The sequence below is a fragment of the Protopterus annectens genome, chromosome 2.part2 (assembly GCF_019279795.1).
Source record: "Protopterus annectens isolate FY-2018-M chromosome 2.part2, PAN1.0, whole genome shotgun sequence".
In the NCBI taxonomy this organism is placed as follows: Eukaryota; Metazoa; Chordata; order Ceratodontiformes; family Protopteridae; genus Protopterus; species Protopterus annectens.
Window position 1 is genome coordinate 760,812,969 of NC_056730.1, and position 72,089 is coordinate 760,885,057.

A 72,089-nucleotide genomic window follows, 5' to 3' on the forward strand; every position below is an offset into this window, starting at 1 on the left:
CCAACCGATTGATCACATTGCTAATCAAGACATCTACCTAAAGGACTGTATGTGAAGCCTAGAGAGCCTTTCATGATGTGGGACAACTATGTGAATAAACAGACAGACAGTATCCTGCTTCTAATCATGAGCTTCATAACATTTTGTGTGTAATAACAGGAAAAGTATCAGAGCATGGTATCCCATTACAGTGTAGTTGTGGTGAGACCAGCAGTAGTAGTAGGCAGACACCAGGAATTCAGGGAATTCCCCTGCTTTCTGCATTCTTCACAAGGTAATTGTGTCCTTTCAGAACACACCGCTTGAGTAGTGTCCACCTGCAGAAAGCAGACACCTTGGATGACACTTTTCTTGGAACATGATGGAAGTAACTGCAATACTTAGTTGCACAGAGGACAACTACCATGCAGTGCCAAGCACTGTCCCCAGATCTCACAGTCCTCGGATATGTAAAGCCATGAAAGGAGTTAGCATAGATACTATCACTAACAGTGTCATACACCTACTGACACTGGAACAAACACAGTTGTTTTGCTCAGTGGCAGATCATGCATACCAACCCTAACTGGTGGACCTCATTGAATGTTATACTATGCAATGGTTGGTGGGAAAATGACTCACTCCACCTACTATGGCCTGACAAGGTGTTTGACAATACTAGGCTAGCAGGCCTTGCTGAAAACTGCATAGGTTATTTACAGAGTGGTAGGTCAGCTGGTGGATAGCCAAGTGTCTGATAGTCATAATCTGGAAAGATAGCATTGAGAAGACCTACACTACAATGATGGCAGTCACCAGTGGGCTTCCCTCAGACATCATTAATGGAGTTCTCTTTATAGCAATTCCCTTCTCTGCAGTCATGGCCAATGTTACTGACCTCTGACTGACTACATTAGCAGGTGACTGCATATTAGGAGTTGTCACTGAATCCCACACAGAACCAACAGTTATCCAGGATGTACGGAGACACACATTCAGTTGTTGTCAGAGCCACTGACAAATAGTAAATGCCAAGGACTGTACTTTACTATCCTTTTGGATGTCGTCTACCCCTGGAAAATATAGTAGTGTCCACACACCTGACACAGATGAGCCATTACTCATGGATAATAAAAGAAAAGGAGCACTAGGATAGCAGTTTCCACTGATATAAAGTTTTAATGTAACACAACCACATTGCCAGCACCAACACCACATTAACGCTGAATCACAGTACGTTTTCATCAGTAATATCACAGACTTCATCACACAACAGATACAGAAATATGAACCTTAATATATACCATTCTAATAAACCTTAATTAAAGAGTTATGTCCAATAAAAAGTATTGTTGAAAACCAGTGTATAAAAAGCTGTAAAACTGTTTGCCAAATGCTATTAAACATTTTGCACATAAAAACTTGACTCCATACATACATAAATACATAAATATGTATAACATTTTAAAAACATTAAAAAAATGTTAAAAAATACTTTTGTTAAATGTGTAAAGAATGTTTAGGAGTAGCTATAAAATATAAAAATGCAGGTAAATAGCACCATTTGGTGTTGAAAAAATAAAAAAGACAAAAACGTGTATTAGGCAGCTGGCATCAAAGCCATACTAAACTATGTAAACATAAGGATGATAAAAGTGTGTTTAAAACATGAACTTACATGTATAAAAATAGAGTTGTTTATAACTTAGCAGATCTTAATTTTAAAACTGGGGCATGGGAGACCATACATTTAAACCTTGCCACCTGTTAAGTCTCTAAGACTAATTGCCAGTAAACCTCTCTATATTCAAGTTGGGTCTCCCATGGACCACCCCTGACATCCTTGGGGACTTCTAACAAGAAAAAATTAAAATTAGCATGTGGGCATGTTAATGTATGTTTGTAAAGTGCATTTCTAAGGTTCTCTTTTCTTATATTGTATGTATGTTCATAAATCCTTTTCCTGAGATTTCTCCAGTTTTGTCCACATAAAATGCTTCACACTTTCTACACGTTGCTATGTACACTATTCCCCTTGGCGTCACAATTATAATAAGATTTTGCTACTATATTTTTATCCCTGCTATTAATATACATTTCATATTTACTGGTAATAAAGGGACACTGTTGGAAAAAAACACATTTGAATGTGTCAAACCTGCCATTTCTACCACCACTAGTACGATTGTTTTCCATTATATCTTTAATGCTACATCCTTTTCTGCATACATGTTTAAGGGATTTGTCAAAAATGGATCTAAGATCAGAAAAACTAGCAAATCTGTTCCATTCTTTGGTAAAAATTTCTTTGATAACCTAGGCATCTCCACTATAATCCATAATAAATGCGTTGTCATGCTCAGTAGTAGTCAGTGTAGTGTCAGCTTTAGTTGCACCAGGGTTATCAATAATACCCAAGATTAGAGCAAACCTCTCATTCCTACCACTCAAAACTTCATTGTATATTTTGCTAATGAGGTGCTCGGGGTACCCCCTTTCTAAAAACATAGATTTCAATAAGCCACTTTCACTTAGATTCTTGATCATCTGAGGTCATCCTACTACCATGCATAAATTGACCTTTCATTATACTTATCTTCTGAAAAAGATGGGTGTGCGCTTGAAAAATGTAGGTATGAGTTGGAATATGTATCCTTCCTGTACACGTTTGAAACAAAACCTCTATCCTTCTGAATTGTGACATGTAAATAATTCAAATGATTATTCTTTAAATTGTAAGTGAATTTCAAAAAACTAGTAGCTTTAGATATGTAATCAAAAAATTGAAGAAACTTATCTTCACTTTCAATCCAAGATAAACAGATGTCATCTAGGAAATGTTTATACAAAACCCAGCAGTCCTTAAACCTTGAACTGAAGATGAATTTCTTTTCCCAACCTGAAAGAACTATATTTGCATAGGTGGGTGCACACATAGCTCCCATAGCCACCCCTTTAGCTAATGGGGCTGTGATAGAACCACTTGCTGCCATTATAGGTCTTAGGGGTGGATTATCTATGTCCTTATGGACTTTGAGTATCCCAAAAATTGAGGGCACGTTTGGCTCACTGGTGTGCAAAAAATTAAAGGTGTCCATATCTATAAAGCCTTCCATTGCTAGGTCATTCAAAGCCAAGCAGATTTTTTTTATAAACAATGTTAATCTCATTTTTAGTCACCTTCATATATTCATTCTCATCAAAAAAGATGTCCATCATCTTGCCCTCATATATAATTGAGTCCATAATGACCATGCCTCCCACCTTGTCTGACTTCATTACTCTAATAAATTTGTTTGACCTGATATTCTCCAATAAAGTTCTTTCATCCTTTATTAGGTTGGACCACACCCTATTTTTGAAATTCCTTCCCTCAATTCTTTTTCTACAGCTTTTTAAAAAAAATTATTTGGGGATGTAAGGATAGGTTCCAAGTACTTTTACTTTTTAATCTGTTCTGATTTTTACTATTCCCTTCAAATTATAATTCAAGGTTTTTCTTCTGAATGAACATTTTCAAATCAATAATTAACTTGCTACTGTCACTGTGATGCTCGTGCACTGGCCCAGCAATCAAGGAGCCTCAGTCCTCACCACTAACACCAGTGAGGGGCATCCATATAAGGAAAGTATAATAAAAACACACACACTAAAGTACAATTTCCCTTAAGAGCACACAGAGATCACAGTCAGTCTGAGGCTGGTTTGTCACTTTTTCTTCAGGTCCCCAATAAGACTTCCCACTGGCACAGCTATAGGGTCCAGATCTCAGCCTAGTGGGCAAGCAAAAACCTCCTGTCCCCTCTCTGTCCAACCAGTGTTTTGTGTCCTGGCCCAAGTAGCTGACACACATACACTTTTTGATAAGAGTTTATACAACCACATAGACACTCCTGGGGAAGGCTGGCACAGGTTCTCCAGCTGTGCCCCTTTTACCCAGATTTTATGGTAGAAATCACTGCCACCACCCAGCTAATATTTGTCAGCTACTCAAAGGCCCTTATTAATGGGTGTCCAATTATTACTGTGCAATATTATTATTCAAATGGTAGGTGCAACCTAACAATCAAGACTTATTTGGCGTGACCTGGTATAGTATCACTATATAAATGCAATGTATTCTAGACCTTAAATTATCTCTACACAAAACAGCCACAGTTGAAAGGTTTAAAAATATTTAATAATAAATAAATAAAAGACAATACTTCTTACTACACCCTGCTAGTCAAGAATTCAGCAATCACAGGTAAATGCTTAAAATAATACAATAGAATAGTTCTGACATCACAGAAAAACAAACTAGTCTAATCTTTCTATTTCCTTGCTACATCTAAGAGAAAACACAGTTCTAAAATCTTACTTATATATAGACACAGGCAGGCAGTGCTGGTGAAGTTGGATGTTCTCAAGATAAATGTTCTCATTTTTTCGGTCCTTAAATTGATAACACAGTACCACTGATTAATTTCAGATTACGTCATTTCTTTCTGGTTCCCAGGCTATCAAACTCTCAGAGGTTAATAACCCCTTTTTAATCTTGCAGCTGGTCAGGATCCAGAGTAATAAAAGAAATTATACATGCAAATTCTAGCCATTAACTCTGGTCTCAAAACAATAGGCAGAATTCCTTCATCCAGACATATTGGCTCCTAGTTTTGACATCAAATAATTGACTTGTCAGCTTTGTTAAAGTAGAGTGCACTGTTGTTCCATTTTTGCAGTTCCACATTTAACATCATTTTTTCCCATTTAAGAGAACAAGCGTGTGGATTATATTAATATTTACAAATGACAGCATTATCTCCAAAATTATATCTGGCTAGGCTGGCAGCCTTCACCTATCTTCATACATCTCCCCCCATGGGGAACTCAAGCTAGTTTTTCAAGTGACGCTTGAGAAACATTGCTTGAGAGGGTTAGGTCTATCTGAGTCTACCTTACCCCATCCCCTGTCTTGAGAGCCCATCTCCATTGGCATTGCTAATCCAACTGCGGTGCTGCACTGATATATCATATGCTTGCAACCCTAGGCTCCATCTTAGCAACTTGGTATTTTGATGGCTGGCTCTGTGTAACCATGTTAGGGGGTTGTGATCTGTGACTACAGTGAATTTTCTTCCATACAGATAAGGCTGAAGAATATGCAGTGCCCACACTATGGCTAGACATTCCTTTTCTAAAGCTGCAAAGCATTCCTCACTGGGTTGGAGCCTATGACTGAGACAAAGCACTGGGTGCTCTTCTCCCTCTGCAGAAATCTGGCTAAATACAGCCCCCACCTCATGGTTCAAAGTAAGTAAGTAAACAACAGATGGGGCAAATATTTGTCCCACTCCCTCTTAAACTGGTCTGTAAATGCCCATAGCATGGACTTGATTGTAGAGTTTAACCTCTCCACAAGACCATTAGTCTGGGAATGGAAGGGGGTGGTCTTCAGGTGTTTCACCCCACAGTACTTCCACAGACAAGCTAGCAGGTCTGACGTGAAATTGGCACCTCTGTCAGTCAGTATTTCTTTTGGGAAACCCTACCCAGCTGAAAACCTCTAACAAACCATTTGACACCTTTTCTGCCTCAATGGAGAACAGAGTCACTGCCTCAGGGTATTGTGTAGCCTAATCCACTATCACTAGGATATGTTTTCCCTGTGGAACTTGGGGTACTCAGGGGCCCCACAATATCCATAGCTACCCTTTGAAATGGCTCCTCAATCATAGGCAAAGGCATCAAAGGAGCTTTCAACTTGTCTCCTGCTCTGCCTACCTTTTTGCAATGCTCACAGGTCCAGCAGTACCCTGTTACATCTTTCAGGACAATAGAAGTTCTGCATAATACAGCTCTTTGTATGTTTTATGCCCAAATCACCTGTAAATGAAATATCATGGGCTATGGCTAGAAGCACCAGATGGTAGGCTCTAGACACTATCAACTGCTGTATTCTCTCACCTTCAAGTCCTCCTCCCTAAAGGGTCCACTCTCTATATAACCCTTTGTCCCAGTATATAGATTCTCCTTTCTCTTGAGAATCAGGTGCCTTACTAGCTACCTGCCTCAGGCATTGCAATGTACGGTCTGAGAGATGAGCCTGTCTCAGCTCTCTCTTTATAACCCTTCCCATCTCCCCTTCCACAGGAAGTCTGGCATCCTCTGACGGGGGTGCCTCACTGTCAGCCTGGGTACTACTACTCACCCCTACCTTTGCAGTCACTCTGTCCAAGAGAATATCAGTACGCACAAGAAGCTGTGGCTCACATTCAGTCTCACTGTTACAGAGTAGCTCCCTCCCTAACCCCCTCATCAGTCCTGGTTGCAATTATGCAGTCTGTCTTGGTTTCCCCCATGCTAACAGACCCACATGCTTGTCTCCTAGCCATACTGCATGTAACTGCATAAAAACATGGTACTGCCTCATCCAAATCCTTCCCTATCACGACATCTGCAGGATGGTAGTTTGGTACCCCTGTTGTCTCAAGACAACCTACTATTGGCATTTTGTCTTCCCCACTTACTGGCTCTCTCACCTTTTCTCCCCCACCTTGCCTCCATGGACATCTGTATTCCACATGGCCCCACTGGTTGCATTCTAAACATTTGACCTTGGGTCCTTGAAGTGTACCTGGACTACTGGCTTCCCATGCTACCGACAGATTCTGTTGAGGCAGTCTGTGCTGCCCACATGGGTTCCTTTATACCCATGAACAGTACTGGGTGCCCTGTTCCTGTGCAGTGATGCCCTGCTTGCTAGGTATACGTCTCCCTTCTTCCCCAACTCATCTGAAGTAGCCCATTGTCTATCAGCTAACCAGATCCTCATGTCTTCAGGCAAAGTGCTAAGGGCTTGTTCCCTCACCAAAATGTCTACCAGCCCTTCAGAAGTGGTGACATGACATCCACTCACCCACCTATGAAAATAAGTGCCTAGTTCAGCAACATATTCATGCACACTTTTATCTGCCTTGCGTCTATGCTCACGAAACTTTTTCCTATAAGTTTCAGGTGTTAGCTTAAAAGATTCTAACAAGTGATTCCCTAACAGCAGTATAATCAAAATATTCACAGTCAGCAAGTTTAGACAACACAATTACAGGTTTATCATGGAGTAAGGGGTTCAGGAGCCATACCCAGAGCCTTTGGTCAACATCATACTGTTTACATGCCCTCTCAAACATATGAATGAACCCATCAATATTATCCCCCTCTTTAAAATGCGGAATAAATTTACTGACCTTTTGTGCTTCTGGGGTCTAGTTACTCCCTTCCCCATTACCTCCATAACTCTGGTGAAGAATCTGCATCTTCTTCTCATGCTGCCTCTGCCTGTCCTTTTCCTCAGCTTCCAGGCATAGCAGTTTCTCATTCTCCTCAGCCTGTAGACATCTCAGTCTCTCAGCTACTTCTATTACCAAACGCCTGGCCTCCAACTCAAGTCTCTTTAGCTCCAGAAAGGTTGAGATGTCCATTCTCTGAGGGTGGTACATCTCCATGGCCAGTCTGATCGTCATCCTGGTTGCTGTTTTCTGATGCAGCTGTGACCAAAGCTGCAATCATGTCTGCCTTAGGTCTCCATGCACCAGTCCCCTAGCCTCACACATCTCAGCCAGCTGGCTCCTTGTCAGCTTTCCGTACTCCCCTACTGACATGCTGTCTGCTCTCCCTAACTAACTAAGCTAACAAAAGAAATAAAACAATTGTGATCTGAACTCTGAATATTCACTGTTTTGCTGATTTAGAGTACAAAACACCTTCTGTGATCACTCTATACAAGCTACAGGAATTCACTCTACCCACACCACTACAAGCCGATTAGTATTTGCCAGCCACTTAATATGTGGTGGATATCCCACCACTGCCAAACAATTAATATGTGGTGTGGATATCCCACCACTGCCAAACAATTAATATGTGGTGTGGATATCCCATCACTGCGAAACAATTAATATGTGATACCCATGCACTGGCTCAGAAATGAAGGAGCCTGAATCCTCACCACTAACACCAGTGAGGGGTGTCCATATAGGGAAAGTATAATAAATACACACACAGTAAAGTACAATTTCCCTTAAGAGCACACAGAGATCGCAGTCAGCCTGGGGCTGATTTCTCCCTTTCTCTCCAGGTCCCCAATAAGACTCCTCACTAGCACAGCTATAGGAGCCAGATCTCAGCCTAGTGGGGAAGCTAAAACCTCCAGCACTCTCTATGTCCAACCAATGCTTTCTGTCCCTGCCCAAGTAGCTGAAACATACACACTTTGAGATAAGAGTTCATACAACCCCACAGACACTCTTGGGGAAGGCTGGCACAGGTTCTCCAGCTGTTCCCCTTTTACCCAGACTATATGGTAGAAATCACTGCCACCACCCAGCTAATATTTATCAGCTACTCAAAGGCCCTTATGAGAAGGTATCCAATTATTACTGTGTTTGATATTATTATCCAAATGGTAACTGCAACCTAACAGTCAAGACGTATCTGGAGTGACTTGGTACAGTGTCACTATATACATGCAATGTAATCTAGCGCTTAAATTATCTCTACACAAAACAGCCACAGTTGAAAGGTTTAAAAATATTTAATAATAAATAAAAAAACACAAGGCAATACTTACTACACAGTGCTAGTCAAGAGTTCAGAGATCACAGGAAAATGCTTAAAATAATACAGTAACACAGTTCTGACATCACATAAAAACAAACTATTCTAATCTTCCTATTTTGTAGCTATATCTAAGAGAAAACACAGTTCTAAAATCTTACTTACATAAAGACACAGGCAGTGCTGGTGATGCTGGATGTTTTCAAGACAAATACTTTCATTCTTTCTGTCCTTAAATTGATAATACATTACCACTGATTCATTTCAGATTACATAATTTCTTTCTGGCTCCCAGGCTAACAGACTCTCAGAGGTTAATAGCCCCTTTGATCTTGTAACTGGTCAGGAACCAGGGCAATAAAAGAAATTATACATGCAAATTCTAGTCATTAACTTTGGCCTCAAAACAAAAAGCAGAATTTCTTCATCCAGACATATCGGCTCTGAGTTTTGACATCAAAGAATTGACTTTTCAGCTTTGTTACAACAGAGTGCACTGTTGTTACATTTTTGCAGATGCACATTTAATACCATTTTTCCCATTTAAGAGAACAAGCCTGTGGCTTATATTAATATATACAAATGACAGAATTATCTCCAAAATTCTATCGGGCTAAGCTGGCAGCCTTCGCCTATCTTCACAGTCATATTTTTTCTTAGGTGCAAATTTACAGCCTTTATTAAACAAGTCAAAATGTTTCTTAGTGATGTCAAGGTTACTATAATTAAATATAGTGTAGCTACGAAAGGTCAGCTTACACCCATATCTAATAATATCAGTCATACCATGTCTGTACTGATTTAATACTTGTTTTTTCCTCCCCTGTCCATCCATCCGCTCCAGTTGTTCTGGTAGTAATCTGTTGGCTGTTTGTTCTTCAGCCTTTCTGATCTGCAGAGTGGGGATATTCTAAAGGGTTATTCAAATCACTAGGTCTCACATTATTCCTCACACTATTTGGGTGGTGGCACCTTTATTATCTTTCCCATACTCACTAAATTGCTATTGACCATCAGTACCCCAATAACTCAATATTTCTTAGGCTTGGGGTAACAAATTTTTGATTCATACTCCTAAACATATCTTTCCAGTTTTCTCCTTTTTCTACTAATAATAATAATTTTAAGCCTCTCATCTATTGGAGACTTTAAATCCATATACCTTTTTTCTTTTCCTGGTCCACTGTAAATATCATATCACTAACTAAACAAGTGTTAAGTTTTTCTATACGTTCATTTAAAGTTAACATAACTCTTTTATTTTGTTTAATAATCTCACGTAAGATGTCAAAACCACATTTATCAAAAATGTCTAAGAGCTCAAGATGAAAAACTAAGCCATTTTCTACATTATTTGGATATTTAAATACTCTTAAACCTTTTGGAACAATATTCAGCTTCAAACACTCCTAAATATGCATTGTCAGCATTCAAAAATTTATATTTAAAACGCAAATCATGTAATTTGTTTAAATTACTAGCATATGTATTTGCTTCCTCATTGTTAATTTCCTGCACAACATAGTCAAATGAAATGCTCTTGGCAAGCCAAGAACCCAAATTACAGTCATTAAAGTCTCTTTCATTGTTGTTTAAACAGTCACCTAGTTTTTGTTTTTCCTTGTCTCCACTTGATAACCCTCTGCTCGTGGATGGTCCAGAATAATCCTAAACACTTCAGGTGTCCTTCTTCCATCAAAAACTGGTGATTTATCCAGTCCATTTTTCTCACTCAAACACTGCTGCATAGCCATGTTGCCTTCACTTTCCCTTTGAAGCCACGCCTCCTGTTTACCAAGAAATGCAACCTTGTAGGCGGATGCTTTATTGGAGTAGCAAATCAGAGTAAGCACCTGTACAAGCTGTGTAATCTGGGCAATAAGCTTTGAAATCACATTCTCACCACTGTCCTTGATTGGAACAGCTTCAGTGGAAGCCATAAGCACTTCCATCCTCCAAGCCAAACCACAAAATCAATGAAAGGTGGAAATAGTGCTCAAAATAACACTAATAAAACAAAAGGAGCACAAGGATAGCCATTTTCACTGATATAAAGTTTTAAGGTAACACATTACTCATGGACTTATGGAAACAGAAAGTAATGTAGCCTTTGACTTGCACTGGTTAGGAAGATGTGGGGATCCATTCATTTTAGTAAACCTATACAGAAAAGTATGGCATATAAATCCAAGAGTGTCATTGTTATATGTATTTGCCACTCATCACACCTATCATTGAGTGCAATGGCACCTTTGCTATGTCACTGCACAGGCATATATCTTACAACTGTAGCAGCCACACAGGTTCCATGGTAAACCAATACACATTGCAGGTAACATGTCTGATGCAGTCCTTGTCAAGATCGTACATGTATAATCTGTCTCCTACATCTTTTGGAGGGGATGTGCATGGCTTCCATACAGAGATGTGCCAGATTCCACTGTGTACCTCCTTCTTATACAAGACAGAACAAACATATGTATTACCTGTTTCACATACCTACACCATCACTATGGTATATATAGTATATAGTGGAAAGCTGAGACCATAGGGTTTGTATTATCTACATTTATTTGCAAGTCCTAATTTCTGCTGCATAATGGATAATCTGGTTAGTAGAGATTCTAATGAGGTTGCCCATCTGCTTTAAACCAATGTAGGTGATTCATAAATGTATTTAGCTAAACTTGTTTCTATTTCTGTCCTTTCATGAAAATGTACATTCAACTGTCTTCTCATTTCTTACTTAAACTTTACAGGTTTCTGCAAGATTTTAAATGATCATTTTGATTTGTTTTTGATTGGATCTGATGAAATTACATGCTCACAGAATTTTTGTCTGAAATGGAAGCATTTCTTTTAACATTTGATGGGATTTGACAAATAAGCCTTAGATGTAATTAAAACAACATAATGTACAAATAAATTATTTGAAAACAATAAAAAATAAAAAAAATCTTAGAAGTCACGTTTTCAAAGAAATAACAATAAAAATAATCTTTCTTTAGGGATCAACCCCAGCCTACTGTTCTTGCTAGAACTAGAAAATTATTATCTTAACACAATCAAAAATGTATTCAGTAATAATACCTATAAAAACAACAATGAAATATTATAGAAAAAGTGTTTCTCATATAAACCGCCATTTGATAATTATTCATGTAGCTCAAATTAATCCATCAAGCAAGTCCTAATCAGAGAATCTTAAATATATAGTATAAACATATTCATTATGCATGTGTCAACAAAAAGTGTTTTCAAATATTAAATTGTTAAGTGAATTGTTGCTAAGAACTCCCCATTAAAGAACAACAACCTTACAGCTATCCAGTATGGTTGACCATGGATCTGGATAGTTGTTCCACAGGTTTCTAAACCAAGAACAGTATTTTTCTGGTTTCAGCATAGAATGGTGCTATACTTCTTCCAGTTTGATAAATACATTTTTAGTCTAACCATTTATAAAACAAAGAATTTGCCCAAGTTGCAATTATTTTGGTAAGAATAAGCAATTCTTTCTCTAATTTAAAAATGCTAATTAAATATGAAGGCTATACCAGTCAATATACAAGACAAAGTATTTTTATGTCTTGCTAGTAAAAGTGACTAGATAGGCTGGGTCTTTGTGTAGTCCCAAAAATGTGATAATGATTTGCTACTTTGATAGAAAATTGACTGTGCTGGCAAAGAAGTTTGTTCCCATATGCATGGTCATGGAGGGGACATGTACAGGAGATCAGGGGGTATTTAAACAGATTCTGTGTGGGTTTGGGCCAGTTAGGTAAAAGTTTTGGGTGTTATTCCTTTAGTTTCACTATAGCTGCAATTGCCTTTCTGCCCAGTGACCATCAGGTAGGTGTTTCACAGGATTTCTGTAATCAACTAAGCTCATGTCAGTTTGTACTAATATTTATATTAAGTAAAGAGACAATAAAAGAAATGGAGTAGAAGAGAACCAGGGGCAGTTCAGTAGATCCCCTAAATATTACTGGTTGATGATGCTTATACCAGGAGTTGCACATATGAAAACAAAATGATGAGAAGGCACACACATAATGGATTCTTAGTGAAACAGAAGTCTTAACAAGACTTTGTTTAGCTAGCTGGTTGGCTTACAAAGATAAAGTGATGGGGCATTAATTTCAGAATCATGATTTCAGTCCATGACTTGCGAGTTTTTTAGTTGTTTTTTGTGAGGTTTGTTAATCCTCTCCCATTTTAATCATAATGCCAAGTTTGTGTTTTTAAGCCTAGCAGAGGGACAAAGTGGTTTCTGACAGTGTGGCCCATTTTTCTGATCACTGATATTCAGTAAAGCAGTTGGGTGAGGGCAAAAAAGTAATTTTCCCCCTTGTTAGTCACAGACTGGTTAGTTGCCTTGCTTAGTAGACTTATCTAATTTACTGATGGGAGGAGGGAAGATGATGAACTATGACGCCCAAATGGTTGGGTTGGATCTTTGCTGATCACCCATTTATTTTATTGCAATTTCTTTGACTGCAGTAGTGAATATGGAGGATATTATTTGTGGTGGTATTTGGGTTGCGAGGGATAATTGAGGCTGACAGCTGTTGCTAGTGGAGAACCTTTTGCTGCCCCCTCTTTGCAGGGTTGTCACAGTTCAGTGAAATGGCTGATTGCTTTGTGTTAGAAGAGTGGCAGGATGTCCTGTTTTTTTTTTTTTTTTTGAGAGGCTGACTGTTCAGTTGACAGGATGATGTCAGTGGAGTTGCTTCCAGGCAACTCTTTGCAGAAGGAAGTTGCAATTTCTGTCAATTGCAGAGACTCAGCCGATTGTCTTCACTAGGCAGGATTTCCTACCCATCTGATACTTGTGTCAATGGCAGCATAGAAGGGCAGGGAATCCTTCCTGTCATTGTCTATTGCGCTGTTTGGAAAGATACAATATTTATTACACACTAAATATAAATAATAATAATAATAATAATAACATGAAAGGAAAAGAATAAGAAAATGCAGCATGGTTGATTGACAAAGTTATTCTAGTAGTTGCACAAAGGGGTGGCAATTATGAGGGAAGGTTTGCAAATTGCTGTTTAGCTCAACACAGGTTATAAGGTTTGAATATATCTAAGTGGAAAGTTTTTTCTTCTTTTGTTTTGCTGCACTTGTTGACAGTCCTTTTTGCTGTATACTTCTGTAGGAGTGATTGTTTATCAGGAAAGTCCATCAAGGCAAGCTTCATTTTAAGTAGACGCTTGGGTACAAAAACTCTCTTAACGATATTTACATTTACAATTTCATTACATCTAATAAATAAAAAATACATGTGCAATAATAAACTTGTAGTATGCAGAAATACAATAATAGATGCATGTCAATACACAACGCTATCTTTCATAGCCATTTTGAAGCAGTATTCTGCCAGTGTAATGATGAGGGTGGTGTCTTTAGGATTAATGTATATCCATGTGTTATACTATTAATAATAATCTCTCTCTCTCTCTCTCTCTCTATATATATATATATATATATATATATATCCTTACAGATAGGAAAAGCTTGCAGGACCTCAGATCCCCATGGAAGCATTTCAACATCAGCAGGTGGAAGGGTAATTTCTTGAGTTAGCTTTGGAGGCAGGCTAGCAAATCACATTGACTAGCAAGCACAAGAACTCCATTGGCAGAAGTCAATCCTAGGGAGACTGAAGGACTCAGAAAAATGCAGAGGTCATGGAAGGAGGCCAATTAGATGACCCACCCTGTACAACCTTCAATTATACTGAAGGTGATACACCTTTTGTAGCACACAATAATGGAGTCAGGCTGCAGGTGTAAAGACTTACACATAGGGGTACAACCAGTACTGACCTTTCCCCAGCTGTCATTAGCAAGTCAGCAAATTTCTACAGCCTATGGCAGTTTCATAGCTCCTTTTTTGGTCAGTCTGGTGGGTGCTGACAGACAGACACAGCCACCCCTTTGTACAAAGTCCTTTATCATAGCATACAACCTACTTGTTACTAAAGACAGAATATGCTGGGAAGACTACATTGACATCTATCTTCTTGATGGGACTGGCGGACAGTGGCTGCTAGAGGCTGGTAGTGTCAGAGCCAAAGACTTAGCAGCACTGCGCTATTCCTAGGGAAGAAACAAATTAGAAAGATTAAATAGAGGAGCTGGGATGGCTGGGTTGTAGGTTTTGTTTTATATGTGACTATGACCATTGAAAAGAGCCCCACCAAATGTTGCCTATGTTATCAAACCTTATGACCACAGGTGAGATGCACCATGTCAAAGGTTCCTATTACATGATTGAACATTTAGATTAGAGAATACCTAAACATTGATCTGGTAATACCGAAAGCAAAAAACTGCGAACGTCCGATTTAATTCAGGAAAATAATTTCCTTGGCCGTTATGCAGATTTTGCCCCTACCAAACTGTAGAGCAATCTTGAAGTTGGTATATTTAGTTGTTTTTTTTTTTTTGTGGCCTAGGGAATTCATTCCCTACATTAAATTGGCCATTCCATTTTAATTTTTCGATATTACCAGCTTGACGATTAGGTATTCGCTAACCCAAACGTTCAATTGGATAATGTAGATGCAGACTGGCCTGGCTGTTTCAGAGTCAGAAATTCCAAAAATTAAAGGCAGTGAATAAACTCTTTTCTGGGAGGAGCAACTCCTGAACATGTGACTGATCCCTTCATCCCTAACGTGCAAGAACATATTTGGATCAAAGAAAATGTGCTGGGCTTTGAACAATGGCAAATGTACATGGCTGGTTTTCTGGTTTGATCATGTATATTTGAATCTGGTCAAAGAACACCTAGTGGTGAAATGCTGATCAAAAGGGAATCAGGTGCTGGGCAATTGTTTTCATCAGGAAAGATAGGCAGTAATCCACAAAATGAGAACTTTTGACTAAGACTAGAGTGTCATTTTAGGGGTTTTCAGGTTCTTCCTTCTCTCAAGACTACTCCTAGCACTAATTGCACACATTGACCCATTAGGATAGCAATTTAGGTGCAGGAACTATAGGGCTACTCTGATAAGCAAGCTGCAAAGAGTTCAATAGAAGGTTTCTTGTTTGTTTTTTCGATCAAGTCTGAGATGCCTGTAAAAGGGGGGGGTGGTTGTAAACATTTGAAATCTGTCAAAGACAAAGAAGAGACTCCTCACAGCAGAAGAGGGTGCTGACAGGGTGGTGGGTACATTTGATAATCCATCCTTTCTGCCATTTCAGACATCTCCCCTGTGGCTGCTGCTCAAAAAGAAGGCAGGGTAATTTAGAATAATACATCATTTACTGTTCCTCCAAGAGTAATCTGTTAATGATTACATCAGAACAGATGAAGCTTGCATTCATTCTGCATTGCTGGACCAAGCAATTTATATCATTAAATAATTTGGGACCTGTGCATGACTAAATTGGGCATAGAGTCTACCTTTCGGTTACTCCCCATTTGTGACATGGATCAGAACCGCTGCTTAGCGAGCATAAATTAACGGCGGCCATTCGTTTTTTTGCAGTCCAAGCTCCATGGCAGCTTGATATGCTGCCAGAAAGTGGCAAACTCATTTGTCAGTGGACGTTACTTGTACATTAATACCCTGCTGGAGAATGTTCATTCTCCAATCAGGGTATTGATGTACAGTTTGCCCATTCTCTAATTACTGTCACTAGGTAGCCCACTATAATACTGAGGTAGTGTTGAGATCTAAGTCACAACAGGCCCGAGAAGCTTACAATAGATATACTATTAGTATGTATTATGGAATTAACTGCAACTTTAGAATGTCAGAAAAGTCTGCCAGTCAGTATCAGCACTTCCAATGTGATGAAGTCTGATTCTCTGTATATCAGTAATTCCAAAATGATCTGACAGATTTTTTTTTTAAATGCACATAACAGAAGTTAGATATTTTTTTAATGTGGTTTCAAACAATGCCTGAATTGCAATCATTCATAAAGGGCTCTGTTACTTGTTGTGTATATGATAAATACCACAAAAGGGAATCACATTTATCAAGATAATATGGCAGCATCTTTATTTTTACCCGTTAAAAGGAATAACATATATATAGCAGGCTTTTCCTCTAATGCTCAGCCATATCAAATAATTACTTTCATATTTCTGTAGGTTTTAAACAGATGTCATCATTATCCTCACGTAAGGAAAATCAAAGATGGATAACCATTTTAAATGTAATACTTCTTTGTATGAGCATTTATATATTAAACGTGACTTTTCATCTCTCCTGTTACACTTCTTTTGGTAAGTCACTTAAAATAATATTACAGACATTCTAGGTGAAAGATGTCTTGCTTATTTTTGTGAACATGAAAACAGACTGCTGAGCTTAATTACTTCACATACAAAATTTATAGATAAGCTCTCTTTGAGGGGGGAGGTAAACACCTATGTGTACAGGTGTCAATCACATATACAGAAAAGGACATAGAAGACCAACCATCATGGCTAGACTCTCTTGAATCACTGTGTTACACTTCTCTATTGGAGTTTTTTCTGTGAGACCTCTTGTGGTTATGTTATCCCTTCAGACATGACCTTTTAAGTGAGTCACTTTCTCCAAATCATTATTGCATCCAGTGATACGGTTATTACTGTCCTCTAAAAATGAAAGACATTTCTTCAAACTCAGTAAACTTTCTAGTAATTGGAACCTTTATAAGTAAAAAAAAAATGTCCATTTGCATATGATGCATTTTAATACATAAAAGTAACATTTCTTTTTCCAGGGTTGCAGCATTTGTTTTTGAGAATAAACTGTGTAAATGATGTCACAAACTATTCTGTTCATTAACCATTTTCAACATTTTACTAATGTCACTAGAAGTTCACCTGTACTAATTCGCATTCTGTCTTTCATCTGAAATAGCATCAGATAAGCTACCCACATCAGTAGAGTGTAGTTCTGAAAGATACTTTTTGTTATTGTTTGTTAACAGACATGCAAGGGAGATCTCAACAGGTCAAGCTGTTTTGTTGGTGAGCTTCAGAATGGGCTGGGATTAATTTCACTTTTATCATCATTTCTGCAATCTAATCTCGGATTCAAAAACTACATGTTTTAATAAATTTATTGCAGAAAGATTCTGGTCACAGAAAGGTGACTGACTAGCAGCAACAAATTTCAAATCAAGCTTTTAAAAGCTATCACGTTGTGAGTCTGCAGGTCCCACCAATGAACTGTATATGCTGACACCAACTTTGGAAAAACTAGAATGTTAATATTATCTTGTTCGTTTCCGTTGTCTATTGCCTGTTCTGCACATTAATGCCTGGCAAGGAAGCTGGCTAAGTTTGTTCTACAGCACATAAGCATAATCACAGAGAAATGGATTAGAAAAACAAAATATTTGAGGTACTCTTTACATTTTGCTATATAGATGACATTCCATTGTATCTCCTGAAGCATTTGAAACCTCCAGTAGTTTACAAGCTATTAGGCAAAAAAGCAGTGCAAAGGTTGGTCTGCTCAGACAAAGAAATAGGCTCACCCTATGGTTAAAGTCTCAGACTCATATCCTGCAGAGTTGTATTGATGTTTGTCTTCTGTTTCCTATATTATTAGCTTCCAAAAACTAAACACAAGAAAACTTGATTTATTTGACCATTGATGTAATTCACAGGTGCTGAGGTCTAGCAAAAAGAAGGGCACCACACATTGCAGTGCCCAGCAAAATTACCGGGAAATCAACACATCATTTTGTAGCAAACATGAGAAGCAGAAGATGACTAAAGCTTTTTTTTGGCCATGTTCTGAGGCATACATCAGAAATAAATCTTTGCAGTTAGGTATACTCTCCTTGCTATATAGCATACCCATTTATACACTTTTTGATGCAAAAATTTGTGTGTTTTTTATATTTGGTTTTGTTGATAAGGATGGCATCCAGATTTGCTTTCCTCAGAGCTGAAAAACTCTGCCATGACATCATAAAGGACTGATCCCATAATGCCTTACATCCTTAGTTAATGAATAGACTACTGTATTTCCATGCTAAATGTCTCAGTAGTAGCTTTTTACTTTCTAAAATGACAAGTTATCAACTAGATTTTGCAGGTGAAAAGCCTTGCATTGAAAACTAACAGAAATAAATTACCGCCCCATAAGCTTGACGAGCCTTGTCTGCAAAGCTATGGAGAGGATCATAATGGAACTCATAAATAAAGACATTGGGGACCTACAGACACTGGATCCTATCCAATTTGGCTTTGTCAAGGGCAGATCCTGCCTCTTGAACTTGGTTGACTTTTTCGAAACAGTCACTAAAGCCATTGATGAGGGTAAGGCAGTTCACACAGCCTACCTTGACCTAGCAAAAGCATTCGGCACAATACCCCACTCGGGCATCATAGAAAAGCTCACCAGCTTAGATGTAAACCCATATGTCACAAGATGGGTTGCAAACTGGCTCAAGGACAGAACACACAGGGTTAGAGTTGCTGGTGCCATGTCAGACTCTAAGCCGGTCACGAGCGGTGTCCCACAGGGCTCAGTCCTGGGCCCCTCTTGTTCGGCATTTATTTTTCTGAAGTGCAGGCAAACATAGGGGGATTGTGGCTGACAAAATTTGCAGATGACTGCAAACTGGGCACCATAATAGACACTCCATCAGACACAGACATCCTCCAGAAAGGTCTCATAGAAATGGATAACTGGTGCCAGAGCCATGGCCTTAAGCTAAATGCCAAAAATGTATAGTCATACCCTTTGGGAAAAACAAGGTAACCCCTAATTACCACATAGGTGGTAATCCATTAAACACGGAAGAAGTTATCAGGGACCTGGGGACCCAAGTTGACAGTAACCTCTCTTTTGACACTCACATTGCCAAAGTGGTTAGGAAGACCTTCTACATTGCCCACCTGATCATGAAGGGATTCACATCCAGATCAGGAGAGGTCATTGTACCCCTGTACTCTTCACTTATCAGACCAATGATTGAGTACAACGCCCCATTCGCAATGTACCTTATCCGACACCTGCAGCAGTTGGAAAGACCCCAAAAGTTCCTCACCAAAAGGATAAAGGGGCTCAAACATATGTCATACGATGCCCGACTGAAGAAACTCCAGCTCTATTCAGTCGCATACCGTCTGCTCAGAGGTGATCTGTGCCTGACATACAAGGCCATGTCCAACCCGGAATTAATGGACATGCTCCACCTCAAAAATCCAAATCCACCAGAGCCACGAGAGCAAGAGACTTAAACCTCAACACGGATATAAATAGGACGTGCTGGAGGGACAGATTCATCACCCAGAGACTCCCTACACTATGGAACAGAATCCCAGTCCATGTGAGGCAGAGCCCCTCACTGACTCTGTTCAAGAGAAATCTTGACGAGTGGATGGGAGATCGTAGGTTTACCCCGGGAATCATCTCTGTATCACTACTGGACAGAGGCACAGCAAACTAATGGGTATAGTATTCTCATCCTAAGGGGTGGTGAAAGCCACACACACTCTGGCTAGGCTTATAAATGCCCTAGGGCAGATAGCCTAGTATGAACCTATGAACCTATGAAATGATGATGTATTAAGAATCCACTATGTAAATAAGAAACTGGCCTCTAAGGATATAAGCTGTTTTGCTTACCTATAACACTTTTTGCAGTTATATGTCAATCTTTGCCCAGTGCCTACTATGATATCACTTTGTTGATGTGTTTATATAAGAAGACTGAAAAAAAAAGGTCATTAAAATTCAAACAGCACACAATAATCTTTATTTTTTTACAAAATCACTAGCAGTGAGTATAATAGGAAATGAAATTAATTGTAAAGACAAATATATTTCTAAAAGTGACCAAAACACTTTAAGCCATCAGTATAGAGAAACGGAAGCCTTTAAATATCCAAATTTTATATGAGCAGAAGAAATGTCTGAGCTTTGAATAACCTAGGCAATAGGACAGACCAGTAGAACAACACAGATCTAGGAGAGAAACATGGAGAGTCATCTCCACTGTGCTCAGAGAAGAGACCAGTAGTGCAGGGTTGTATTCTTTCAGTACGCATTAATGTAAAGGAAGACTCAGCAGCAAATGTTTTCAAAGAAAATACAGGTTACAGCAGTGCAATGCAAAGTATATCATGACAGCACTAAAGTATAAATGAAGATAATTGTATAGATCAACATAACTAAGTCCAAACAAATGTGAACAAGACAGTCAGAAGTATAGAAGAGAAAGGAGAATGAGTATTTCTGCACCTACTACATGTAGTATGAAAACACATATTGCAGGGAATTTAATAAAGCCTACATGGACTTATTTTCTGTGTAGGCATAGTGGCACACTGTTTACATGAAAGTAAGCAGGCTTGCCATCCAGTAAACAGAGCTGAGGGGAGTGCACGAGGAAGTGTCTGTGGCATGCAAATTACTTAATAAGCAGGTGAAATGCATGCAAATGAGGGTGGGAGAGTGATCCAGCAAGCAGATAGGCAGTCCTTCAGACTTTGTGTTAGTGTCCAAAATGTGCATGAAAAAATTCTGTGTGCAGGATGTTAAACAGAGAACAAGGGCTGTAAAAGTGCAGTAAGGACAGAAATAGCATAGCAGACACAGATATGTGCAAATCTATCTATTGTGTGTCCAAAACCCAATGGAAAATAATTTAAAATACATTTTTTTTAGTAATCAGGTTATATTTGTGCGGTGTGCTAAAGTGTGCAAACATGCTGTTAAAAAAAATTAAAAGTGTAAAAATGAAAATTAGTAGTATGTGACAGTAATGCATTATAGGACCCTGTGTGGGCTATGTACAATGGTAGACTGCTGTGGTTGCTAATGAGCCAGGATCTGGAACTGTGTAGTTCCCAGATTGTGTGCACAGATCTTTATGCAAATGAGCTGGGGTTACTGAATAGCACAAATGGGTATCCATGTCTGCAGAGCTCATCCATTCAGGCAGATAATCATGTTGGTGTCAATATAAGAGGTAGCTGGCATAAAATGTTCACGTTCTTTTAAGCTTTGGAGCACAGCAGCACCTGTTTGTGTGGTACAACTCTCTGCTGAGCAGGAGGTTGTGGGCAGTGTTTGTGAAGCTTTGTTTACCGTCTTACTGCATGTTTCAGTAGGTTTGAGTGTGTTTGTATGGTGCGCTGCCATGCAGAGCTTGATCTTTCATGGAAACGTGCACAATGACTGCTGGGCATTGTTTACCTGCGTGTTTTTGCGGCATGCCACAGTCCTGAGCAAGGAAGGTTGTTAAAAAAAAACTTAGCCAAGAAAGGCAATTGTATCTTAATTACTGATGACCCCTGTTTGGTTTAAAATAGAGTTAACCCACTAAGCAGGTTTCCAGCTATAAGTTAATGAGTAAGAAGTAGCCTCCTTTCATTGGCTGATTGGAGCTACGACCAGATTGTGGAGTGTATTTAAATGTTCTAATATTGATGAATGATTTTACCTGAAGAAGTCTCACCATAGGTGGGACGAAAAGTACTTTGTGGTTATCATTGCTTTTACAGTATTATTTGGTCACATTAAAGTGCGTATTGATTTTACATCATTGGAGTGGACTTCACATTCTTCTGCAGGTGTGCTGGAACTGTCTGTCAATATTTCTTAACTTCAGTCTTTAATGCTTTCCCACCAGTTTGTCAGAAAACCACAATGTTATGTAAAACAGACCAAAAATATGATTCAAACATCTGGAAATTCTGTGAAGCTCTGTAGAGTTGAGAGGTATGAGTCAGATATTAAAGTTAGCAAACCGCCGGGGAATGCCTTGGGCAATATCAGGGAAGTGCTGTATTGTGGTAACAGGTGCAGCAGCCAATGGCCTGTAGCACACATAATCCCAGACTGGAGTACAGTAGCTCTGGCCTGGAGTCACCTTGTAAGTACTGACAGTCACATTGGGCATGCTCCTACACTTAGTTAACTTGAGCCTAAGTCTGTTGCCTCTTTCACCCAAAGACCTGCTATGTGGAAATATGTCTGTACATACATACAGCTACGTATGCATATTTGTATTTCCTTATCCCCTCACACTTGATTAGTGTATTTATCAGTATGTGGCACACATATATATGATAACAAGATATATATTTTGCTATATAAAGTACAATGATACATAGACTCTCCACATATATCTACATAACACATTGACATAACGTACGCACACTACAGTTAAGGAGACATCACTATTATACACATTTATATAGATATGTGTGGGGATGTACAAATGTCCTCACATAAGCTGGAATGCTGGGGTTATCTGCACCTACACATCACAACAGTTGTCCGATGGAACTAGACCAAGGCCACAATAGTACCTAATGTCCTCACCCAGAGACCCTTGTGTCTGCGGACTGTCATCCTGTAGTCAGCCACAGGTGAGCAGGTGGTGTAATATACAATGGTTGCAACTCATGCCTTGTACAGACCATATTGTCCCTGGCCACATGTCCGCCTATCAAACTTCAAACAGCCACATATCGCCATACTGATAACTGCACACACATATCAGAGATATTACCAGGTATCCCACTCCTAGGACACTAGATACAATAACAGTACCAAGCAGTATCACTCTGCAGGCCACACATGCTGTCTAACACAAGGCCACTTTGTGTACTCCACAAGTATTGTGCTTGCATCCGCATATACAACAGACATAACCTGTGGCACATGCGATAAGTACTGTCAGCTTTAGTGTGCAATAGTAGATGGGTAGGGGTTCTAGTCTCACATCATTTAACTTTTGAGTGTGTAAATATATCCCCTTGCATGCCCAACTGGCCTATCTTTGTATGATGGTTATGCATTTTAAGGCCATGTGACTAGCTGCTGGCCTCTGCATTGGCCTCCTTTACAAGGCCTGCTGATGTTATCCACCTTAAGGGCACTGGTTGACAGCATATTATCAAATAAATTCTGTGGTGCATGTGATAAGTACTATGAGCTATAGTGTGCAATAGTAGGTAGGCAGGGTTTGAATCTCACATCAGCCAACTGTGTGTGTGTATAAATATAACCCCTTACAGCATTATGGACATGCCCCTATGGGTTATCTCCGTGCAATGGTTATGCATTTTATGGGCATGTGACTAGCTGCTGGCCTCTAAATTGACCTCCTCCACATAAGCATAACTGATGTCCACCACCTTCTAGATTTGCACATTCAGAAAGCCCCAGTGACATGTATCAAGGGTAGCAGACCTTGTCACAAAGAATGAATGCATGTTTACGCTGACTACCCCCATTGTCCCTGATACACGGTTATACACACATGCACCTAGAGAGCCATGCACATATACTGCCTTACCTTGGTAACATCATACTTCTACTATACTGCCATGCCATGCTTTGCCACTCTACTGCCACCATGTGTCCATTGTTTAACCTCCACACACCTGGAATGGACACATACACAGGTCCATGGTACACCTGTCGTTCTGTAACACTGCTGCCCATCTAACATCATGCAAGAAAGATACACAAAGTTTGACGTGTAGTCATGACACATGACAGCATATAATACCTGTAGTGGTCCACAATAAATGCCATGGCAAAACAATATTGGGCTACACAAATACATGTAAAGTAATATAAAGTAATATAGTCACCCTGTGCATCAGACACATATTTGCATTTCCCTGTATCAATGGGATGGATGGCAGGGATGTGGCACATATATCATCATATGCACAGGGTCTGGTGTGGGGGTGCCAGAGGCATAGGCTGTGCCAAACAGGTGATAGCATGTGTGTGAGTCAGGAAGGGGTGCAGGTTAGATGGTCCATGGAAAGGTGCTGTGTGTATCTGTTGGTGACCAACATACAGCAGTGATGTTTGAGTGTGTTCATCCAAACAGTCAAGCCCAGTGCTAGCCCTACATGTGTGTATCTTGGACAGCTGCGGACTGTACATGGTAGAGGGGACACGTGAACTGGCTCTGCCAAGAGTAGCACTGGCGTCACCATGCCCAAGGTCAGATGTGGTGTTGTACCTGATGGTGACTGCAAAATGCTGGGACTGTGTCCCCCACAGGACCACCCAGGACCACATGCTTATGGCCTGCTATGTCATGGTGTGGACAGTACACTTCCTTCTGTAGCACTGTAGGTGGTGCCAGTACAGGAATGTGACTGTGCATGGCTACATGGACTCTCAGCAGATGGTGCTACTGACCTTCATCCACATGTTTGATGTCCGACCCCAACCCGATGTTCTAGCACAGACATTGTGTGGTCAAAGACAGACACTGTCTCATCCCACCATCTATTCACAACAGCAATGAATGAATCCAGGCTGTACCCAATGTGGTGGAGGCAGTCATGGATGTCAGACTGTGCTGCATCCATAACCCTAAGCATCCATCTGGTGTTACGTTCATAACGTGCCTGTGCCTCCATGATGGACCAAAACATGTGGCGAGGGACCCATGATGTGACACCTGCAACAGGTGGTGGATGGACAGCAGTCCTCCTACGAGCACCCCTGTCAATCCATCTATCCTCCTATGAGCACCTCTGTCAATCCACCTGTGTGGAACCTCATCAGCTATCTGGCTATGGCCACTGTCTATACTCACTCATGCCATAGTTGTCACACTGCCCAATTCAATGTTGCCACCCTCTGACTCTCGAATATCTGTTGCTTCTGGGGACTGAGTATATGTGGGCATTCTGACTGTGTGTAGTGACAATGTGGGGCAGATGAGGGATACCAACCTCTGGGACAGATTCAGCCACCATCAACGCTGCCTGTGCCTCACTATGGCCACCATCAGCAGCAGCATCCGATGAGACACAGACATCTGGTTGTCAGGGGGGCAGAATCCAACCCCCCCCCCCGGTCACCTGTGAGAAGCAGAACAGCAGTACATTGCTACCTGCACTATTATGTATGCTAATCCATACAGACTCATACAGATGAGAAGGCACAACTGCATTACAAGTCTGTACCAGTGCAGGAAGTTAATGGCGCTCACAGGCTATTGACATCAACTACTGGGAGCAGAGAAGGAACTGGGTCGCGTACTAATGTTAATCCTCAACAACTGCCTGACTTAAACACAGCTGTTTTACCCTCTATGGCAAATTTTCTTAACAAAAAGGATTTCTTTGACATTAACACACACCCGGATGCTGAGGATATACATGTTGAAGGTCCGGTGAGTACTTTTGCTGATAAACAGAACATGTTTGACCGTAAGCTCTTTTGTTGTAGAAAACTGCAACTGGAGGTGGCTTACCTCCAAGAATGTATTGCAAAGAAAGTAATACCGAAAGGGTTGCGCCAATGGTGTTACCCTGTTGGATTGATTGATAATTCCGCATACCATCAGGAATTACTTGCCTTGTTCGATAGGCAGGGTTTTGAGTTTCTGCTCTCCCTAATTAACTATTATAACATTGAAATTGTTTGTTTAAAAGAGGATTTAGAACAACTCAAAAGTGGTTTACAGGGGGATGGGGACTTTCTAAGATACAAATATGATTATATAAGAATATTTACCAGCATTGAGGCTTCTATAAGTAAATTAGTAGCAAATAAAAAACAGAAAATGGATAGAGATGTTAATGATAATTTGAATAATAAGGCCTACACCCCTCCCCCTTTGGTTGCCAATATTATATCAAATGTTCAACAAGACACCAGTAGGAGTGTGATTTATAATGACACTGATGATACAAACAACCAGGAATCTGTTCCTGTTCGAAGGAGTGAACGGATTAGAAATAATGTTAATAATAATATACAAGGAAACAACCAACAACAGAGGGAGCCCCCTATTAACCCCGAAGATGAGCAGTGTTTTCAGAGAGTTGTGAACAGGTGGAACAACAACAATACCCGATCCAACAACAAGAATCAGGTGCAACAGAGAAATCAAAAGAATCAACGGAGGAGGTGATAGCACCAGTATCTGAAGGACCAAGAGTCCTTATTTGCCAACAAGGGGACTTCAAAATATATAACTATACAGTATTAACAATAGATCGACCATTAATTGAATTTTTTTCTAAAGGACTGTCTTTTGTACCCGATAAGAGGGCTGACTTGGTTAAAATTATTGTTGACCTTAAACTTTTTGTACGCAAGTTGAACTTACCTTTGAATATGGGGAACACCCCCACACTTCTTAACACACAGAGGGTGTCCAGTATTTTTAATCCCCCATTATATTGTGTTCTTAACACATTTGAGAAGTTATGTGAAATAGATTTAAGGGAAAGATTAGACTCCCACAAGCAGGTTAGAACTGAGAATTGTAATATTTCCAAAAGTGAGTTAGACTTCATTTCTCTTTTGAATCAATGAAAAATTAGAGGCATAAAGCCTGATAAAGGTGGGGTCTAGTGTTTATGGATGAATACCAATATGAAAATAAGATGGTCGATTATCTACAATCTGAAGCATATATGGTTGCTAGTTTAAATGAAGTCCATTTGGCATATAAGAAGATCAGAGGTGTTCTTGATGACTTGTTTTTAGAAGGTAGCATAGATATTGCTATTTTTCAATTCCTTTCTATGCCAGCCTCAAGGATTCCAATGATTTGTGGTTCTCCAAAATTGCATAAAACTATGATTGACCCCCCGTTCAGGCCTATTGTGGATGGACGAGGGCCTATACTTATGCATGTGCAAAATATGTTGATAGCATACTTAAACACCTTATACAGGATGAACCACAAATATGTAAGGATTTCTGGAGTTTTCTGGAGAACATCAACCAGGTAACTTATAATGAGGACTTTATATTTCTGGTTATAGACGTTAAAGATCTATATACTGTCATTCCCCAACAATTGGGTATAGAATGGACCAGGAATTTTATGTTCTCTAAGAAAGCAGATAATGCACATATATATCTTGTTGAGACCTTGTTAGACCTAATTCTATCTAATAATTATCTGGTCTTTAAAGGTCAGTTTTTTTCTCCAAAGAACCGGAATAGCGATGTGTTCCCCTTATGGGAGTAGTTTCGGTAATAGTGTAATGGCATTTTGGGAACATAATGTGCTTTTCAAGAACTACATGTTCCAATAACACATCGCTTGGTACACTAGGTACCAAGATGACATGTTTTTCATATGGAAAGGACACATGGAACAGATACCTGCTTTTATAAGTAGTGTCTCCAGGATGACTGAATTCCTTGAGTTTACATACACTACTGGAATAGATGAAATACATTTTCTTGATGTTAAGATTAGTAAAGATAAAGACAACAACAGATTAAAATCAATGATTTACAGGAAACCCACGCATTTGAATAGTTATGTCCATTTCTCTAGCTACCACCTCTTCCGTCAGAAAAGAGGGGTGGTGAAGGGGCAGTTTGTTAGAGCTGCCAGGATGATTTCTGAGCTACAGGATTTTGTTTGTGAATGTGATAACATAAAAACAATATTTTTCAATAGAGGATACCTGGATAAATTTATCGTTGAGGTAATGAATGAAGTTAAGGTTAAGAGGGAATCTGGGCACTTTAAACCACTTCTTGGTGGAGGTACTATGCAAAGGATAAGAGAAGCTGACATGAACACCTTAAACACGGGTAACAACAAGTCTTCTAGGCTGAGTTTTCTCTTTACATATTGCATGAATTATGAAGTTATTAAAGATATTATTGTTAAGAATTGGAGTTTAATTCTGGAAGATAATGCATTGTGTAAATCAATTGGTTTGCAACCTAAATTTACTTATAGAAGAGGGCTTAATCTCAAGAATTTAGTTGAAATGGGTAAAGCCAAGGCTAAAGTCATCGGTATGACTAAATTTGGCAGGTGTCCTCAATGTAAATATATTATGCCATGTGATAAAGTAAAAATTAAGAGGAAAGCATATCACGTGAATAGTAAATATAACTGTGAAACAAAAGGGGTGGTGTATGCTGCTTTGTGTGAGAATTGTCCTTCCTTCTATATAGGAAAAACCGAAAGGATGTTAAGAAAAAGAATATACGAACATCTGTATGCCATGGATAGGAGAGATTTAACTAATGCTCTTGCAAAACTTATTGTAGAGTATCTGGATCATGCATTCTTATTTGTGGTGCTACACCAAGTACAGAATAATGTAAGGGGTGGCCCATGGCAGTTGCTCCTTGAAGAACAAGAAGTGTTCTGGCAAATTAGAACATCTTCTTATCTCCCCCCAGGGATGAATGAATGTGCCTCTATCAAATGTATTCTAAAACTAAAAGCGTTACATAGGTAATATACTACATTAAATACACTAATCAAATTATTAATTTTTCCTTTTCTAGTGACTGTATAGCATTTTTCCTGAAAAGGTGTTTACAAAAATTTTCTTAAAAAGCAATTGTATACATGTACATATATTTTCATAATGTCCTTTACATTTATCTGCCTATGGGGATTGCTTATTGTTTATTATTCTGAGTAGTTATGTTAGCATTTTTATAGCTTAGTATTTATTAAAGTTAGTAATGAGTTTTAATATTGTATAGATATTTAATGTGTAATTTTAGGCATTAGCATGTGATAATAAGACATATTACATATAAATTTAATTTAGTGATTGCAGGAATTTTATAGTTTGAGGATTTTGAGTATCTTTTGTCAATATATATATATATATATATATATATATATATATATATATATATACACATATATATATATATATATATATATATATATTTATATATTTTAGAGTTTTTTATATGTGTTTACTTTAATTCTAAATTTGTGGGATAATTGCACAATTGAATTATTTATTAATAATGATTGTGATCATTAATGCTGTGTATTTAAATAGAAAGCTGTGTGTTTTTGACTGTTTGTCTGAAGAAGGTTGAGTAATAACTCTTCCGAAAGTGCTAACGTTTATTAAACAGTCCGTGTCTTGCTGTTAAACACCGTTTCTCACTTTTGTTTTGTGCTTAGTTTTTTTTATGTACTATTTTCTTGGTTCATGGTGTGGACAGTACACTTCCTTCTGTAGCACTGTATGTGCTGCCAGTACAGGAACGTGACTGTGCATGGCTACATGGACTCTCAGCAGATGGTGCTGCTGACCTTCATCCACATGTTTGATGCCCGACCCTAACCCGATGTTCTAGCACAGACATTGTGCAGTCAAAGACAGACACTGTCTCAGCCCACCATCTATTCACAATAGCAGTGAACCAATCCAGGCTGTAACCAATGCGGTGGAGGCAGTCATGGATGTCAGACTGTGCTGCATCCATAACCCTAAGCATCCATCTGGTGTTACATTCATAACGTGCCTGTACCTCCATGATGGACCAAAACATGTGGCGAGGGACCCATAATGTGACACCTACAACAGGTGGTGGATGGACAGCAGTCCTCCTATGAACACCCCTGTCAATCCATCTATCCTCCTACGAGCACCCCTGTCAATCCACCTGTGTGGAACCTCATCAGCTATCTGGCTATGGCCACTGTCTACACTCACTGATGCCATAGTTGTCACACTGCCCAATTCAATATTGCCACCCTCTGACTCTCGAATATCTGTTGCTTCTGGAGACTGGGTATATGTGGGCATTCTGACTGTGTGTAGTGACAATGGGGGAAGACGAGGGATGCCAACCTCTGGGACAGATTCAGCCACCATCAACCCTGCCTGTGCCTCACTATGGCCACCATCAATAGCAGCATCCGATGAGACACTAACATCAGGTTGTCAGGGGGCAGAATCCAACCCCCCCCCCGGTCACCTGTGAGAAGCAGAACTGCAGTACATTGCTACCTGCACTATTATGTATGGTAATCCATACAGACTCATACAGATGAGGATGCACAACTGCATTACAAGTCTCACATCTTTACATCAAGCTCTCATGCACAACAGACAAACTCATGACAACATACTCAGACAAATCAGGCCCGTTATAACATGCACTTCACCTACACCCAGTTAACTTTGCCAGTACAATACGCCTGTAAGGTTTGCAATATGACAGTGTATGTGATAGAACTAAGCATAAAACCCAGTACACCTATATTGAGAATGATATTCCAGTAGTAGTATCACTGCCTCAGGTATGTACCATCTCCTTGTTGTGTTTGAACAGGCATCTTAGAATACTTGCCTCATGTATAGCAGGCTGCATAGTCACTCATATCTATAAGTGCAAATGTGTTAATGTTAGTACAATTACACACCTGTGATTATCCAGTTTGTGCACTGTAGTTAACTGTTCTAGAATGGAACATACAAATATCCTACTCTGGCTAAGCACAACAGTTGTACATAGGACAAAATGGCAGCCCTTAACTTTCGTAGGGTATATATGATCCTTAAAACAACATTTTCACACTTACCCGGTACAGGACCACAGACTTGGGCCACACCTGGTGGACTTATGAAAAGGTGAGGGAGAGGTATCATCAGCACCACTAACTGTTGCAGCATTACAGGGTAATTTGTGCATATATCCACATCTACAGTAACTACTGTGATAATGGCTATATTGCTGACATTCTGAGTATGTGTAAAAAACTGAGCATAAAACCCAACTGAGCATAAAACCCCCAATGCAGATAGACCTGACACCCATGTACTGGTATGTACAGCCTTCCACAATGACTGATCCAGTATTATACCGCCGAACACAGTAAGCATACCTGGACGCTCCTCTCCTATTGGCACTGTGACACCCATCTCCACAATGTATGGCATGATGGATGCCTGGTAGCTGTTGGTTGTTCCTAGGTTTGCCAGAAATTCCTCTGTGGCTGAGAGTGGTTGTTCCATCACAGGCCGTCCACTGATGGTGGCATAATACCTGTCAACAGCAGCTGCCCTTTGTCATGCAGCATGCACCATATCTGTGGCCCAATGGCTAACCTGTTCATAGGTCCTGTCCAGTTGGCCAATCTGATTGACAGCCTGCACAAGGCCTGCCCACAATGCCACTCACTGTTCTCAGTTGTGGCTACCCCAGGGGAGTAAGATCTGATGGTGGTGTCTCAGTCCATCCAGTATAACATCATTCTCCTCAGTTGAGAACGGTGTGTGTCTCCTGTGGTACATGGTTCCTGAAAGACAACAAGAGGGGAACACATTACATGACCAGATAAGTGGACATCCACTATGTACAGATCCAGTGCACCCATAATGGCCTGCACTATACACTGCTCCCTAACACATCACACTCCACACTCCATAGCCTGGCAACACACTACAAGTGTGGTTATCACCAAGATAGTAGCAATACTGAGGTATGTCCCTGTGTGCTGTGACAGATTGTGCTGTATGTTCCTACACCCATAACGGCAGTCTACCCTGGTGAGTCCCCTATGGGCAAACTCCCACCAATATGTCATACAGCCGCTGTCAGAAAAATAGCAGTATGCTATTACAATGACTATATGGGGACAGTCCAGCAACAACAGTGTGCCACACCTGCTGTAGTATATGTTCCGTATAGGTATCATACCTCTCATCTATACAGGTGTTTGCAGACTATCAAGATGTCTGCCCATAGCCTTGGTCATTTTCACACAAACTTGTGGATTTCTGACAAATGGTTGGCCAATCATTGATGGCTGATGTCAGAAAATAAAGACAGACATTTGAGTTTCACATGTCATACCCTTCAGAACCCAGTTATGCTACAGTAATATCAGTTTATTCTATTCATGTTCTTACTTTGTACAAGTAATAAATAAACACTGTTGCTGAATTTGAGCCTTTGTCCCCCCATTAATTATGGCTTTGTCCTGAGTTCTTGCTGTAGGAGGTTGACAGTTATGTTAGGCATAGCTGTCAACCAAACAGGGACAGATGTCATCAGAAAAATGGACTTAGCCAGAATACATCAGGGATATTCAGGGTCAGTTTTACAATGTTAGAACTAATTATATGAGACATGGACAGAATGAGAGGAGATACATTACAGTGCATCATTTGACGTTACATGGGTGTACACCCTCCCTTACTGTCACCATGTACCTCATATAATCCACTAGCTTGCCTATAACAGCCAACTGTTGTAGGTAGGATTGACAGGGACAGAGCTGAGATGTGATTGAAATCAGGGACAACTGAGAGTCATGCCTGTAGGTGTAGGACAGCAGAGTATCAATGACATGTCATCACCATAGATCTAAGACAGGCTTACTGCTGTAATCCCTATCCCCCATACCTCCATCTTCCCATCTGCATCCTGTTATATGGAGAAATCTATTACATACCTGGTGGATTGCAGTACTCCTTTGTTGAAACTTTGCTTCCAGTAATCTTTTGATAATGCACTCTCTGTTTGTTACATCTCATACAGACCTGTTCCCCATAACCATCTGCTTGCCTTTTTAAGGTGCTGCTCAATAATAGGTAATTGCCTCTGCACCAATCTGGGGTTCACAATTGCTAATTGCAGCCCAAACAGCTGTATTGCACTATCATTAGCCAATGACATGCCACCACAGTGCAATATATAAGGCCTTAATGCAGGCCTTGGCCCCTGTCTTAGCTTTTGAGATGGACATTACATTATTGGGGTGTGGAGACTACAGCATAGCAGGGGGTAGGTACAAACACCATCCACTGTAGAGAGTTATGATGTATATCCACAGTTATGCCTCATATGTGTGGTCAGTGTCCCATACCATTGTGGTCATCTGGCAGTGCACTGGCAATCATTGTAGGCTGAGGTCAGTAAGGGAAAAGACACATGCATGTGTCACACTTCATACCCATTGGACTATGCATGCTCCTGCAATAGCTGTTATTTTGTCAACCTACTATCTTTGTAGGGACAGACTGTTAAACATATCCCTATCTCTGGGCCTTTGACCATCCCATTAAGTATGGCTGTGTCCAGATCCCTTGTTCTATGAGGTTGGGAGGTATGGCAAGTCTGTAGCAGCTACCTTTATAAACAGCTGTGAATGCTAAAGACTACAGCCTACAACACAGTAGGGGGAGTGTGAATACTTTGGTGGACAGCAAGCTGTACTTGTAACTGTGTCAGCTGTTTCAGGCCTCTCATTATGGCAAAGCCAGGGCAAGGGTATTCTATAAAGTGCAATCAGGGCATGTGGGTACGTATGTTATGCAACAGTGCGACTAACAGAGTAGTAGGCGACATATATTTAGGCTATATTGATATGTACATTGTGTCTCTGCCTGCAGGCCTTTGTCTTGCAAAGCCGGGTAGCAGTTAATTAAGTAGCAGTAACCTGTGGGGATTAAGATTGCATGACTCAGTCATTACTTGCCGTCTTTACAATAATGTAATTGAAGTATGACACAACACTGGATTCAAACCCAGGACTGTATGTGGCAAAATGTACTGCATGCAAGGCATTTAACAGACTAAGCCACTGCAAATTTTGCAGGATGCATGTGTACATATACAGGCTGAGAGAAACATTTCTACATCCACGAGTATGTGCATGGCTTTATATTGTTGTATTTCTGCACCAGGATTCTAGGTGTACATGTACTTTTCCATTGCTACCTTAGCAGGTTTCTTTCCACAAGTTGTTGATAAAAGGGCACATATACTTGCTATCACAGGCCTCACTTACATCCATTAGTACGTCTTCATTGTTATTTATTATTGCACCAGATTCAAGGTACGCTCCCAGTTTTCACATTCGGTTTTTATTTCAGTTAAAGGCATAATGTCTGTAAGTAGAAAGCACTATGCTTTGCAGGAAAGACCAATGGAACCTAAAGCCTGTGTAGTGTTATGGGTTAATGCAGTGTGCTATAAATAAGCAAGATCCCGGTTTGACACTTGGTAGTGGTGTTTATTTTCTACATGTGAGTTACAATGTAATAGACACATATAGACATTTAAGTGCTTTAAAGCTCATTAGAGCTCATTTAGGCTGAGCTAAGTGAAGCGGCAAGCTGCACTGTGCCACTCTGTTCAAACCCGCACTAAAAATATAAAGAAAAAAAAGAGAGTGATAGGAAATGGGTGAAATGGAGGAAGCAGGGGGAAATACAATGTGAAAGGCATGTAGGTTCTGCAAGATGGGTGTAGGAAAGAACCATATCTATCCATTTCTTGTACAGCAACAGCTGCACATTTTGAAAGGTTCTGTAGATGAATTTAGACTCTCAAACCCCAGATAGAGGGGTGAGAACAATATAAATGTGTTGTCAAGCAAATGGACCAAATTAGTTGTGCCCAGTGAACAAATGTGCAAAATAGAGTGCTATGCATGTAGAGATATTTTTTTGTGAGATAGGTGCCCATTTTTTTTTTTTAAGGAGAGACCGGAATGTTGAAGAAGGGACATAGGTACATGTGGAGAGGTAAGTTGGGTAGGAAAGGATGCAATAGCAGACAGACAAGACAGACAAGACAGCAGACAGGTGTGGCATGTGACACATGAAGGGGTAAACACCTTGGATGGGCAGGGTGTTGTAGAATCAGAGTCACATGTGCCTCCAGACAGCAGCAGCATGACTGGCATCCTCACCAATGGGCAGTCGATACTGCTCCTTCACTGCTCCAGATGTGGCTATGCTGGAGGCTGGATGTCAGGGCAACCCTGCCCCACAAGATTGACCAGTGTGCCCTCAATCTGGTGCAGGTGATGATCATAGGTCCGATGAACAATCCTGTGCAAAAAGACTGTCAGTTCCTGTTGGGTGACTACAGCCCATCCATCACCACTCCCAGGAGAGGCTAGGCTCTGTACCCTGAGGTTTTTCTATCCAATGCCGCAGGTGGTGCAGGGGCAGTGGAGAGGGCACCACCAGCCTGGGTCCCAGATGTGCTAGGACCTGGTGCCATGGCCAGTTGAGGCAAGGTAGGCGGATCAATAGGAACCGGCCTACCCTGACATGCTGTGGTGAGGGAGGTATAGCAATAAGTATAGGTCAGTTATGAACAAAAGATAGTAATAACAGCATGCCAGAACAGTGGAAAAAACCCAATTACATATCAATGCATATTATGTGAAACAGAACAATAAATGACAGTATAGTCGGTATAGGTTCATAGGTTCATAGGTTCATACTAGGCTATCTGCCCTAGGGCATTTATAAGCCTAGCCAGAGTGTGTATGACTTTCGCTACCCATTTTAAATTAATTTTGCTATGCCCCTTTTCGAGGTTAATATACTGTGCCTTTGTCTAACACTGACACAGAAGTGATACCCGGGGTAAACCTACGATCTCCCATCCACTCATCAAGATTCCTCTTGAAGAGAGTCAATGAGGGACTTTGACTAACCTGGACTGGGATTTTATTCCAGAGTGAAGGGAGCTTCTGGGTTATGAATCTGTCCCTCCAGCATGTCCTATTTATTTCAGTGCTGAGGTTTAAGTCCCTCGAGTGTGTAGCTCGATGGGATTTGGATTTTCTGAGGTGCAGCATGTCCATTAATTCCGGGTTGGACATGGCTTTATATGTCAGGCACAGATCACCTCTGAGCAGGCGGTATGCCACTGAGTAGAGCTGGAGTTTCTTTAACCGGGCAGCATATGGCATCTGTTTGAGCCCCTTGATCCTCTTGGTGAGGTACTTTTGGGGTCTTTCCAGTTGCTGCAGGTGTCTGGTAAGGTACATCCCAAAAGGGCATTGTACTCAATTATGGGCCTGATGAGGGATGAGTAAAGAGGCACGATGACCTCCCCTGATCTAGATGTGAATCCCTTCATGATTAGGTGGGCTATATAAAATGTTTTTCTAACCACTTTGGCCACGTGGTTGTCAAATGAGAGATTGCTATCAACTTGGGTCCCCAGGTCCCTAATTACTTCTTCTGTACTTAATGGATTACCACCTATGTGATAATTTGTGGGCACTTTGTTTTTGCCAAAGGGGATGACTATACACTTTTTGGCATTTAGCTTGAGGCCATGGCTCTGGCACCAGTTGTCTGTTTCTATGAGGCCCTTTTGGAGGATGCTTGTGTCGGCTAGAGAGTCTATTATGGCACCCAGTTTGCAGTCATCTGCGAACTTGGTCAGCCACAGTCCTTCCATGTTGGCCTGTACCTCTGAGAAATATATACCGAACAAGAGAGGTCCCAAGACTGAGCCTTGTGGGACACCACTTGTAACTGGTTTGGAGTCTGACATGGCTCCAGCTATTCTAACCACGTGGGTTCTGTCCTTGAGCCAGTTTGCAACCCATCTAGTGACATAGGGGTTTATATTTAAGCTGGTGAGCTTATCTATAATGCCCGAGTGGGGTATTGTATCGAAGGCTTTTGCGAGGTCCAGGTAGGCTGTGTGGACCACCTTCCCATTGTCAATGGCCTTGGTGACTGTTTCAAAGAAATCGACCAGGTTTAAGAGGCAGGATCTGCCCTTAACAAAGCCGAACTGGGTAGGATCCAGTGTCTGTAGGTCCCCAATATCTTTATTTATAAGGTCCATGATGATCCTTTCCATAGCTTTGCAGACCAATGATAGTTTCCAGGATCCGTTGAAGCACCACCTTTGTGGAGAGGGACCACTGTTGCTGTACGCCACTCTTTGGGTACGTATCCTGTAGTAAGGCTGAGATTGAACAGTAGTTTTAGGTTTGGGTTTAGCTCTTCTTGGAGTTCATGTAGGACGCTGCCAGGGACACCGTCTGGTCCCATTGATGCTGTGTTTCTTGCTTTGGAGAGGGCAGCTCTTACCTGAGCATCTGAGATGTCAGGGGGGCAGCACTCTGCTGGGATAGATATTAGCCCTTTTGGTGGGGAGGGAGGGAGAAGTTTGTGTTGAACCTGTCAGCTAGGATGTTGGCAATGTCTGTGGGTTCAGTGCATTTTTTGTCATTTTGGACTAATTCTGAGCATATCTGGGAATTCCCACCCAGGCTCCTAACATAACTAAAGAAAGCCTTGTGATTATCCTTAGTGTCCTGTGCAATTTTTCTCTCGAAGCTGGCCTTAGACGATTTTATGAGTGCCTGTAGTTTTTTACTAATACTGATCAGAGATGCCTTCCCTTTTTGGGATTTTGCTCTGACATGTAGTAGCTTCCTCCTTCTATTGTATAGTTTGTTTATGGCTGGGGTCCACCAGACAGGACGTCTGCCTTTGGAAGATTGGGTCTTGGTTTTATTTGGGATTGCATGATCCATGCATTCCTGAAGGTGTTCATAGAATGTGTTTATAAAGGATTTTGTGGTCTGGGCCATATTATCCACAGGCCCGGGGGCTTTGAAGGATTCCACCTCAGGTTTGAGGAGTGTGAAATTTGCTTTAGAGAAGTTTTTCACTGTGTTTTTCTGGGCATGGGGTGGGGTCGGGATGTGAATATCCAGTGAGATTAAACTCTTGTGGGAGTGGTAACAAGTTGTTCCATAGCATTTGAGTTTATAAATTCTAGGAACCTTTGGGCTAGGGTGTTGGAGCTAGAGTAATGCTCCCAGTCTATGGTTGGGTAGTTGAAGTCACCCAATATAATGGTGTTTGGAGAGACCTTCATATTTTCCAGTGTTCTCAGGAAGGCCAAGTGGGGTTCCTGGGTTTGGGAGGGTGGTCTGTAGCAGGCTATAAACTGGAAGGCAGTTTTACCCACTGTTAGTTGCACAAGGATAGTCTCTGATGCTTCGTGCTGTGTCACCAACCTGGAGGTGTGGGTATCTTTGACGAATATTGATACTCCCCCTCCTTTTGTGGTTCGGTCCAAGTTTTGGGGCCGAAAAGCATGGTATGAGGTATAACTTGGTAGTGCTGGGATGCTTTCAAGAGCCTTGAACCAGGTTTCTGCTACTGCACAGATATAGATGTTCTCCATGCTAAGGAGAGTTTCGAGTGCATGCATCTTGAGGTTTAGACTTCTGGCATTGGCATTACTCTTAGTTTCTTATCCCTTGTGATACCTATGGAGGTGGGTTTGTCTTTTGAGCCTTGCCTAAAAAAGGCACTATGGGGGTAGCAAGAGCCTTTGCCAATATCCGAAAGCCCAGGGGTGACAGGTGCAAGCCGTTCCTAGCGAAGCATCATGGCTTGTCGAGCATGTCATCCCAAGCTGACAGGCATTGGATCCCCTTTGAATGACACCAATACTTAAGCCAATTGTTGAAATTGATAATCTTGTCTTCATTCTGTGGCATCATTTTTAGTGAGGGTAAGATGCTACTCAAGGTCAGGGTCATACCGGCCTGGGCTACATGCTCAGAGAGCTCCTCTATGTCTCTTTTCATGTAGTCCAGGGAGGTACATCTCAGGTCATTCACACCAGCATGGACAATGACTGAGTCATATTTGTACTTGCCTTGGAGTGACCTGAGTGCTTGTGTTATGTGGCGGATCCTAGTGCCCGATAGGCAGCTCACCGTGACCTTCTCCTTGTTCAGCCTGGTGAGCGGGACGTCAGTGTGCCTGATGATAGAGTCACCTATTACAAGTGTATCAGGTATGTTGTTTAGCCTTAAGGGCTGTGACTGTTCGGCACACTGGCTTTGTGAGCTATGTGTTGCACGTGTTTTGTTTTGGGGTAGCGGTTGCTTGGGTGTCTGCTTTGGAGGTCTCTGCTGCTTAGGCAGATTTTTATTTAGAGCCTCCAAGTATGTTTTTGTGTGTTTATGTGTTTGGTTTGCTGTTGTGGTAGGTCTATGTGAGACTGGAATTGTAGTGAGTGTGGTTTCCTTCTCCTCCTGACTGGTTACGTCAGTACTGAGTTGAGAGAGCTTAGCCTCCAGTTTAGCTATATGGTTGCATCTCTCACATGTGTTGGAATTTGTTAGGAGGAGGAGATGGTTGTCTGTGTACATTAGGCAGTTGTAACATTGCCTCAAGATTCCCAGGTTCACCAGCTGGACCAGAGAGGAGATTGACAACTGACCTTTGGACATGCTAGAATAGTATTGGGAATTCCTTTATAATTGAAAAAAAGGGCCAATGGGGAACAAGTTACTCAAGGGGAGTTTGTGAGGGTGTAGTGCTTTTCATTTTTTAGTGCTGACTTATATAATTGCTTTAGTGAGCAAGTGCTAGGCTTTAGCGTATGAATAGGGTGTTTATTATGAGAACTAGATCAGTTCCAAGGCTCAAACCCAAATAAGCGGCGCTGCTCGATGCCGCGCTATGCACAAAATCATGCAAAGCCGCGCTACAGCGGGTTTAATACAGGCTGACTTGAAAGAACTAGAAATTTGCCCAAAACAGCCAACAGACTACCAGATTCCTGTGCTGGGAACACTCCTCCAGGGACAGATAGGCTGCTCCAAGCTCCCCACTGCCACTGGTGAACAAAGAAGCCTCCCTCTATCCAAGAAAGGAAATGGCAACACAGGGACTTTCCAAAAGTCCAGAATACAGCAAAGCCTGTATTTGGACTACTCTAGGTCAGGAAAGATGGGAAACAAGGATACCTTTTTTTTTTCTTTTCTTTTTTGCAACAAACAGCAGGAAATTGCAACAAATATGTAACACAGGCTAGCGCACTTGGGTGTGTAGCCTCAACAAGTAAATGCAATAAACAGGACAAACTTTAAAAGTGCAGGTGCAAAAACAACTTTAGACAGTTTAAAACAGTTCAAGAAGCAGAAATATTTGCAGTTTAGCTAGATCGGACAGTCGCCCAGGTAGTAGCAGGACAAAACACTTTTATCAGGTTAGCAGTTGCTCTTTTAGCCTCTCTGCTGCTAGCACCACTCTGCAGGACCACGAGGAGCTTGGCTGAGTAGTAACAAGCGCAAAAACCTCGCCAAAGCGTGTTTTATACAGGGGGATTTGAAAGAGCTAGAAATTGGCCCAAAATGGCCAATAGACTACCAGATTCTTGTGCTGGGAACACTCCTCCAGGGATAGATAGGCTGCTCTAAGCTCCCCACTGCAACTGGTGAACAAAGAAACCTCCCTCCCTCCATCCAAGAAAGGAAATGGACAACACAGGAACAATTACAGTAAAAGGCCAACAAAATAGGCAATTCAGCAAGATATGTTAATCTGCAGCCATTATAATACATAACAATAATAATAATACACATGTCCCAAAATACAGGTAATTTAATAACATATGTGAATAGTAAACCATAACCAATGCATAACAATAATAAATAAATGAAGAAAAGGTATGGCGATAGAGAGAAAAACAGTCCATTAGTGCCATTATAGGCTATTTACTTGACAACAATACTACTATTAACTCTACGGGGCTGTCCTTTCTTTATGTGTACAAGTCCACTATATGTCTCAAGCTATTCCCATGGGACAGTATGAGCCAAGCAGTAACAACTGTGGGTATACAACTACAAAAAACACTGACACATCTGGTAGACCTATATAACTATAACTACCAAGATGCACTGTGGGCTGATGTAGTGATACTTTGCAATTTAGGTAATCATTCAGATGGTAATCCTGTGACAAATTGATTATGCAGTACTAATTACATTATGTGACAGGTTGACACTTGAGAGACATGTATGTGTGCAGTACAGAAACTAAACAACTGTCATGCCTTGCTTGGCAGGCATGAGGATAGAACCTAACAGCAGTGACTGCAGAGGACATCTGCAGGGAATGTATGAATTGGCTGCAGCAACTTTGAGCAGACACTCCAGGCATACAGCAATACCAAGATTACACATCATTTATTTCAGTTTATTTTATTATTATTGTATTTATTTTCTTTATGTTATGCTATACTTTCACATTCTTGCTAATGATTTTAACAGTCTGTGACATCTAAAAACACAATTATTTAATCATAATGTGGTCTTCCTCACCCATTTACCTCTAGTTCCTGTGGAGAGAGAATATGTAAACATTACATGAGTGATGCTGTAATATTTAATGCTATATAGCACTGGATTCGAACCCTGGTCTGTGTGTGGCAAAATGTACTACAGACAAAATAGTTAACAAACTGAGCTATTGAGTCATGGCTAAGTACTAGCTGACTGATATTTGACTAGAGCTCACCTGGAACCAATACATAACCTGGTCATAGTACTACAGTTGTATACTAGACTGCAGTGAAAGTAGAACACATACGCAAGAAATACAAGCACGACCATAATAGTAGGTAATCTATACATTACTATACAGAATGCAAGTGCACACAATATATTGTTATTTGTTTGAAATATCTGTGAAGTCAGGAAACAATATTAGATCATTTTGTGGATAACAGAGTATTATGTGAACAATATTGACCTACAAACAGCTTTGAACGGTATCTGTATGTGTTAAATAAGACATTTGGCAGCCATTATATTTGCATTGTACAGCTATTACAGTGGTATACTTGACTGTAGCACCTTACCTTACAGCCTGAATGCATACAGTTGCACTGCAATGGTTAAATCAAGACAATCCCGATGTACACAATTTACCTTGGTAAATGTATTGGTATTGGTTCATGTGTTACTGCAGAACAGTTAGCATTATTCATTTCTTGATAAACAGTTGTAATTCCACACTTATTGCACTACAGACTCTATTGTATATACTATAATGCAGTTTCTATTACTGTTTCAAGTTTTTATTGGACAACAGTTGTCATTATTCAGGTCTTGCAATACAGCTCTACTTCCACAGTTATAGCTCCACTTCCACAGTTATTGCACTACAGAATTTATTGTATATACTTTAATGCAGGTAATGGTATTGTTTCATGTTTTTTATTGCACTACAGTTGGTATTATTCATTTATAGCATTACAGCTGTAAGTCCACATTTATTGCAATACAAACTTTAATGTACATAGTTTATTGCAGTTAATGCTTTACTCTTTCTTGCTTATTTCTCCTTAGTTAGCATAATGCATCCATACTCACCACACTCATGGCATAACCTGCCCAAGTGCCCGGCATGCGACTCGATGTTGCAAGCCCATTCTTCTGCAGCTGTTGGGAGGGAAGCACACCATTATGCATACCAGTTTAGCAGACATTCATATTAGATATTGGTGAAACAGAGTTAAAGTACTTACATACCTGCGGGGCATCCCCGTGCCTGAAATTCTTGGACCCAGGTCTCCAAGAGATCCCCCTTTCATTTCATCAGGTCACCATGGTGGTGACTACACTGCTCACCTGTGCGGGGGCACTAGTTGCACTGGTGAGTTCCCTTGCCAGCTGGTCCCAGGCCTCCTCCTTGCACTCTGAGCCCTGGTAACCTCACTAGAGAAGCCGGTCTTCATGTTTTTTTTTTTTAACTAGGAGTCTGACCATGACCCTTGACTCCAGAATGCCCCAACACTGTGCCCAAAAGCACAAACCCTCACCAATGTCTGCCATAGTATCCTTCAGAGACAGAACTCCAATGGATTATGCTGCATTCTTGCCTATTGGTCTTAATATAGTCTGTTTTCCTGCCCTTACATGCCACTGAGCAAAATTTGAAAATATGGTGCATCGTTTAGCAGCACACAAAGCAGCACAGCTGAGCTGAGCTGTGCGAAAACTTGAGGACCCATATGCTTAGCACTGCCCAAACCTGCCAAGCAGAGCCAAGCAGTGCAGAACATTTTCATCCATTATTGTGTTTATGTGGTGCTTAGCAGGTCTTAGTAGAGCTTAGCATTGTGCAGCAGGCCAGAATTTAAAAATAATTGGTATGATTTGTATTTCAAAAATAAATGCCTATTTTCCTTTCCATGTGTTTAAACTCTGCAGCTACTGCTCATGAGGCCATACCACTACCCATTTAGCTATGAGGATGGGTGGAATTTTGCTATGCTTTACAGATACCTCTGAGCTACCTATAATCACTGCTGAGCCCTACACCACCTGGCACAATCCCACTCAGCTATGCTTAAACATAATATTTAAGTAAATAATTAATTGCATCCTGTTTCTATTTTTAGGTGTCTGGAAGGTATCTTGGCGCTGCTTCGCATTGCTGTGCTCTGCACTGTGCCATACAAACATGCTTTACAAAAAAAAAAAAAAAATAAAAAAATAAAAAAAAAAAACTTAATAAAATAAACATTGACATAATACAATTTGACAGTGCAGGGAGTGTCTTACTCATCTGTGGACACAGTTGGAACTACACTCCCAACACTGATTCAATAACCATGTTCTCCATGTCTCTCCCTTGGCAACACATCATGAGTAATATGCATGACACTCTGCTGAGAGGGAATCCTGTACACAGTCACAGTAACATTCCATGTAGGCTTTACACTGTGCCTACACAAAGTTTATTAAATCCTGGGGATTGAACTATTTTGAGTAGAAGGGCTTAAGCAAGCAAAAGTATTAGCTAGATAAAGAAAGTGTGAAATCCCCCACCTACTTCTCTGAACAAGTATGAGGTTATAGTTCAAGAAAAAATGTTTCACACAGTAAATAGGACAGCAAAAAAAATGTATTGTATGCACTGGGTATAGAGAGCAGGCTAACAACAGGAGTAGGTGAGGAAATTTCCGTAAGAAGGATACCTCATAGCAAGGGAACTGAAGAAGAAGTGGATGATTAAGGGAGTGCAGGAGTTATGACAAACCATAAAAGGAGCAATCTGGTGTTACGGGATGGAAAATATGCTATGAATGCTTACAAAAGAAAAATAAATGGAGAGTGAGTGCATGTTACAAGCAAGGCGAGTTCCTTCACAAAGTTGGGTCAAAAATATTTAACAAATGAAGATAAAAACTGAGGAAAATTTTGATGGATAAGAAGAAGGTCTAAACTAAGCAAAAACAGAGTCATAAAGGCAAAAGCAAATGCAAAGAGAAAATTAGGTATATATCATGGAAAAAGAAAGAAAAATTTCTTCTGTGGACAGAGATATAGTAGAGAGGATAAACTGATAACTTTTTTGAGACAAAATGTAAGAAGAGTGAAGAATAAACATTTTACGTTAAATTAAAAACATGTTCATTAAAGCAAAAGGGACATCAGCTGGCTGGAAAGCAGGATAGCAAATGGTGAAAGCTGTATGTATGGAGAAATACTAGAAAATATAGAAAACCCACAGAAAAGGTTGACGGAGAAAGACTCACAAGATCCAGATGGCATACCACTAACAATCTTAGAATGGGTTGGCAAATTTTTAGTCTAACCCTTTTCAGAAACGTCTGAGAGCCCATTGCAGTGTGCAAGGTCCCACGAGACAAGATGTTAATGTGGTATCAGTCTATACGGGTAGGTCAAAGATCAGCCCAGATGATTATAGTATTCTGACCTCACTGCTAGGCAAAATACATGGTGCTGAAAGAAGGCTTAAAAGGCCTCTGATTAGAACAGGCTGCTCAATCATTTCCAGCAGAAATTCATAGAGGAAGTTCCATTCAGACTAATATGATTCATTTCTCTAACCTGGACAGCAAAACAGTGATTAGGCTTCAGCACATAGGTCTGACCTATGCAGACTAGAACATTTCTGAATCAGTTCCACAGAGTAGGCTTTCTACAAAATGAAAGGGATAATAGAGGACAAAACAAATGTAGAACAACTAGAAAGTAGTAAGAATACAGGAAACAAAAAGTAATTATTAATGGAGAAAGTCAGACAATGAAAAGTGTTTTACATAATATAAGTCTGGATTTGGCCCTATTCGATAAGTTTATCTCAGATATCATAGAGGATATGAAAAATGAAGTCCATATGCCTTTAAATGAAACTGAGTTTTGTAGAACTGAATAAGACAGAAAGCACAAGGAAGGCTCTTATAAAACAAGAGGAGAGATCTTAGAAGTAACAGCCTTGCTTCAGTCCTTAATGATATGTGCTGCTGCACCCAATGAATGACAGTGCAGGGTGCAATACACTTGTGGCTGAGTAGTTATGGAAAACTCAGCCCATGAGAAGGAGACAGCTTATTACCGTGAAAACCTTAGCCAGCAGGAAAAGTGTGAATGTGAAAATGTAGCAGTAAATCCAAACCAAATCCTAAGGATGTTATATAATCTATCAGAAAACAAGGACAGGAAAGTAATAATGCCATTTTAACAGACATTAAGACCAGAGTTGATTTACTTTTGCACACTTTTGCATTATAGGGAAAGTGAAGTTACAATGCTAGAAAAAGTGCAGAAGAAAGTAAATAGGATGTCAAGAACAGCTGAAGCATGGAAAGCTAGTTGGACTCAGTTTTGAATGGGACAACCATGATATTCTCTGCTATAGCACATAGCCATTGGAAAAAATGGAGACAGGAAGATAAAAGGATAACAATTTTAAGACACTGGAGTAGAAATATGCAAACATTACAATGCAAAGGAAGGTGAGCCAAGGAAAGGACCAAGATCATAATGGCAAAGGACCAGTTTGCTAAAGAAAATTCCATTTCCAAAGAGTGTGGCTGAAAGGTACAAACAGAAAGTGGCATGTGTTGGGTAAGTAAAGTCAGTGGGGAGTCAGCTTGCTATTCATAAAAGATAAAGGTTCAAGTGCAGAAGGTAGCGACATATTTCAAATAAATAATTCCTAAGACACATTTTGCATCTCTGGCATCCAAATGTCAATATTTTCAAAGACTAAACATTGATCGATAGCATTATTTTTAGTAACTGCTATGGGTGTGCATATATTTATACCAGGGCTGTCATATACAGCTCTGCTGAATGTGGAAAGTGAGTACTATTAAGTGTTTGGTCCAAAGGAAACACAAACCAAGAAAAACAAATATAAGGTATCCAGACAACCACTCAGCAGGTGCTCGTAATGACAGTTTATTGGGTTCTCAATAAAACCACACTCTAAACACGATAGTCCACAGATTAAGCGCTTTCGTCAGAATAACCAACTTCATCAGAATACACATAATACAACTCAAAGAATTTAAATACCCTCCCAAAAGGCAAAAACCCTGACATCACATCCTACTATTAGATCACTTCCTGTCAACTAATGCACATATTTAAAGGAAATAATACCTGACTTAAATTGCCAAGACATATGAAAAAGTATACTCCCATATTGCAAATAAATATAAAAATGTAAACACACATACATATCACCAACGAATATAAATTTATATAAATATATATAAATATATAACAAACAACTGTAAATACTATGATACAAAAAATGGGGTAATAAACCCATGAAGTAACAATAAAAAACTTTTAAATATTTTTTAAATACTTTTTAAATATTTCTTAAATTTAAAACAAAGCTTTTAGCTTCAACAAGGGCATAATACTTATACGCTCATTGATGCCAGTATATGAGCCTGCATTCAACGTAATTTGCCATTTTAACTATAATAATTCTAAATAATCATCCACTGGGCCACCCCGGGGTCCCAGGTCCACATGATCAATGGCAAAAAAACTAAAAAAAGGTGTCGGATATTTGTCCATATGATTGAAAAGTGCATTGTTTTATTTTTGCATTTAATAGCATAGCAGTGCTCATATAGTCTCTGCTTAAAGGCGCTTTTCATTTTGCACACATAAAATATGTTGCATAACCCACACTTAGCAATATATACCATCCTTTTTGAAAAACAAAAAAGTTTTTTACTGGGGTAGATTCTTCCAAAATTCTTGATAAATATATATTCACCCTCTATAACATATGGGCACTGCCCACACCTACCACATTTAAGGCATCCACTAGTTTTGTTCTCTTTCTTCTGTCTTTCCAAGAGTGCTTAAAAGCTATAATCTTTTTTTAGACAATCACTGGTGTATCCCCTACGATTTTAGAGACATCCTGGTCCAGTAATATCACTGGCCAAAAATTAACCAATGTGTTTTTGATTTCATAAAAATCCAAGGTGAAGGTTAGGGTGCATGATCTTGAAAAAATATTGTTGTTGGAATGTAATCTATGTCTAAACTTTGCATCATCAATACCACAACCACTGAATAAAATTTTTACTATTAACCCATTCCGTCTTTTGACAGTAACCTCATTTTTGATTTCTTTTAAAAAATTCATAGGGTAACCACTTCTTCTAAACATATCAATAAATTTATCACATTCTGTTTGGAAGTCCCCTTCATCTGACACCATTCTATCGATTCTGATAAATTGTCTACAACCATTATCCATCATGGAGGGGAGGGATGGGGGCCTACCAGAGACAGCTGAACCCTGTGAACCTTGTGAACAAGTTATTCAGGTCATTCAAAATGATGATGCTGATTTTACTATCTATAATTTTAGTCAAGTTTGTGTTGATGTTGATTGGGCTAATTTGTTCACAAAAGGGTTGAATTTTGTCCCGGGGAGATCAGCAACTGTTGTTGACAGTATTTTAAACCTTAAAATGTACGTGAGGAAATTAAATTTAGGGGTACATTTTCGTAATACTATTATTACTCAAAATGTCCACCAGTTGCATAGACCCAGCACCTTTATTCCACCTACTCACCTTCTTCTTGTGATTTATGAGACACTTTGTGAAAATGAACTTAAGAAAATCATTTTGAATAATAATCACAGGGGTTATGTTAACAATTTGGATGAAAAAGAATGGATGTTACTTCAAGACATCATTAGTAACAATAACATCAGGCTTATGAAACCTGATAAGGGGGGAGGGCTAGTCATTATGAATTATTTGGATTATAAGAGTAAAATGTTTGAGCTATTTTATACTGACACTTATCGAGAAGTGTCAGTTAATGAGATGAATCTAGCCTATAGGAACATCGATTTGACCATTGAGGAATTGTTACTTAATCGATAGATAAGTATTGACACACATACATTCTTAGAGTGTAAAATCCACAGAACACCTACCATCTTTGGCATCCCGAAGATAAATAATTCCATCCAGAACCCCCCGCTACATCCGATTGTGGACGCCAAGGCTTTGAAAACATATGGGTTGGCCAAATTTGTGAAGCATCAATTGAAAGGTCTAGTGGAAAAGACACCTTGGATTATTAAAGATTCATGGGATTTTTTAGGTAGAATACATCCAGATATGTATGATGATGGCTTTATTACGGCCGCCATGGACATCAAGGATCTATTTTCAGTAATCCCACATGAGGAGGGGCTTGACTGGTTTTATGAATATCTATGTAGGCATTCTGATTTAAGTTTTGATACCAAACATGCCATTAGGACCTGTATGGAACTTGTTTTGGAAAATAACTTTTTAAGCTTTGATTGGCCACCTCTTTAAGCAAACTTTAGGAGTGGCCATGGGAGCATGCTGTGCCCCTGTGTTTGCCAATGTGGTTTTGGCACACTGGGAGGAGGAATACATTATGAATTCATGCTACAAAGACCATTGGGTCCTATATGGTAGTTATTTGGATGACATAGTCCTTTTATGGAAAGGGGTGAGGACAAATTAGGTGAATTTTTTAATATCTTAATAGTACCACTGATTTTTTAGAATTTACCCTGAACTCTGACATAGAGAGCTTGCATTTTTTAGATGTCACTATTGTGAAGGATTATATGAGGAAATTTTTTATATCTAAGCTGTAAAGGAAACCTACATATTCAAATACATTTTTACATTTTGAGAGCTGGCACCCGATTCATCTGAAAAAGTCCCTAGTTAAGGGACAATTTATCAGAATCACTAGAATGGTGTCAGATGAAGGGGACTTCCAAACAGAATGTGATAAACTTATTGATATGTTTAGAAGAAGGGGTTACCCTATGAGTTTTTTAAAAGAAATCGAAAATGAGGTTACTGTCAAAAGATGGAATGGGTTAATAGCAAACATTTTATTCAATGGATGTGGTATTGATGATGGAAAGGTTAGACATAGATTACATTCCAACAACAATATTTTTTCAAGATCGTGCACCCTAACCTTCACCTTGGATTTTTATGAAATCAAAAACACATTGGTTAATTTTTGGCCAGTGATGTTACTGGACCAGGATGTCTCTAACATCGTAGGGGATAAACCAGTGATTGTCTACAAAAAAGATTATAGCTTTAAAGCACTCTTGGAAAGACAGAAGAAAGAGAACAAAACTAGTGGATGCCTTAAATGTGGTAGGTGTGGGCAGTGCCCATATGTTATGGAGGGTGAATATATATTTATCAAGAATTTTGGACAAATCTACCCCAGTAAAAAACTTTTTTGTTTTTCAAAAAGGGTGGTATATATTGCTAAGTGTGGGTTATGCAACATATTTCATGTGGGCAAAATGAAAAGGGCCTTTAAGCAGAGACTATATGAGCACTGCTATGATATTAAATGCAAAAATAAAAAACAATGCACTTTTCAATCATGTGGACAAATATCCAAAGCATTTTTTTAGGTTTTTTGCCATTGATCATGCAGACCTGGGACCCCGGGGTGGCCTAGTGGATGATTATTTAGAATTATTAAAGTTAAAATGGCAAATTAAGTTGAATGCAGGCTCATATCCTGGCATCAACGAGCATATAAGTATTATGCCCTTGTTGAAGCTAAGAGCTTTGTTTTATATTTAAAAAATATTTTAAAAGTATTTAAAAAATATTTAAAAGTTTTTTATTGTTACTTCATGGGTTTATTACCCCATTTTTTGTATCATAGTATTTACAGTTGTTTGTTATATATTTATATATATTTATATACATTTATATTCATTGGTGATATGTATGTGTGTTTGCATTTTTATATTTATTTGCAATATGGGAGTATACTTTTTCATATGTCTTGGCAATTTAAGTCAGGTATTATTTCCTTTAAATATGTGCATTAGTTGACAGGAAGTGATCTAATAGCAGGATGTGTTGTCAGGGTTTTTGCCTTTTGGGAGCGTATTTAAATTCTTTGAGATGTATATTTGTGTATTCTGATGAAGTTGGTTATTCTGACGAAAGCGCTTAATCTGTGGACAATCATGTTTAGAGTATGGTTTTATTGAGAACCCAACAAACTATCATTACGGGTACCTGCTGAGTGGTTGTCTGGATACCTTATATTTGTTTTTCTTGGTTTGTGTTTCCTTTGGATAGAACAGTTGGTTTATGGAGGAAGGTACAGGTGCCAACACTCCCAGCAATATGGATTTATCTTTTGTTGCTGAGGCGTTAACTGCATTAGCCGCTTCAGTCAAGGAACTCAATAGCAAAGTTGACATCTTATTTCATCGGCAGACAACTGAAATTAATAGTAATGACAATGGGGTTCCTGTTTCGCAGAATATTGCATTGTGTGAGTCTTTTATCACTCCAGCACAAAGACCATGCAATCACCCTGGTTGCACACTTGATGGTGTTGTTGGATTGAGTAATAAACACTAGAACAACAAGCTTGATAAAAACAAAAAAAGTCCAAACGATACTGGCGACCACACTCCGTTTAATAAATTTAAGCACTTTTCGACTGTTACAAAACAGCCTTCATCAGAATACAATAAAAAGAATACAATAAAAAAGAAGAAGTACACCAGCTCCATTTAAATAGTAGAAACAGCACAAAAAGCTGGGATAATTAACACTTCAATTAAATTGCCTTAACTACTTAAAGTAAACTTATCAATGGCGTATTAAAAATCTAGATATAAAACTAATGATCATAATCACTCTAAAATTACATTAATAGAACACTTTCATAAATACTTTTCTGTCTAAATTATCTGTCTAAGCTCTTAAGCGTTAACAAACTACTTATAGAAATTGCCTCATTCAAACCAGGTACATTACAAGCATCAAGCCTAATTTGCCATTTTAGTTCCAGTTCGTGCAATCTAAGTGCATATGGACCACCTCGAAAACTCCAAGAAATACTATCAATAACCATAAATTTAAAATGATGGTTACTAAACATAGAAATATGCTTGCCCAATGCATTGTCTGCTTTCTTATGGCTTATAGCATAAATATGCTCATATATCCTATCGCGGAGCCTCCGCTCCGTCTTGCCTACATAGAAAGCAGAACAACACATACACTTAGCCAAGTATACTATTTCTTTTGAATTACAGTTAAACTTCCCCTGTAATCTATATTTATAATAATTGACAGTAAAGAAATTAGTTACTTCTATGTATTTACACATATTACAAGCCTCGCATTTTACCATGCCTGGTGTCTTAACAAAAGGAATTGAATTATTTGCTAACATATCCTTCAAATTCCTGTCTCATTTGAAAACTATTTTTGGCCTCTCTCCAAGTTTGTTCAATAAATTCTGGTTGGACCTAAACAATCCCCAATTTTTCTTAATTATATTAATACAAGAATTGCTCTGCATGCAAAATGTAGCAATAAAACTACTGGCCATATTGTCAACAACTGAAACAGTAGACAAAACACCCATAGAGGAATGAACTGACTTTTCGAAGTTAGGGTTATCATCTGCAACAGCAGGTCTCCCAGTCAACAATGGTACATAGACATGATTAACTCTTTTCCTCCTGACTTCATGTATTAAGTCATCTAACAAAACTAACGGGTAACCTCTATGCTCGAATGCCGTTCTCAAAAATTCACATTCGTCTTCAAAATCTACGTCCTGAGTGGAAATCCGGGCTGCCCTAACAAGTTGCCCTTTAACAACCACCCTTTTCTGGTGAAAAGGGTGGCAGCTCGAGAAATGGAGAAACATATTCGAACATGTATTTTTATGAAATATTTTAGCTGTATAGCACTTCAATTCCATGTTCTATCAAAGTATCAGCAACTTGTTCATCCCCTTTTAATAGAACAAAAATATCATCAAGATATCTGGTATAATATACAACATGTTCAACATAGGTTTGATTTTTAAACACAGATTTTTTTACCTGCTGAGTGGTTGCCTGGATACCTTATATTTGTTTTTCTTACTATTAAGTGTTTGAAAAAGGCCGTGGAAAGAATTTTTAAGTGTGCCTATTTAAAGGTAAGGTTGCCACCAGTCTCGTTGTCAGTGGGACACTCATGGGTTGAGCTGCCTCATCCCATTGCCTACTGTGCAAAGTAGTGGGACTTGAAAAGTCCTGCCTTTCAATCACATGGAATTGCTGTCGAAAAGCTGCAATTACTTCTGGCTTTTCCATGGCAATTCAGTGACATCACCAACTTGGACATGCAGGCAAAGCTGCTGCCAATTAAGTCTGGATGCTTTAATTCATGCAGCAATTGGCTGCAATTTATGAAAGGGGTGGGGATTAGGGTAGAAAGAGCCCTTCAAAGATCACAGCTGTAGGAGCACTTTGTTTTAAGTGCTTCTACAACTGCTAAAAATGACCAATATTTGTTTTGTTTTTTTTCTAATCAGCCAGCAATCCATCCGTTCATCCAGCCAGTCAGCCATCTATCCATCCAGCCAGCCATCCATTCATCCAGCCAGCCAGCCAGCCAACAATCCATACAGCCATTTATCCAACCACCAGCCAGCCATCCATTCACCCAACCAGCCAGCCAGCCATCAATTCATCCAGCCAGCCATCCATTCATCCAACCAGCCAGCCATCCATTCATCCAGCCAGCCAGCCATCCATTCATTCATCCAGCTAGCCAGCCATCCATCCATTTATGCAGACAGCCATCCATTCATGTGGCCAGCCATCCAGCCATTCATTCAGCCATCCATCCATTCAAGCAGCCAGCCATCCATTCATAAAACCAGCCATCCATCCAGCCAAGCATCCATTCATTCAGCCATCCATCCACCCAGTCATTCATCCATCCAGCTGCTACTCCCACCAACCAGCTAGCCACTCTATCAGCCAGCCAGCCATTCAACTAGCCACTCCAGCAGCCAGCCAGCCAGTCAACTAGCCACTCCAGCAGCTGGCCAACTAACCACTCCAGCAGCCAGCCAATCAGCCTCTCCAGCAGCCAGCTAGCCATCTAGCTAGCCACTCCAGCAGCTATCCGTCGTACGGTCTCGTACCCATAACAGCATCTCCTTCACCACTCATGTGGTGAAGTCATGGTAGAGGGTGTGGCCAGTGTCATATTGGTCACAGCCCCATGTCCCACTTTGGCCCACTTAAAAGGTGGCAATCCTATTTAAAGGCATATATGCCAGGCATTTTATGTTCCCCATGATTGCTTTCCTAGTATTACTCCTGTCTTTCTATGTTATACAACAGAGGAATTTCAAGTTGCAGTTTTTAACATTTAGAGAATCCTCTTCACTTTTTTCTTATAAAAAACATATTTAGGAAATACACTTTTTATGCATGAAGGGGTTGCTGAATTAAGGATATCATATGAATGATAATCACCAAACATACATGTTTTTATGCTTAGAAAATTGTATTACTTTTGCCAAGACAAGTGCATTTTTTTTTGGGGGGGGGGCTGGGACTATCGATTCCTCACTATATGGATGTCTGTCTATTTTTGCATAACTTATTTTTGCATTTACAATGTATCCTGTGCCAAATGTCTGTTGCAGTAACAAATGCTTGTTCACAGTTAATTAATCCCATTTTTGAGAGGCAATACTATTTTGTGGGTAAAAAGTGTGTGACTGTGTAGGGTGAGTACTTTTTGAAAAAGTTCTTTATTTGGCTATGTACCTAGGAGTGTATATTGTGCAGTTGGAAGAAGCAATATGAGAAGGATGAGAAGGGAGTTGAGGTTAGATTGCCCTATCTCTGACTCTCTTGGCTTCACCTTATCATTTTATATATACATTCTTCACAAAAAGGTTCTATAGTTGGTAAAGTGCACTCCTAAGCCCCAAAACAATCCAAGACAAAAGAAAGCTAGGTGCACCACCACTGTAGAAGATAGAAAAAATGCAAATGTTTAATAAATATAAAAGAGCACTCAAAACAACAAATAAATACAAAAAGGTAAGCGCTTTCTCTACCTCCTAGGTAGCTTCTTCAGACTTAATTAAGACAGGCAAACCATCACTATTTAAATACAAAAGAGCCAATTAGAGAGGCCAAACAATTGACTCATCAAATCATTACATAAAATCACACTAATACATCACAGTACATAGGTTTACCAAAGGCAACCTGCTAATATTCACAAAGTTCAAAAAGATACATAAAAGGGGCTAATTAAAAATTAACACCTCTGTTCAGACATATCAAAACTCTATAATCAACAGATGCTAATATAAAACATATTCATCTAAGACATAATAAAACATATTATACCATGACCCCCCATTAACATTCCAAAACGTGCACGCTGATTGGCCAGCGTGCACATTGTAAATCGACTTATACTAATGGAAAAAGGTCCGGTCGCCCGGACTTTTTCCATTAGTGTAAGTCTCTTTTAAAACACTGTCTCGCTATGTTAAAAGAGTTTAACATAGCGAGACAGGTTTAAAAAAAGCAACAAAGATCTCCGTTGCTTTTTTTAAAGCTGTCTCGCTATGTTAAACTCCTTTAACATAGCGACACAGTGTGTAAAAAGCAACGGTGATCTTGCTTTCTCCGTTGCTTTTTTTTAAACCTGTCTCGCTATGTTAAATGGGTTTAACATAGCGAGACAGCTTTAAAATAAGCAATGGAGATCTCCGTTGCTTATTTTAAAACTGTCTCACTATGTTAAACCCATTTAACATAGCGAAACAGCAAAAAGCAACGGAGATCTTCCTTTCTCCATTGCTTTTGGCCACAGCTCTGATGTACTGCGTAGGCATGCGCAGTACATCAGAACTGCCGCGGATACCAGACAGCTGTGGAAGGGCAGCAAAGAGGCATTATACAATGCCATTATTTAAGAAAAGTAATTATTTTTTTTCTTAAATAATGTCATAGTATAATAGCAATAACCCACTTCTGGGTGTGGGTAATGTGGGATTTACCCACGGTTGTCTTTGTTTGGTCCCTCGGGCGACCAAACCACGCCAACTGTGGGTAAATCCCGCATTACCCACACCCAGGTGTGGGTTATTGCTATAATAAAGCACTTCTTAAAGTGTTTTATACTCAATGTTTTAGGGGGTGTGATTTTAAGTGGGGTTTCAGGGAAACACATTCTTTAATACCTGGAACCCTATCTGCTTCTAACTGTATAATCCATTCCTGCTCCCGTCCCTCAGTAAAATTTTTAAAATTGCCACCTCTAATACCCATCACTAAAACCTCTAAAACTAGGAATCTAAAACTATGCTTCTACCCTTTATTTATCACTTGTTGTGCCAACACGCTCCTGCACCTATTATTTCTTGCATCACCCACATGTTCTAAAATGCATTCTTTAAGGTGCCTATTAGTCTTACATACATAGTATGCATAACATTTGGAACAATACGAAAAGTAAATCAAATCCTTTGTTCTACAGTCAGCTTAAAGAGATGTCAGTAGGCCAAAACCCTTATGTGGATGCACAAAATAATTACCTGAATGAATAAACATACAGGCTTTGCACTGACTACATGGAAAAGTTCCTTCTCTTGGTGACGGTGGTGTATATCCCTTACCACTACTCTTGTAACATAATTGTCTCTTCAATGACTTGCTATTCCTAAAACTAAAATCAGGGTTGTCACCAATCAATTGTCTAACTTTTTCATTCATATTCAATATCTCCCAATTTTTCTTCACAATGTCACAAATCATGTTGACATTGCAACTATATGTCAGCGTTAACCTAGTCACATTCCCCCTTGACTGTCCACCTACCTCACTGTGGGTGTCAGCATGTCTATCTGAAAAATAAGGGGACATTTTTGTTTCTTGTTCTTCTAAGGTACCAGCAATCAAAACATCCACTTCACCTTCCCTTTAACCTCTGTGTATAAACTCAGTACTTAATTCAACTAATGTTGACCTCATATCCCCCTCATTATTGTGTAGTCTCATCACTCTCAGTGTTTCTCCCTTTACAACATGCTTATACACATGGTGGGGATGCATACTCCCCTTATGTAGGAGGACATCCTTCTTACATTTATTCTTATATATAGATGTCCTTACCTCACCAACCAAATTCTTAGTAATTTTAAGATCTAAAAAAATCAATGGCCTCACATGAGTAATTTTAACTAAATCTTAAAAACTGTGTGGTGGTATGCAGGTAATCTATAAAGCATGCAATCTCTTCAACAGGTCCTTTCCATAACACAAAAATATTGTCCACAAACCTTTTATACATCAGAATATATCCACAGAATTCATTGTTCTTAACTACTCTCTCCTGTTCCCATTGTTCCAGGGCTAGGTTGGCATAGCTTTTGGCACAGGCTATGCCCATTGCTATGCCAACCTTCTGTAAATAAAACCTCTCATTAAATATAAATACATTGTTCTCTAAAATGAGTTCTAACAAACTACAGATTAAACCAGTACTCTTGCTGTCTAACACTGCTTTACTCAATAGAAAGGACCTAAGATTATCTATCCCCCAGTCATTGGGGATAACAGTGAACAGAGAGCAGATGTCTAGATTCAAAAAGATTAAGTCTGTGCTATCTTGTTCTCCCTTCAGTACAAGAACTAACTCATTCAAAAAAGTCTTCATATCTTTCAGCACTGTGTTGATTGACTCCACAAAGGGACGTAACATCTTCTCCACATAAATGAAGAGTGGTTCTGTGGCCCACCCTCTTCTAGATACTATCTGTTGCATGGTTGGGTTATCAACATTTTTGTGAACTTTAGGAAGGCCATATAAAACTGGTACAAGTGGATGTTCGACAGACAAGTACCTAAAAAGATCTTCATTAATAACATTTGTCATATGCATGTCAAATAAAAAGAATGCAGGCCTCTCCATAATCCCATCTACCTGCTTTCTAGTTAACTGTACATAAGTCTCACCATCACACAATAATGTAGACAGTTTTTTTTTAAATAATGACTCTTATCTAAAACAGCAGTACTTCCTCCTTTATCAGTGGGGCATATTTCTACAGAAGAAAGCTCTTTCAATTGTTGTAAAGTGAAATGAAACACTCACCTCTAGTAAAGTTAAAAAATCTATTTCTCCAACTGTTATTATTTAATGAACAAATTTATTTTTCGCAAACAACAGTAAACAATTCAATCACAGGATCAATAACAGTGATATAAGTACTATTCTTCTTAAATGTCTCATGTACATCTACTGAGTCAGCAAACTGCAATTTCAAAGACAAGTTTCTTGCAAACATTTTGAGGTCCAAAATAACCTCTGAAATATCAGACTGTTGCATTGGGATAAACGACAACCCTCTGTTCAGAAGGCTGTATTGTTCTGAAGTTAATGTTAGTAAAGATATATTAATCACTAAGGCAAGTATATTCTTTTTTTGTGTCAGTACCTTGTTCTTGACATTTAGTGGCTGATACCTCTGCTGCAGTCATCCTGCCTCGACCAGCTCCTCGTCTTGTCCTTCTTGTAATCTAGAGGTAAAGGAAGAGGGTTTGCATGGGAAAAACCCATTTGATGTATAGAAGCTATGCACTATTGCCATTGTAACTTACTCGCAGTTCTTTATAAATTCCTGTGTCTCATTTAAAGGCACAGGCACCACATAAGGGGCCTGTATTAAACTTTGTTCAATACAAGCTGTCTGAGACACTGTGATACCTGAAGCAAGACACACCCCTCCTTCCAAACGAATATTATTCACGGTCAGGGTCCAACTGACAGGATTCACTACTTCACCATCATGTTGTGATCCTGTCCTAGGCATGTCATTAGACTTTGGCCATGAAAATACATTCCCATCACCAAATTTGTTAAGATCTCATTTTAGATTTTTGCTTTCAACTAGCTGTAACCTCTTCTCAAAATTATGTACACTCTCAAATAATATATCCAATTTCACACCAACCACATCAGGTGAGAACTGACTCTGAATAAGGTGCTGTAGCTTGTTAATATCTCTCGACAGGGCTTCTTCCATGGGTTTAAACAAATTCTATTAACAGCTGCATATAATCAAACCCCAAACTCAAGTTCAGGATCTGCCATTGTTTTAAGAGGTCCGGGTATGTATTGCCATATATTGGCATCTTCAAAACCCGTAGACCTCTCGGAATAATTTTGAAGTGTATAGATGCCTATAAATGGAACTTCTGCCATTGGATACATTTGAATTTATGCAACTTGTTCTCAAGGTCTCTATACAACACATACAAATCGTGTTGCATTTCAGTATTCTCTACAATATTCTTCACATTCTTATCAACTGTATAGTTCATCAGAGGATTCAGCCCAAGAAGCAGCAGTCTCTGTAGGCATTCTGCCTGGCAGTTCACCATGCATGGATTAAAGTCCAGTTCAACAGAAGTACCTTCAGCCATGTCCAACCAGGAAACTGACACAACAAAAATTCTTCAAAAAAAAAAGATTCTGTGGTCAGTAAAGTTCACTCCTAAGCACCAAAGGAAAAAAAAAAACAAGACAAGAAGAAAGCTAGGTGCATACCATGGTGGAATATTAAAAATGTTAACTTTTAATAAATATAAAAGAGCACTCAAAACAATAATAAATAAAAAAAGGTAAGCACTTTCGCTACCTCCTAGGTAGCTTTTTCAGACCTAATTAAAACAGTCAAACCATCACTATTTAAATACAAAAGACCCAATCCATGAGGCCAAACAATTAGCTTATCAAATCATTACATAAAATCACACTAATCCATCACAGTACATCAGTTTACCAAAGGCGACCTGCTAATATTCACAGAGTTCATAAAGATACTTAATAGGTGCTACTTAAACATTAACACCTAAATTCAAATATATCAAAACTCTATAAACAACAGATGCTAATATAAAACATTTTCATCTAAGACATAATAAAACATTTCTTAAAGTGTTCTATAGTTAGTGGTTCAGGGGCCGTGGTTTCAAGTGGGGTTTCAGAGGAAACAAGTTCATTCATACCTGGAAACATATATTTTCATCTAAGGCTTTAATAAGAGCTTTTTATGATTATGTCTTTGTCTTGATTGTTTTTTAATTTAAATCTTTATTAGCTATTATTGATGACCAGTATAGCATTGAGCTATAAGTTAACTAAAAATATATATTCTTATATCTGTTATGTCACATTTAAACTTTGCAATTTTATAGTAAAGGTGAGTGCAAAGTAAAATGTAGAGTGGGGAATTATATCAATTGAAATATGAATGAAAAAACAGAAGACAATAAGATTTCAATTTTTTTAGTCACACTTGTTAGCTAGATAGCTCTAAAATGGATATCATTCCCAATGTCATAGTCAAAATAAGTTGTATATCTTTTTAATCTGATTTATAAAAATGTATATTGGAAGTAAAATGCCAGTAGCATTTTCTTGTAAAATATCTGATTCTAAGTTTTAGGAATGTCCAAAACTACCAAACTGTATATTTTGTTATTTAACAAACTGTTTCATCAACTTTCTTTCAGTTTGTAACTAGTTATAAAGTGCAATGAAGTAGATTGTTAGAGCATCCGTTATCCTCAAAGACAGAAACACAAACAATCACTTTAAAGGTGCTTCTGTGCCTGGATTTATTTGTAGCTTAAATTTAGAAGATTACCTAAAACTGCAATGCAGGTGAAAAAAGGTTCACATTTCCTAATGAAGTATTTGGATTTATATAAATAAAACCTTATGCTATTTCAGCATATAGTGAATAATCTGAATATAACTTTAAATGCTGGAATTTTATTTATTTATTTATTTATTTCAGTTTGATTACCGGGGAGGTCCACTGGACATTGGTAGCCCGTTTTCAGTGGAGGCCCGGGGAGAAAAGCTCCAAAACAAGGAATTACTACCGTTCAAATATTTTGTTTACAAAAAGTAATTTCAATGAACATGCAAAGTCATAGGCACTCTGAATTACAAATATCAGGTAGCTACAACAGAAGAAACAGTAACAATTCCAATTTTGTTTAGGGAGAAAGGCATCACATGATGGTAATACATGTTTTACTATGTAGTTCACTTAAGCCTAATAATTTTAGAAAGGAACAGGAAGGAGAATAGGAGGAGGTTAGTCTGGGGCAAAAGGAAGGAGAATAGGAGGAGGTCAGTTTGGGGCAAATGGAGTAGAAAGTTTAGGATTTGTAGGCAGAGGAGTGCAGTTGCAAATTCTGTTATGATAGAGGTAGGAATGAAGCTGAGTTTTGAAGTTATTTGGGTTGGTACATGTCCTAAGTGACAAGGGCAGGGCATTCCATTTTTTAACAAGTGTAAAGGATAAGAGAAGCTGGCCAGCAGGGTGCTGGGGTTTTTGAACTGTGATCAGGTTCTCTTGAGAAGATCTAAGTGGTCTGAGGGGGTATAAGGGTGCAGAATATTAGAGAGGGCAGGGCAGTTAGAAGGGTGTAGTAGTAGCTTGAAGGCTGTGGTGAGTTGGAGGAGGTTAAGTTGATTGGGAAGTTCAAGCCAGTTTAGGGAGTGAAGGGAGGAGCCGTGATGAGAAGAGGATTTAGCGGTAGTGGCAAATCTAGCGACTTTGTTGTAGCATAACTCTAGTTTGGTGGTAAGAGAGGATGAAAGATTAGTGAGCAGGGGGGCACCATATAGGAGGGTAGGAAGGAGGAAGTTAGAGGCAAGGGTTAGTCTGGAATGAGGAGAGAGGAAGTGGTTGTTTCTATACAGCAGACCTAGTTTTATGTGCATTTTTTTATGTTCAGTTGGATATGGGAATTAAATTTTAGTTGATCGTCGACTGTGACACCAAGAAGTTTGGAGGAGGGTACGATTTTGATAGAGGAGTTATTGAGTCTGGAAATTTGGAATGACTTTTTGTTAAGAGAGGAGGATTTAGAGGGAGAGAAAAGGAGTATCTTAGTTTTGTTGGCATTTAGGGAGAGGTGATCTTGCAGCATCCAGTTTTCAGTGGTTGAGAAGGCACTTTGGGTTAGGGCTTGGAGGTCTGTTAGGTTAGGGGCAGAGCAGATTAATGTTGAATCGTCAGCATATTGTACAATTTTTGTGTTGGGGATAGCCTTGTGGAAGTCATTTATGAAGATATTGAATAGTAGTGAGCCGAGTATGGAACCTTGAGGTACTCCGGTAGGGGTAGGAAGAAAAGTAGAGGTTGCTTGGCCCCATTTTACCACTTGGGATCTGTTAGAAAGATAGCTGGAAAACCAGGAAAGGGATTCTGAGCAAAGATTGAGATTTGTTAGGTGATTTAGGAGGTGGGTGTGAGAGATGGTATCGAAAGCTTTAGATAAATCTAGGAGGGCAGTAGATACTATATTACCGGAATCATGAGCAGAGTTGACTGAGTGCAAAAAGGAGAGAAGGGCAGTGTTAGTACTGTGTCCTGGGCGGAAGCCGTGTTGGGTAGGAGAGAGAAGTTGGTGCTTAGTGAGGAATGGCAGGAGTTGTAAGTGGATACATTTATCTAGGATTTTGGATGTAGGGGAAAGAATGGCAATAGGGCAGAAATTTGTGACTGTACAGTTTTTGCCACCTTTGTGGAGAGGTAGGATGTAAGCGGTATGCCATAGTTTGGGTACGTAGGATTCAAGTAAAGACCTATTGATTAGGATGCTGATGGAATGCCTTTAACGCCCATATTTAATAAATGTTGCACTGTAACGTTAGCAGAGCAATTCATTAATAAGAAAGTAGTAACAGCCAAAGAAAAGCAAGATGTGTGAAACTGTAAGGGCAATCAATGTATGCCAGTAAAACTGTATAGAATAGCAGTGCCAAAATTGTTTTTTGTGTTCTTCGTTGACAGCATAAATTCAATAAGATCCATTTTAGGGTTGATTAATTTTTAATTAATGATATATTATCTTTTTACCTAACATGAAATTGATTAGTGTAGTTTTAACTTTTAAACAAGTTTCAGGATAGTAGTAAGTCATTAGAAAATTATACAGTGCAACATGGGTTGGGAGGGTGGCCTAATGGTTAAGGTGTTTGCCTTACAAACCCAAGGTGCAGCGTTTGAGTCTCACAAGGGATAATTGGCTAGGCTTAAAATGGCTCGCAAGGGCAGATAGCTTAGTACTAACCTATGAACCTATTACTGATCACAGCTTTGTATATTTCATGTAATATATCCTCTTTTCTATGCAAAGTACATAGTTCATATCTAACGTGTCTAGTGTGGACCTTGTATGATGCATATTAGTTACTGAACCTGCCTGTCTAGGTTATCGAAGGCTTATTCGGGTGGGTCTCGTACACTACCCGTTTCAGACACACTAACATATTTTATTTTATTTTTTCTTAGTAGTTAATAATAAAATAGACTGAATAAATCCCTATTTACATTGATTCATGGTCAGGTTCTATCATATTAATCTAGTTGTAATCTAATGCGTGCAAATGCGTGCTGACCCTGTAGCCTTTTGGAGGACGCTTTTATCAGGTTGTGGGGAGTTTCTAAGCTATTGAACAGGTTGCTACACCTTATTTCCCAGCTAGCTTAACCAGCCATTAATATTATTAGTGTATCTTTGTCTTACCAAACTTGTCTAAATGCAAGGGCATTAAATCTACTTTATCCTTTACAAACCTAAGTATTTGTTGGAACTTTTTAAAGTTAATGTAACCCTGTCTGTTAATACCTACATAGAATGTTTAGAATTGTACAGCAACTGTTGGAAACTGCTCAAATTTTCTCTGAACTGTATTAATCAAGTCATGAACTACTGTAGTGCCTAAATAGATCTGCATGCATTATGTGGTATTTTTAAATTATCATGACATGTTATGATTTTTTTGGGTTTCACCTGCTGAGGAAACTGTGACACTTGTGTCTATGGGATTTCACTGTTTTTGCATCTCCTAATTCCTTAACTGTTAGCCTTATTTACTGTTTTTCTTCTGTTTATTTCTTTCATGTACCAGCTTTGGAACTCCTGCTATTCCCAGCTCTAGCCTACCTGTCTGTCCCCTCCTGGAAGCCAAGAAATTAACTCCTGAACAGAGAATACCTCAACCCGATTTGCCACTGGCTCCCCATTTAAAACCCACCACTGCCTAAATCTGAAACAGCTTGGTTGGCTAGAACTTCAAAACCAGATACTTTTTCAACAACTTATAATTACCCATAAAATACTACATCAGCCCACCAACACCCCTATTCTCAGTAGCCTCATCTCCCCCTATAGTAATCTCACTACCTTCGCTCAGCGAATAAATTACAAATAACCATCCAGAAATCCTTTAACAAAGCAGGTGACTCCCCCTTCTCTAATTCAGTAGGGAGAATCTGGAACAGGCTTCCCAGCAATCTACAATTACTTTCATCATTACCATTCTTCAAGAATCGAATAAAACTACTCCTTAAAACCCGGTGGCTTTGCCCATGCACTAACCCAGATTAAAACTAAATGTAGTATTACTGTTTTTCACCATAGGTTCATAGATTAGTACTAGGCTAACTGCCCTTGCGAGCCATTTTAAGCCTAGCTAATTATACCTTATGAGACTCAAACCCTGCACCTTGTGTTTGTAAGGCAAACACCTTAATCATTAGGCCACCCTCCCAACCCTTTGTTTTTTCCGCTATATGCATTGCAACCAGAAAGTGGCCCGAAGAAATTGTCCATTTCCAGACCCTAGTGGCCTCCCTGAACAACGGGTAAGAATGGGTTCCTCTTTGCTTGTTGATGTACCAGACTAGTGATGTTGTCTGTCTGAATATCAATAATACCTGGAGGAAGATTGTCCTGAGAGGCTTGCAACAGTAGAAGGACTGCTCTCATGTCTAGGACATTTATGTGCAAATTGGTCTCTGTAGGGGACCATGTGCCTTGGACCATCTTCTCCATATTAATGCCTTCCCCAGCTGGGAAGCATCAGTGGTCACTGTGGCTGCTTGGAGGGGGGAGAGTTAATGGTCTGCCTAGGTGCAAGTCTCGGCACTGAAGTCACCATTACACATGATGTTTGCAGATTGGTGTGAATTTCACTCGTGGAAAGAGGTTGGCACAGAATCGACCACTGAACTGCTAAGGTCCATTGGAGAACTTTCATGAAGAACTGGGCCAATGAGACAAAGACTATAGTTATTACCATGGATTCCAATACCTGTAGAACCAGTCTCGCTGGAGGAGAGGGGCGAGACAACATGTTCTGTATCTGCTTTTGTAGAGCTGTGATCCTCTGTAATGGTAGGTACGCCACTGTTTATTGAGTGTCCAGCTGAGTCCCAATAAACACTATATTTAGTGATGGATCTAGTTTTGACTTTGCAAAATTTATACAAATCCCTAAGGATTTGAAGATACAGAGTAGATAGATTATGGCCTGTAGCAGTTGATTCCCGATTGGGGCAGTCAGACGCCAGTCATCTTAGTATGGAAACACCTGGATCTTGAGGATCATTCCACTTCATTAAAATCAGTATCTTCTGTGACTGACTCCTGAAAGGAGTCTAAGTGGCTCCTATTGCACCTTCTCTTCCTAGAACTACCTTGGTGGGGGGTTCTGGAGAAGTATATGAAGAAATAAGGGTTCCCTGTTGGGTGGCTTGGAGACTTTGGGCTGGCTGTCCTTGTGTGGTAGAGTGATGAGGCTCACAGTACAAAGACATCTGGGAACCACATGGAAGATCTGAGGAGCAGGAACTGCTTGAATTCTAGAAGAGAATATCCACTTTCCACTACCTCAAATGCAGAATGCCCCAGGGAGACAGAAGCTGATGGAGCCAAGAAGGTATGCTTCTGGACCGTCTCCCTCTTAACTGAAGGCAGCCTACCCGAGGCAGAAGTCAAAGCCAGGCTGTCCAATGCTGAAGCTCTGAGGAACAGAGAAGGCTCTCACCACTTCAGAAGTTACTCTAGTACCTTGCAGCCAACAACGGTGCTTCAGTTCCGAGAGTCATCCAGTTCTGACACCAGCGAGCCAGCACACTCAAAGAAGGAATCAAATCCAAAGACACCACCATCTTTGGAGCTGAAACAGACAGTCCTGGAAGGCTTGGATCCAAGGGCTCTGAAACTGAAAGATGGATCAGAGAAGGAACCAAGATGGGTGGAGTAACACTGGTGAAGGTCTCCTGACCAGAAGGGATAGGAGCCAGGAGAACTCCCATCTGTATCTGTGCCGAAACTTCCTCATCATTCTATCCACATCTGCCTCCATAAGACTCCTGGAAGAATGGGAAGAAGAAGCTAAAGAGAGTGATCTTGAGTGATGGTGCCTCGTTAAAAAGGGAAGGTAGCCGAAAGGGGACCGAGTCCAGAGAGGATGCATAATGGGTCCAGGGTAGCTGTTTCAGCTCTGAGAGAATCAGATCTGAGGAGGCAGACCTAGTGTCCGAAGCAGGTGGATCTGAGGATTTGGGCTTTGGATCCAGCTGTTTCAAGACCTTCCAGGCTGGTTCCATGTTTGGATCTAAAGAAGTAGTGGAGGATCCAGAAGGTTCAGCACATCTTTTCCTCAACTCTTTCTAGCCTACGATTCAGAAAAAGTAGTTGGAAGAAGTCTCTTTAAAATCGTCTTGTTTTCCTATCCACTAAAACCCTAAGATTAAACAACTTACAAATCTGAAAGGGGACTTCCAAATGGGAAGTTCCCAGACAATATACGCCAGAGTAGTGGGTGTCAGACAAGGGAATCCTGTGTCCAAACTCCTTGCACTTTTTGAATCCAGAAAGTTTTTTTTAGTCATAGTCACAGTAAGGCAATCATTCAATAACCAAACCTAATTACTAATGTTGCTTTTTTGGCTTTAATCTTCTCCTGTCTTCTAGTGCCTGTAAACTACCCTGTATTCATAAAATAAGAATATTCCCCCTATTCCAAGCAAGAGCATTTCAACCTTATATGCATTTCTTTCTGCTTTTCTAGTGGGTATAATCCTTAACATACCCAATAACCACCTAAATCCATCTTACCTTTCCTACTTTTCTCTAAGACAAATGTCTATCCTTTTACGTAATCAGTCTGCTTACATTGGGGTGGGGACTTTCGGAAATTCAATCAATGAAGAAAAGGTATATAAATGTTTATTGATGTGTATTTTTGTCTTCTGTCTTTATTGTCTATTTCATTTTTTCATTTATTCTTTGTAATATTGTTACTTAGCATAGTTTGGAGCTTATTCCCCTGGGCCACCACTGAAAATGGACATGTATCCAGTTGGACTAGCCTGGTCAACAAATGTAAAATAAATAAAAAATAAGTAAATACTTATGGCAAATATTAAACCCTTTTTAAAATGGCTTGGAAAATAGATTAAACTGATTTGAAACTTGTATTACATGACAGTAAATTTTTCAAATCTATGTATTTATTTATTTGCATTCATTATGGCTATGTAGAGTATATTATATATGCATACAGTATCATAGTTGTTTTTATGTAACCTAGATTTAAAATGGACATAAGTACTACGTAAGTTATTTACAGCTGCTTAAGAACTTAATCCTTCAAAAATATTGAAATCAATCTGCACTGATAATTCATTGTGCATTGTAAAATCAGTTAAAGTCTGAGTATAACCAGATTACTTTTTAAATATTAATATGTGCATTCTCACAATGAAAGTACTTTTTTTTTTGAAATTGCAAAGAATTGTGAAACATTACATTTTGCAGGGAAGTGTATATTCAGGTATTTTGTATTTTTGAACATGGGTTTAGTAATATGTTATAATATATTTCAGATTCTCTTGAAGGGAAAGACAGAGATAATTTTTGTTAATTAGTTAAACTGAAAGGGAAATTAAAGGATTTTAAGGCTACATAACTGCCAATTAGTAAAATTGGAAATCAGTATAATACTAGAAGAATTGTCTTACATATCCCTTAGTTACTATGATTTAAACACAGACTATGCTTACATCCTTTTAATTTTTTTTAGTATTTTATTAATTGAAGTAAAGAATAACAAAAGCCTTGTGAAACAAGTTTTACCCAATTTCTTGAATGAGTAAAATTTGTTTTGATAATTAACACATTTCATAGGAAAGTGTTTTTAGACATTGATGGACCTTTTATGGGTATAAAATATGTATAAACATCAAATGAACAAGAATCCATCTAATAACCACACCAGAATGTAGAAGAAACAGCAAAAATCCAGATAAAACTTCACATATTTATTACAGATAGTTAAGAGCTTTCTTCCCCTAGTGGGACTTCTTCAGAACTGCCATTATTAAAATATAAGCCATTTAAATACATCTCAAGATAAACATGTGACATCCAATAATCCAATCAGTTTAATAAAACAATAAAACACTTAATATTGTGCATATAGGGGTCTATATTAGAACATCGATGTTTCAAAACATCTAATGTTCTAATATCGAACCCTATTCAGCGCACGCTGAAAAAACGAAGCTGCAGAAAACTGAATTTTTTCCCAGGGAAAGAATTTGGTTGCCCATTTCTGTCACTTCGCTATTTTCAGCACTGTGGTAGAACATTACGGGTCGGGCTCAGGTAAGTGGGCAATTGTGTGGACGTGAGGGCTAGGGCAGGTTAGGTGACTTAGGGTTAGGGCACAGGTCAGGTAAGTGTGCAATTGTGTGGACGTGAGGGTTAGGGCGGGGTAGGGGAGTTAAGGTTAGGGTGCGGGTGAGGTGAGTGTGGGATAGTGATGGACCTTAGGGTTAGGGTTTGGGTTAAGGTAAGTGGACAGTTAGTGGTGTATGTACAGTTTAGTGTAGGGTTAGATGTAAGATTTTAGGTGTATGTGGGTGGATTGCTGCTTGTTTGGTGTGTTTGTGTTCTGAATGTTCGATGTTGTCAGCGTTCGCTGAATTGGGTTCAATATTAGAACATTCGAAGTTCTGACACTTCGATGTTCTAATATAGACTCGTATATAGAATCTAGTGCTTAAACTAAAACACAAATACATAAAACAATATGAAAACAAATGTGCATGCCCCCGAATGATAAATGGATTCATATTAAATGGATTCATATAAAACAACAGCCCCTTAATTTTTGAGGCATTGAATGTATTTTTACATAGCTTTAAAAAAAAAAAAAAAAATGTATATATATATATAGATATATATATATATATATATATATATATATATATATATATATATATATATATATATATGGGATCCGTATGGATCACCGAACGGCAACATAACTGAAACAGATTCAGCCGGGCATACTTGCGCGAAAGTGCTTTTCACCGAAAAGCACTTTTGCGTAAGTATGCCTATTGTGGAGATCGAACTACAGTGGGGATAAGGGAAAATTTCATTTTCCCCACTGTAGTGTGACCTCGGAGTGAGAATATTTAAGTAGCGGGGGTGTGGGGGGGTGCATGGGGGCTTACCCCCCCTGCAAAAATGTAAAGGTAATGTCTTATTTTTTTTTTAAACACATTTTAATGAAAGCGCTTTTTCGGTGAAAGCGCTTTCATTAAAGTGTGTTTGGTGATTGTGGATTCAGACTATTGAATGATTGTTCAATAGTCCTAGATATATATATATATATATATATATATATATATATAATATCCAGTCTAAAAAAACTGTTAAACATATAAACTTTTTAACTTTAATAAAGGGCCACTAGAGCAAACTTCATGCAACCCAGGAGGAGTTGTTGAATTTAATTTTGACTGCCAAATAAGTTCTCTAACCAACAAGTGTTCTTCAATAATATACCCCCTTGGGTCTCTTTTTATCTGCTCTACAATTGTAAATTTAAATCGGTGTCTATAGTAAGCATGTATAGGTCTGTACAAAGCATTAGTAGTTTTTGCCTTATTATCCTCCTGGTCATGTTCGTAAATGGAGTTTTATCTGGACTTTTGCTGTTTCTTCCACATTCTGGTGTGGTATAAAATATGTATGTCTCTTTATATGGATGCTTACATGTGTATTTCTAAATTAAACATGTATGTTACAATTAAGAAACAGGCTAATGCTTGAAATGCTTAGAAAGGTTATTGTATCTCTGTGCACTGTGAACAACTTATGCTTAGGTAATCAACATCTGTTTCTAGGAAAAGAATGCAGCTATATGATGATTGAGCTGACATGTAATGTATACTGATTGTTGCCTATTAGCATACACATGTCAAAAAGGAGAAGAAGAACTAGTACATGTGAAAATTATGGATTACATATGCCCATCAAAGATGGAGGACATGGCTAGGACTTTGGAAACCCTTCTATTGACAGGAGTTGGCAATACCTAGATTTTCAAAGGTGGTATGTTACCATTAGTCACTGGAGTTATTTTAGAGTACTATAAAAGATGATAAACGTAGGCTGTGCTTATATTAGAGTACACATTGCTTTAATTTCAATATTTAACCTACAGTAGCCAGATGCAGCAGTTTATGCATGCAAACAGCTTTATGAATAAATGCACTGGTCTCATTTCATCTGGGAGTATCAGTCAACCATCATATATTTAGTTCAGATTTTATTTTTTTATAAGTGTATTTAGGGACTAGGCTACAGCATCATCTGATGGCAAAGTTTTTAATGGAGTCTAGTTGCTGTATTTCCAGACTGATGTAAAGACATTATTACTCAATTTTGTTTTATTCTTGGGTCACTTTGTAAGTGTAATTTGTTTTATTATGACTCCATAAAGCAAAGATAGGGTTATGGTAATCAATGGCATTAGGTATGATTTTGTTTAGAGCTGCCATTAATACTCAGTCTGTTTTACTTCCTTTACCACAGGTTTTACCAAATAAAGATAATCAAATTCAGTGTGATAGCTAATATGTGTAACATTGTACAACATAATTATTAGGTACATAATATGAACATATCTGTGTGACCTTGTCAAAGTAATAATGACATCCCGATAAACTATTGTTAATATTTATAGTATCTTTCTATGGTTTGCAGTCACTACATTCATTAGCTTCTTACTGTAAGAGCAGCACTCAACAGAAGCTCCTTATCGAAAGGCTGGTACTTAAAATGCAGAGCACCAAAAAAAGCAAGAAAAAAGCAGGAAAACACAAAAAAAGATTGAATCTTGAAAATCACTCTTCTCTTTAAAACATATTTTTGATGGGGGTAGAAAACCACAAATACTCCCTAAAGTTATATATACCAACTATGAGATCACCATACCTCAGATTTAGCACATACTAGCAGGTCAAGACATTTCAAATACTTACCTCTAAGGGCAATTCAGATTCTACGGTAGCTTCAGCTCTAGTTATGGTAGATCATTATGATTATAGCATGCATTAAAAACAATACTGCAGTATTGTTGGGGTGCTGAGATGATGCAGTTAGGAACATGAATCCTTTTGCAAAGCTAGTTAAATTAAAGCAAATACAATAAACTGAAAGTAATAATTAGTCAAAATCTCATACTATGCAGCCCAGTAAAAGAAAACAGATAATGTATGACTTTTTAGTTGAACTACAAACTGCATAATATGCAAAAAAGTAACTAGAGTAAACAAATGCTTAACAAGAAATATAACCATAAACCTTTTCTGTTATAACAATCGTGGATGTTTAGCAGCACATATTGTCCTAATGCTCACATATTGAATGTTGTGCTGTTTCACAACATTCTGGAAAGCAACCAAGGCAACCATTCAGGAATTCTACCCATAAAACAGCAAAAGCTTTGTATATCAGAGTCTTTCTGTATTGCACAGGGGGATAGCACAACTCATTTAAATCATTCAAATATTATCTTTGCAGATCCTAGATGATGCTTGATACTGCAACTTTGCTGTAGAGAAAGAGACTTTCAAGGTGTCTGTTACAACTCACCATATATGATGACAAAGGTAATAAGTGTGAAAATGCAAGGTTGCTGTGTTTAGTTGTGTTGGTTGAAATACCTCACAGATGATATAAATTGAAGTTGACTAGGAATAACATTTCTTTGGACTTACTTTTATATAATACTTACACTATCTATGTTCAGGCCTACCATAGCTGTGATTCATGTCTTAGTGAGTCTGACAAAATATTCATCAGCAGGAACTAGACATTGAATGAAAATGCATTTTACAATAATAATGGTATTATTTAATTGGTAAGTTATTTACTATAGATATGATACCTAAGAGATTGGTGAAACCTTTTGAGCAACATGATGAGACACTAATTTTAACATCTAACTTATAATCAACATCAGTAATCAAAGAATGAATATTGATATGAATCAACAGAGGCTATAGTGCTAACATTTGTTTAAACATTTTGTGTGACTTGACTGCTGCTCACTATATCAATTATACTGTCACCCCAAATGCTGACACAATAATTAGAATTGCTGCCTCATAGTGTTGGTTCTCCATGTCATTTCTCATCTGGATCAGCATCTGTGTAGTGTCTGCATGCCTTCCCTGCACCTGAATAGATTTTTGCCAAGCGCTCCAGTTTTCATGCCTGTAGTTGTATGCACAATGTGTCAGTGACTATGTCTGTGTATTTTATAATGGGCTGGCACCATGTTCAAGATTAGCTTCTCGGCCTTGAACCTTCTGAGAACTGGAATAGGGAATTGATTCCCTGAGACCCTGCCCTGGAAGGTCTTATGTGGAAAATAACGTAATGAATGAAAGAATGAATGAATGCCATTGGGAGATATATTTTTATAATCTTAAAGTCTGGTTGTTATGTTATGAAAAGTTAGTATAAAAAGTGATTCTGTAAAAAAAAAAAAAAAAAGAAGAAGATATGTATGAGCCTAGTGATCATAACATTGACAATGCTCTGTTCTTGTGTGCTTCTTTTCCACTTAAAGTGTGTTGCAATTGTAAAGTTTCTGGATGGCACTGAGATCAAATGTATTTAGGTGGGGCAATCTAGAACTGAAGGCTTAGTTACTGAAAATGAAAGTATGGAGATCAAGAGAAGGGAGAGACCTTTGGAAGAAGCTTTGTAGGAAACTGTAAGGAAAGTTGAAGATACCCGGAGCAAGACACTAGTAGCTGCAATGATTTTTTTTTTATTATGGGTAGCAAAAGATTTTAAATTCCTTGCAGCTATTTGCAATATTTTAGCTTTTGTCTTTTCATTTTTATACTTCGGCGTTTGACCTC